The sequence below is a fragment of the Theobroma cacao genome, chromosome 1 (genome assembly GCF_000208745.1).
Source record: "Theobroma cacao cultivar B97-61/B2 chromosome 1, Criollo_cocoa_genome_V2, whole genome shotgun sequence".
Classification (NCBI taxonomy): Eukaryota; Viridiplantae; Streptophyta; class Magnoliopsida; order Malvales; family Malvaceae; genus Theobroma; species Theobroma cacao.
Genome location: NC_030850.1, coordinates 9,327,832 through 9,395,343, shown reverse-complemented (window position 1 = coordinate 9,395,343; position 67,512 = coordinate 9,327,832). Strand labels below are relative to the sequence as shown.

The 67,512-nt window shown below is 32.4% G+C and overlaps 6 protein-coding genes and 1 long non-coding RNA gene across 9 annotated transcripts; 1 reads left to right on the top strand and 6 right to left on the bottom strand.

Annotated features, from left to right (window-relative positions):
* LOC18612114 (actin-related protein 2/3 complex subunit 1A) lies at window positions 8,476-19,798 on the bottom strand. The gene is made up of 15 exons (XM_007048721.2): window positions 19,547-19,798; window positions 19,072-19,157; window positions 17,971-18,047; window positions 17,651-17,745; window positions 17,053-17,122; window positions 16,758-16,827; window positions 14,202-14,275; window positions 14,053-14,095; window positions 12,306-12,387; window positions 11,874-11,962; window positions 11,668-11,753; window positions 11,530-11,593; window positions 9,291-9,397; window positions 8,963-9,018; window positions 8,476-8,869 (listed from the first exon to the last, which is right to left on the bottom strand). The coding sequence occupies exons 1-15, from the start codon at window positions 19,614-19,616 to the stop codon at window positions 8,805-8,807; spliced, it is 1,134 nt and encodes a 377-aa protein (XP_007048783.1). The 5' UTR covers window positions 19,617-19,798; the 3' UTR covers window positions 8,476-8,804.
* Window positions 21,224-32,413, bottom strand: LOC18612113 (probable LRR receptor-like serine/threonine-protein kinase At1g07650). Of its 3 annotated transcripts, XM_018125793.1 has the most exons (24): window positions 32,126-32,413; window positions 31,815-31,992; window positions 30,202-30,273; window positions 30,010-30,078; window positions 29,846-29,917; window positions 29,604-29,675; window positions 29,430-29,501; window positions 28,813-28,884; window positions 28,653-28,724; window positions 28,487-28,558; window positions 28,305-28,376; window positions 27,533-27,604; window positions 27,364-27,429; window positions 27,024-27,089; window positions 26,906-26,944; window positions 26,701-26,753; window positions 25,804-26,189; window positions 25,494-25,689; window positions 24,772-24,918; window positions 23,935-24,053; window positions 23,231-23,441; window positions 22,883-23,123; window positions 22,324-22,474; window positions 21,224-21,862 (listed from the first exon to the last, which is right to left on the bottom strand). In XM_018125793.1, the coding sequence occupies exons 1-24, from the start codon at window positions 32,259-32,261 to the stop codon at window positions 21,479-21,481; spliced, it is 3,090 nt and encodes a 1,029-aa protein (XP_017981282.1). In that variant the 5' UTR covers window positions 32,262-32,413; the 3' UTR covers window positions 21,224-21,478. The 3 variants fall into 3 exon arrangements, 2 of the variants coding, with proteins under 2 accessions (XP_017981282.1, XP_017981288.1); XM_018125799.1 differs by lacking the exons at window positions 31,815-31,992; window positions 32,126-32,413 and adding an exon at window positions 30,746-30,796; XR_001929058.1 differs by lacking the exon at window positions 21,224-21,862 and having other exon boundaries at window positions 22,384-22,474; window positions 22,724-23,123.
* On the bottom strand, window positions 39,463-42,210 carry LOC18612112. Its single transcript, XM_007048716.2, has 2 exons — window positions 41,000-42,210; window positions 39,463-39,650 (listed from the first exon to the last, which is right to left on the bottom strand). The coding sequence occupies exon 1, from the start codon at window positions 41,664-41,666 to the stop codon at window positions 41,025-41,027; it is 642 nt and encodes a 213-aa protein (XP_007048778.2). The 5' UTR covers window positions 41,667-42,210; the 3' UTR covers window positions 39,463-39,650; window positions 41,000-41,024.
* Window positions 42,794-44,928, bottom strand: LOC18612111. The gene has a single exon (XM_018125806.1). The coding sequence runs from the start codon at window positions 44,810-44,812 to the stop codon at window positions 44,159-44,161; it is 654 nt and encodes a 217-aa protein (XP_017981295.1). The 5' UTR covers window positions 44,813-44,928; the 3' UTR covers window positions 42,794-44,158.
* LOC18612110 lies at window positions 46,361-47,080 on the top strand. The gene is made up of 2 exons (XR_001926178.1): window positions 46,361-46,618; window positions 46,701-47,080. It is a non-coding gene; the product is annotated as an uncharacterized LOC18612110 (long non-coding RNA).
* Window positions 47,824-52,067, bottom strand: LOC18612109 (glucan endo-1,3-beta-glucosidase 5). Its single transcript, XM_007048713.2, has 3 exons — window positions 51,794-52,067; window positions 50,847-51,374; window positions 47,824-49,138 (listed from the first exon to the last, which is right to left on the bottom strand). The coding sequence occupies exons 2-3, from the start codon at window positions 51,254-51,256 to the stop codon at window positions 48,040-48,042; spliced, it is 1,509 nt and encodes a 502-aa protein (XP_007048775.2). The 5' UTR covers window positions 51,257-51,374; window positions 51,794-52,067; the 3' UTR covers window positions 47,824-48,039.
* LOC18612108 (protein trichome birefringence-like 43) lies at window positions 55,255-58,824 on the bottom strand. The gene is made up of 5 exons (XM_018115265.1): window positions 58,256-58,824; window positions 56,454-56,625; window positions 56,162-56,337; window positions 55,903-56,061; window positions 55,255-55,763 (listed from the first exon to the last, which is right to left on the bottom strand). Exons 1-5 carry the CDS (start codon window positions 58,489-58,491, stop codon window positions 55,463-55,465), a joined length of 1,044 nt encoding a protein of 347 aa, XP_017970754.1. The 5' UTR covers window positions 58,492-58,824; the 3' UTR covers window positions 55,255-55,462.

Genomic DNA, 67,512 nt, shown 5'->3' with positions numbered 1-67,512 from the left:
AAAAAATAAGAAATAAATAAAAAATATGATAATAAAAAATATAATAAAGTGAAAATAAAATAAAATAAAAAAATATAGATAATTGCATATATATATTGCATCATACGTATCATTGCATATAAATATTTCTGTTTTCGAGTTTAAGCCCCGATGATAGGATCTTGCGAAGGCGGGTATTCCTCGGAAAGTTCCTTAGGTGAAAAAGTGTTCCCGAGTCCCACCAGTATGATGGGAGGGCTCGAGAAACATCTTTAATAAAAGGCTTTTGCCCGGATTCGAGAAAATATCCTCGATAAAAAGTTATTCATCCGATATTTTTTTTCATGCCATGCACCTTGCCTCGTATTTGCATTCCATTTTAGATCAAATAGGAGATAAAAATAAGTGAATAATAATTAAGAAAATATAGTGAAATTAAAAATTAAAGCCTAATAGGATAATCTAAAAATGGTACCGTTCATGGAACGGGCGTCCCGGGGGTGCTAATCCTTCCCCGAGCATAACCATACTCCCGAACCTAGATCTAGAAAATCGTAGACCAGTTTAAAGTTCTTTTCGGTGGGCTTAAAATTAATTTAAGTTTTCATCGATTAGAATCGAGTCAATAGGTGGTCAATCGCACTTAGTAAAAAAGATTGGTGGCGACTCCTAGTTTAATTTTTTAGTGAGTTTTCACATACGCGTCTGGCGGTCGGGTTCCTAGACCCGTACGTTACGACAATGGGGTCTTTGATATCATCACTCTTATAGACACTCTATTAAGAATATAAGCTGCTGTGTTAACAGCTTCTGCCCAAAAGTACTTAGGTAGATTGTTCTCACATAGCATAGTTCGAGCCATTTCTTTCAAGGTTCGATTTTTCCTTTCTATAACTCCATTTTGCTGGGGTGCTCTAGGTGCAGAAAAATTATGATCCAGCCTCTTTTCATTATAAAAATTCTCAAATTCATCTCCTTCAAAGTCACCTCCATGATCACTCCTAATACTAACTATAACTAGTCTTTTTTCATTCTCAACTTTCCTACAAAGACTTATGAATGCAGGTAGGGCATCATTCTTATAAGCAAGAAAATATATCCAAGTGTACCTAGAATAGTCATCAACTATTATAAAGCCATAAGATTTTCCTCCTAAACTAGTTGTACTTATTGGACAAAATAAATCAATGTGCAGCAATTCAAGAGGTCTAGATGTGGATACAACTTTCTTGGTTTTAAAAGATATTCTGGTTTGTTTACCTAATTAACATGCATCACAAATTTGATCATTCTCAAATTTAAGCTTAGGCAATCCTATAACCAAATTTTTCTTAATTAACTTTGACATGGTATGTATGCTCACATGTCCAAGTCTCTTATGCCATAGCTGGCCATCATTTTCAACTTTTGCTACAAGACATGTTTCACAATCCATTTCAAAATTCTCAAGAAATACAACACACATATTCTTTATTCTCTTTCCTATAAATGAAACTTTGTTAATGCTTACATCTATTACTTCACATTTAGTTAAGTCCAAATATACCTTAAAACCTTTGTCACACAATTGGCTAATACTTAATAAATTATGTTTCAAACCTTTAACCAACAACACATGACTAATTGGAGTTTGAGGACTCTTACCAACCATACCTANAATACAACACACATATTCTTTATTCTCTTTCCTATAAATGAAACTTTGTTAATGCTTACATCTATTACTTCACATTTAGTTAAGTCCAAATATACCTTAAAACCTTTGTCACACAATTGGCTAATACTTAATAAATTATGTTTCAAACCTTTAACCAACAACACATGACTAATTTGAGTTTGGGAGTTCTTACCAACCATTCCTATGCCATGAATTCTACCTTTTGAATCATCACCAAAGGATACGGTACCTTTCTTTCTTTTGTCCAGCTGAGCAAATAGCATTTCATCTCCTGTCATGTGCCTTGATCAACCACTGTCCATATACCAAGGCTGCTTTTTTTTTAGTTAAGCTCTTGAACATGTATCTTTTGAATGCAGCTCAACCTACAAAACAAATTTTTAGTTTTTCTTAATAGGTACCCATACCTTAATGGGACCTTAATTGTTAGTAGCAACAAAGGATCCTTTTAGAACCCAAATTTTTTTAATTTTCTTCACATTTCTTTTTCTATAACAATCATAGGATAAATGACCAATTTTATCACAAATATGACACCCAGATGATGTCTTAACAGAATTTCTCTTGTGGTATGCATTTCTGCTTGAAGTTTCATTTTTCAAACATTTGAGTGCAGCATTTTCTTCACTCACCTTTTGTAAGGCTTTAGTTTTACTTTCCAATTCTAATTTTAGAGTTTCAAAATCGATTTTTGAATGTTCCAATTCAATTTGCAAAAAATTTCTTTGTTCAAAAACAGAATCAAAGTCAAGTTTAATCTTTTCCAAATCTGATTCTAGAGATGCAGACTTTTTCTTTAAATTCTTGTATTTAAAACAAGTTTTTCAAATTTCTCATACAGGCATTCATATTCATCCTGAAGTTTATCAACAAAAATATTATAAGGAGATGAGGATACCTCGGATTCATCATCCTGTGCCATCAAACACGGGTTTGCTCTTTCTTCAATTTTTTCTTTCTCAGCTTCAGAACTTGAAGTATCACTATCTGACCAAATAGTTGCCACCACTACCTTCTTTGATTTCTTGTTTCTCTTTGGAGTTTCTTCTTTTAGCAAGGGGCATTTTGACTTGAAATGTCCAAGCTTCTTGCATTCGAAGCATGTAAGCTCTTCCTTTTTGTTGGAGTCATTTTTATTTCTGGTTCTCCATGAAGAACCTTGATTTTTTCTAAACCCTCTTCTAGCTAGTCTCCAGTTTCTTTTGCCCATCAGTTTTCTGAATCTCCTAGCAACCAGTTCTATTTCTTCATCATCATCACAGGATAGCTCGTCCAGTTCTTCTTCAAGAATGCTAGCTTTTAGGGCAATGTTCTTTTTCTTTTCTTTTGCTTCCCTCATATCTTCTTCTTCCTCTTCCTTTAGTTATAGCTCGTGAGTAAGGAAAAAACCACAAATTTCATCCAAAGTTATAACATTTAAGTCCTTCGCTTCTCGGATAGCTGTCACCTTAGGCTTCCAATTTTTGGATAGGCTTCTAAGAAGTCTTTTAACAATTTTATGCTCGGGAAGGCTTCTAAGAAGTCTTTTAACAATTTTATACTTGAGTGTGCGTGACAAAAAAATTGTATGCAAATAATTAATCAATCATTCAAATGCACGTATCAAAGAGCATAAGAATAAGGAAGTCATGAACTTAAATGTTAAAAGCCTTCTTAAAAGCCTACCCAAAAATTGTTAGAGATATTAGACACAAATGAATGAAAATGTTTTATTATCATCAAAAACTAATGGAGCCAACAAGGTGTTGAGATTTGGATTGCCCTAAAACAAAATTTTGCCCTACCAAACAATACAAAGGTCTGCAATCTTCAGTACACTCTAGGAAATGTTGTACAAGGAAATAAATATGTTAACTCCTATTTCATAGAATTAAAAGGAATTTGGGAAAAGCTAAAAAGCTTCTGGCCACTACCACATTGCATATTTGGAAACTGCAATGTAGAATACTTTGAGAGATATACTAAATAGCATCCAAAAGATATGGTGTTTAGAATTTTAAATGAACTAAATGAATCATTCTCAGCAGTAAGGTCACAAATTATTCTGATGGACCCTATTCTTGCCTTGGATAAAGTATACAATCTTGTATTGAGAGAAAAGTCCCAAATGAATCTCATGACTCAGTCCCAACTTGTGCTTGAGTCATCAACCATAGCATTAGCAGTTGAAGGAAAGAAGAAAATGAAAAGAGATTTGGTATGCAATCACTATGGAAAGAAAGGTCACTCAAAGGATAAATGCTACAAGTTAATTGGTTTTCCAAATGACTTCAAGTTTACAAAAAGGAAACAAAATTACAAAAAAGGCAAGGTTGTGGTCAATAATGTCTCTATTGTGAATTATGTTCAAACTAGAGAAACACTATCAAACCAAGATGAGGAGTTGGTAGGTACTAGCAACATGTCTTAGATATCCATCATCAAGCAACAAGTGAACAGGTTGATGTAACTTTTAAATGAGAATGACATTAATTGCAACTATGGTAAGAATACCTTTTTAAACAATTAACAAACAAAGCACTCTCTAGTTAACTCAACCTCTACAAGTATCATATTTAACCATCCCTGTTTCAATACTTCAAATAATATGCCTTTTAGTTTCATGCATGTTAATAGTCTCATGATAAAACCAGATAGCTAAATTATGGACTTTAATGCCACAGATCACATCTCTTATTCTTTGAGTAACTTTATTTCAGCTAAACCAATAAAAGATTGTTTTGTAAAATTGCCAAATGATGGAAGGGCTACTATTTCTCATATAGGAACAGTTAAATTGACTTCTCTCTTAACTTTCGAAAATGCATTGTGTGTTGCTGAGTTTAAATTTAATTTTGTCTTAGTTGGTGAGTTAACTAAATCAAAGAAAACATATGTTCTCTTCACTGACACACATTGTTAGGGAGTGCATCGATCGGTTTTGGTCAATTTTAGTTTCGGGAGAAATCAAAATTGACGAAACTGATGAGAAATTTCAACCGACCGAAGCCAACCGGTTACAATGACAAATGGATCAACCGAAGCTAATCTCGGTTGGTTGAAAGGTTTTTTTTTTTAAGTTAGGTTTCATTCAAACAAGATAATAATCCCTGTACATTCATGGAGTCAAGACTGGTAGGGAAGCAATCAAGGTCCTCTATTACAAACTAGTTATACAAAAACACCAGTAGACATCTCAGCCCTTCAATATGAAAAATCATTCCTTTAACATTAACATTCATCCCCTCAAACCCATCACCTGAAAAAGCATATCACTAACAGAGGCGGCTAGCAATAAGGAAGAAGATAGATGCCTACAGGATGAGATGACAAAAAGCACTAAATAGAGGAAGAAAGAAAGAAAAGAAAAAGGAAGGACAAATGAAGAATAGGGGGAGGCCGACAAGGAATAAAGAAGATGAGTGGGGGATTAATGAAGCCTATTAATGGAATTTCCCCTTTCCTTTCAGTTTTTTGATCAGTTCGATTAGGGGGAGAGTGCCCTTAACCACCGAACTGAGGTGACCCCAATACCGTCGATCACAACCGACGTTAGCAACTGCCACCGAATAACCGAACCAACGATTGTTGTTGTAGTCGGTTCCAGTCGGTTGCTTGATTGCAACCGACCAGTGCTCTGTCCTACACATTATGTTATTTAGGACATTAGTGATTAGGATTGCTAGGGTATTTTTTGACTTGTATTTGATGCAAGATAGCAAAGATGATCAAGACCTTTCACAATTCTATTTTGAAAAATATGTAAAGACTTCCCGTCAATTTTTCTGCTAATTCCTCTAAGCCAAGACACAAGGATCTTAATCTTTGGCATTTTAGACTAGGGCATATTCCATTGGAGAAAATTAATGTAATCCATCAAACTTTTCCAAATGTTAAATGCACAAATAATTTATTATGTAAGGTTTGTCCTTTGGCAAAACGAAAGAAACTTCTTTTCTTATCCAAGTTCAAAGTTAAAAACCTCTTTTGCAATATTTGATTCAAAAACTATTTTGTAACTTTACCATATTCTAATACCTTTTATAGGTCCATTGATTTTAGATTAGCCCAATTTTGAATATAAAAACTTTTTTCTAAACTAAAAATTAAAAGTGATTTCGTCCAGTCCAAATAAAATCATTAAAGTAGTTCATTAACTTCATCTGTTTTTCATGAATTTCATAAATTATTTTTTATTTAACTTAATATATAATTATGTAACTTACTTTTCTATTTTTTGAAATTATATATAAATATTCTTTCTTTTAACCTATTAAATTAAACAAAATAAAAGTTCAAGTTTTAAGAACCAAAATTGCACATTTAGTGCACGTAATAAAGTTTTTTCCTAACTTATTTCTTTTCATATAAATATGGAGTTCTTTGACTGTATAGTTGATTTACTTTTATTTATGATTTGTAAATCTTAATTTGCTAATATGGTAAAGTTTGTTGGTATACGGTTATTTTTGCTATTGTTTTGTATATATTTTGTATATTTAAGTAACTTTTTTTAATAAAAATAAAGTATATTACTTTTTTAAAAATTTTAAAACAAAAACACTAAAAATAGATACAAACAGGGCACTTAATTCATCTTTCACAACAATCATTAAGTAATAAATACATACTTGTATTTTTGTTGAATAAAAAATAAAGCTATAATTACATATTTTTAAATTATAGATTTATTTAAATCTTTTTTATCTCTCTGCAATCAATTTCAAACTTATATACTGATATTATAAACTCTCCAATAATACCAAATGTATTGTTTATTACTTCTTCAAATTTAATAATAATTTTATGATATTTGGCGTAATTATTGTAATGATGTCTACAACAACGTCAAAAATGGATATGATCAAATATTCTTTTTTAAACTTATATTTGTAGGATCTAATTTAAAAACTACTTTTATGTCTTTACCATATTCTAATACCTTTTTATAGGTCTACGGAATTTTAGACTCACCCAATTTCAAATATAAAAACTTTTTTTTCTAAATTAGAAATAAAAATAATTTTGTTTAGTTCAAATAAAATTGTAGAAGCCATTCATAAACTCTATTTGTTCTTTATTAACTTTATTAGTCATTTTTTTTTATTTTAACTTGATATATAACTATGTAACTTACTTTTATATTTTATGAAATTATATGTAGATATTATTTCTTTTAATATATTAAATTGAAAAAAATAAAATTTTAATTTTCAAGAACCAAAATTGCATATTTAGTGCACGTAATAAAGTTTTTCCTTAATTTATTTCTTTCCATATAAATATAAGTTACTTTGATCGTATATCAATTGGTCAATCATTGTGTTACTTTTATTTATTATCTGTTAATCTTAGTTTGCTGTTATGATAAAGTTTGCTGGAATAGGGGTCTCTTTTATTGTAGTTTTGTATGTGTTGTGTATATTTAAGGTTTTATTTTGTAAAGCTGGATATTGTATAGTGTTATGGTTTTACTTATTCTGATAGAGATTACAAGTGTCCTAAAGGCATTGAGTAATGTACATTTTTTTGGTATGATAATGATTATTGTTGAACCAAAGGGTATTTTTGTTAACTTGAGTTTTTTTATTGGATGAATGTGAATTATTAATGAGAATATTTTCCAATGAAATAAGAATATTTATTATCCTTTTAAGAAACAGTAATATAATTAGTTTGTAAATTTTAGTATAGATAGAATGTTAATGGTTTTTAATTACTAAAAATAACTTTTGATATGTAAAAGTAAATTTTTTCTGCAAACATTATGCTAAATAAAAGATGTCAAGAGTATCCAATTTAGTCTTTATACAATAGATGTTTCTTCAATTTAGTCTATGTACTATTATATTTTGTTCAATTTAATATCTATATTATACAATTTTATTCAATTTAATCCATATATTTTACATTTTTATTTAATTTAGTCTATATAAAGTGGTACCAAAAAACTGACATGAAAAAAATTTTCAGAAAAAAAAGCAAGCTTACTATATCATTGCCACATCATCATTGCCAATGTATAGATATAATTTTATTAACATACTAAATTAAACAAAATAAATGTTTAATTTTTAAAAACCAAAATTACACATGTAGTGTTTATAATAAAGATTTTCCCTAATTTATTTTTTTCGATATAAATATGCAGTACTTTGATAGTATATCAATTGGTTAGTTATTGCTTTACTTTTATTTATGGTCTGGAAATCTTTGTTGTCATGGTTGAGTTTGTTGGAGTGGGATTTTTTTGGCTGTGGTTTGTGTCTATGTTTTATATATCCAGACTTTGTAAAGGGTAAAGGGTTATATTTTTACTTGATTTTTGTTCTAGTAAAGGTTGCAAGCTTCTTGAAAGGGTTCGATGATGTACATTCTGTTTTTTGGTATCATAGTAGCCGTTTGTTAACTTGAATTATTTTTCTTGGATGTACTAGTAGTTTTTAATTAGTAAAAAATATATAACATTTGAGATGTAAGAGTATATTTTTGGTAAAACCATCATGTTAAACAAAAAATGTTAAAAATGCTCAAATTAGTCCTCATATGATATATTTTTATTCAATCTAGTTAATGCATTATTGAATTTTGTTAAATTTAATTCATATACTCTACAGTTTTATTCAATTTAACCCATATATTCTACATTTTTATTTAACTTAATCCTATGACATGGTACCAAAAAACTGACATGAAAAAAATTTCAAAAAGAAAGAATTTGAATCTACCCCGTCATCACCATGTCAACATGTTAGACTCATGTTATCACCATATTAGCATAATTTGACATGCTAGAATACAAAGATTAAATTAACCAATTTTGAGATAAATAGGTTAAATTGACGAAAAAACACACATTAGATATTTTGATCAATTTGCATTACTTAAAAAATCGAGCTATATCCGAATCTTCAAAAAGTGGTAATGAAATTCAAAACACAGAACACTTGCAGAAAGGCACATATATTACATGTTGGGATATACACAGAGTTGTCAACTAATATCCCGGGCCCATATCAATTTTTCTCCTCTTAGATTTCAGAATCAGATCCAACTCCTCTCAACCAAACTAATATACAGATCCATCCGCTTGGTTCAATATTCCTCTACCATTCTGTTTCTGCATCCTGCGGCGTGTAGGCTGGAAAAACATTTCCCCAACCACGTCTTAGAGATAATCAGAAACAACTTCTTGGTTTTCCAAATCCCAAATGACCACTTTCCCGTCCAATCCTGTATTGTTATAGAGCGGATTAATCAGAAAATGAATCCATCAACTCCTATTGAGAGTTATAGCCCGTATGAAATTATTATCCCTTCACCCACCTGAGGTGCTGAAGCGCTTTGTTCTGGGTCCTTCTTTCCTCAGAGGTACAATACAACTACAGTTCCAAAACGAGAAAATGTCAAACATTCAGCTTCGTTATTTGTAGAAATACAAAAACAAAAAAAAATAAAAAAAGGAACATCTTGCCCCAATTTGTGAAAGAAAAGGGATTGTCTCTGCATCAATTATCCACTCCAAATTCGGAAGTACGTGGTTAAATTGATAAGCAGCATCCAGAATGGAACATAAGAGTGCTTTTTTTTTTTGGGGGGGGGGGAGAAATTCCATATCGAATTTAATAAAAATAACAATATGGCAGAGAAGTACTTGATGCAATTCTCATGAACAACTCCATGCGCCCTTGAAGGTTCGACTGTGTCATTGCTCAATCCATGCTTTGATTGACCGTATAGTTTGCCAAATGCTTCTGAAAACTGTAAAGGAATGACATCATAGAAAGCTCAACCTCAAGTTATAAATAGTTTTAAAGAACGCCACATTAGCAGTGAGTTTAAGAAACTAAAAGAGAAATAAGATGTAAAATAGACATTAGATCTCAACTAGACTAGAAAAAGTCTGCACCCATTAGACCAGTTTCTTTTTAAGATCCCAAGTAGCTCTACGTATCAGCCAACTTCATTCTATCGGAGTCATAAATGTTTGGAGCAATGGCATCCAACCCCCTCTCCATGCCTTCCCTAACAACTAAAACACCACCCAAGTTGCTCTATGTATCAGGTAACTTCAGTCTACTGGAGCCAAAAAATTTATCTGAAAAATAGGATCTAATCCTCTCCACATCCTTTTCCCTAACTTCTATAACACCCCTCCCTCCTCCCCAGGCAACAAAAAAAAGAATAAAAAGTTAAAACAAAATGCTTTGGCTCCAATCCAAGGCTTAAAACCTTTCCCCACATTCTTGGGAGGAAGAAGGTACCATTAGGTCACAAAGCCACTGGCAGTGGGCTTCATTTTTCAATTTTCAGTACAAGAAACAACTGTTTCAGAGAAAATAAGAATGAAAACAGCAATGTAATCATCTTGGTTTGAGGAATAAGTGAGTGGTATAGATGGAAATAAGCCTAGCTAAATTCTAACTGAAGTTAAATACACAATTTATGCAGTGAGAAATGACCTTCGAATGATATTAACCCATGTTCTCAAAAAGACTTCAATAAGTGGTGTCCACGGTTGCCAAAAGGAAACAGTAAACCATCAAAACATTATAATTAGATTCCTTCTATATCTTACAGAAGACAGTTAATTTGAATTCATAATGTTGGCAACAAATAATACTGATACTTGGATTTTCATATCATTATTAACTATTGAAGTGGTAAAAATTTAGTGAAGATATTTTTCGGATCCATTCCCTTTAGCTATACCAAATATCTGGACAGAATCACAAACACAATACAAGTATAACAAAAGGATTTTTCCACTTCAATGAGAATCAAAGAAGCCCGTATTACAACTAGGCGCCAAGCAAACCCCAAACATAACCAACATGGGATTTATTAACTCAACACTTAATTCTCCTCCTTATACGTCGGAACAACAGACCAATCACATGGCATATACTTCAAGTGCAGGGATCACCTGCCTATTGTGTGGCTTGGACATCATATTTTAGCACAACAATCCTATTACAAATCGGTCACCCAGTGGAGTAGAGTTTGCTCTGATAGTCAACTTATTTGCAATTAGTTTTAGATTGGATTCTCAGCCTAAAATTTACCATGGTATCACAGCCCAGGTTTTTAAGTTTCTTATTGTTCTTGTTCTTTGTTGCCTCTTATTTGTTTGTCAGCATGTTAGGCTCATTTGCTTCAACTGTTAGCATTCAACCTACATGTGCGGGGAAATTATGCTGAGTATGCCATGTCAGTTAAGTATTCAATTAGCTGTGGCCTTACATTCAGGTTGGACCTCTCAACCTATAGCCACTTGGTTGTAAGTTGGATGCTTAATAAATGGGAATGACCAGAGTGGATAATGAGATACCCATATATTGATGTTTTTTAATGTTCACTCTCATTAAAACCGAGTTCAGAAACATACTAAAAAGACTACTTTTTTATGTTTTCTCCACTTCAATGAAAATGGATATATTTGAGAATGACTAGAGTGGCCACAGAGATACCAGCAATATGATCATTGATTTCTTTTAGAACTACTGTTAAGATCATACTGACAAGCCTATTGTTTTAGAAAAAATAGTTGGCTCAAACTAATGTCACAATCCACAAAAGTTGGAGCTTTCCATGATTCATTCAACTGAATAGACAACCTGCAGATCTTACTATCCAATAAGAGCCCTGTCAACAAATCCTTTCATAAAATATTGTGGATATCACCAAAAACTTACCACTTTTACAGTGATAACTTTGTTTAACAGCATGTGCAGAAGTATTAATTTCTTATATATAAGAATATGTGGAACCAGCCAGGAAATGATCTACATTGTTCTTACAAATTGCTGCCCTTGCCCCCTTCCCCAGACTCAGCCAGAAAATTTTCACACTTACAGGATGTCAATAGCTAAAACTTTTAATGATATACATACCTGAGAACCATATTTTGAACTTGAAGAAGATGCTTTCCTTTCACCAAGGAATCTGATAAAGCTCCTAGAAAACAAGGCCAGAAACCTTATTAATGTAATGAAGTATAAAAAATTAAAATGATAATGAATCTTACATACCATATTCCTGAATCATCTGCTGCAAAAACCATTGGATTGCAGTCAAATCCCACACCTATGACCATTTTCTCGGAAACAAATAGGACCTGATAGTAATTTTTGAGATTACAGAAAAACTCACGATTAAAAATGATGTTTATGTTGAGGCCCAAAATAAAGGAAGCAAAAAACAATTAACAAGAGTGGATGCTGAATTGCTGACCCACATCACGAAGAGGCAAATTACGGAATGCAACATTCTGGGCCAAAGGGGAAGGACCAACATCATCAACAAAGTATATCATTGAATTATGACCTGTAAATTAAAGAAATAGCAGGTAAGATAAAATTCTTTACAAGCAGGACTCTAATAACAGAAATGTTCCCCCAAAAGAGGGGGAAGGGGGTGGATTTATGAAATTAAATCAAAACTACGGCAGAACCAAATTAATTTAGTAGTTTTAGGCAATGATAGTCACTCAACAACCAAAAATTAAATGCAAAGTTGCATTAGTTTCTAAATAGAAGCAAAACAGACAATTTACCAAGTCAAAAAGCCAAGCTGGTAGTTTAAGGGGAAAAATTTTTCTCCAAGTCAACAAATACCATGCCACAAACATTGTCTTTGCAAGTGAAAGATAGTTAGAAATATTTCTTACCAACATAAGCCAACGTATTGCCACTTGGTGACCACTTCACACCAAATGCCCATGAAAATGAGAGATCAAGCTGAACAATTTGCTGTTCCAGCAGCATGCGCCAAAAAGGAAAAAAGTTAGTGCTTCTTTGCATGTAAGCAATCATGTAAAATAAATGCCATAATAATAACATAATAACTATTCAAGCAGTCCTGTCATTTAATAAAATTATTGAAGGTTTATTTCTCTTTTTTATCTTCTCATTTTTCTTTTTCTTTTCCCTTCTCTTTTTTACTTTCTTAATTATTTTTGTAGATATTTTATTCTAACAAAACCAAAAAACAAAAATGAGAAGAAAAAAGAAATGAGTCACAAGAGTTGACGTCATACTTTAAATGACCTGGTTTCGTAAGTAACTATATTTGATGTCATTTTTTTATGTTTATTTAGATGAAATCACTTATAGTGACCACATTTAGTACACTTTAAAAAGGTTAGCAATTGGGACAAATTGAAGTTTAGTTAGTAAAATGAGACAAAGGTAAAACTTTAGTGACCAGCCCTGAAATTTACTCTGCAGAACCCTGATTTGAACTAAATCTATGATGAAAGACATAAGAACCTAAGCAAGTGATATTCCGCAAAAATAAAGCATGTAATCAATAGATATATTCTCCGTTCCATCTAGGCAAGAATAATTTTGGTAATTAATTGATTGAACTCCCTATTTCAGGATACTAAGATGAATAAATAACAACAGTATTCCTGCATTATTTCCTTTGAGCTAAATACTTGGACCAATATTTGATTGAATAAAACACAGAATTATCCTTCCAGGATTCTACAGCTTTTGATGCAAAGGCAAATGTAAGAATTAACTTCAACATGTTGACCTTAACCTCTCATAGAACAAACCTAATTGCATTTCCACAGCGTTCAGCTTTCAGGATTTCTGGTGTTCCGTTAGTTTTAATAAGAATCATTACCCCAAACTAAGATTAATAAAAGGAAGAGGCATCACAATAGGCAACTACGAATGTGTATACAGCATAAGTTTAGCCTATGTTTGTCACTACTAAACATAATTTTGACATCATATAGCTTTTTACCAAGATTCAGTTATCACTGGATAAATGTTCTGCAATATGTTTTCTATATTTACAAAGTTGATCTGCCCAAATCTCGTTCACTAGGGAAAGACATTACCCACCAGAGAATATAGAAAACTGCACAAACCTATACCATTGCATAATACATCCTTTCTAATTGACATGTAAACTAGTATCAGTTGCAATTTAACATTGTGAACCACAAAAAGAAGATTAGCTTGCCAAGGATATTACCTCAGCATTCTGGATACTAATGTGTTGAAAACAAAAAGTAAAATTCAGATCATTCATCATTCATGAATTCAGCTATCTAGTTTCAATTATATCACATTAATGTCCTTCAGAAGCAACCAGATTGCATTTGAATTTGGGCCTCCTAATCACTAGAGATTCAATGACCAAAGAAGATTTTCCCTTCTGGCATTAAATTGCACATATTGCAAATTTGATGCACCGCTAACATGGAAAGAAGCAAAATTTAAGCCTATTACCTCTAAAATTTTTGAGATTTTAGTAGGTTGAGTAATTGGTACAGAGTTTTTTAACAACTTTGTACATAGAAATATATGATTTAACCAATAAAAGTTGTGGTACATCTTCCAGCATATCAAATGCATCCGTTAGATATTTACTGCTAAACAGGAAGGAACATATGATACCTCTCCAAACTTTGAATCTGAAGAAGAGCTTGTTTTTGATTCCCTGGATAAATTTTAAGAGGAAACATAATTCATATTCTGCTCACATAGCAATACATGGTAATGACAATAGTTTTTTTGAAAGATGGTAATAACAATAGTTAACATACCTTGTATCAACACCTTTGATAAATGTGGAAAATACTCGGCATTTTCCATCTGTAGATGTTGTTGCAAGTAAAATCTGCAGCAAACGAATTACAAAGTAGAAAATAAGACTTGCAACAAATAGGTTTGTTTCCCAAAAATAGACCATACACCAATTAACAAAATGGAACATACTTAAATCACCAGAGAAGAACAAGATGACGTTCAGAAGGATCTAAAACAAAATTTTCAAATAAAATGGATATGACCCAATGATATTCTACAGGTGAAGACACACCTAATTCTTACCATTTAATGTAACCAACTAACCTAGGTATCCCATGATAAGCAACCTGGTCATCTTACTGCAGTTTATTACAACTTATATGGCTTTGTCCCCATCAAATGAGATATCCAAAACCAACAAGCATGAAGAGTTTCTTCTTACTTTAATCAGGTAATGAAATTCACTGCTTTTTTACTACATTCCTAAAATGAGTATTGATGGTCAGCACAGAGAGTGTCACACATCACAATTCTCAAAACCTCCATCAACTCTCCAATTCCCCTTCACCCACTATTTATCCCATCATAATTCACCGACAACCTCAGCACACCAAAATAAGTGGTTTCATGGAGAGCATTGATCCACTAAAAGTTAGGTTGAGTACAACAGGATCATAGCTTACATTCAATCAATAGAGACGTTCAAGACCCTTTGCCTCAAGAAACCCACTTAAAATGACTTAACATCGGGCATTCTCAATGCAATCAAGCATTTTGCAAATTGCTATATGGCAGGAGCTCATAGAAGACAATAATACAATAACATCTTCAGCATAAAAGTGGCCAATGATGAGTGTGACAAAGGAGAATAAAAAAATAAACAAAGAAAAACAACAAAAAAAAAAAACCCAGACTTTCTCTTTCATGCACATGTGTGTATACATAGGTGTATGTGCATATGTGCACGTTTTTATAATATCCATTTCTTTAACTATGCTTTGAAATTACTGACTTCTAGATAAAATCTATCATCCTCTAAACTTTTCATAGCAAAATGGTTAGTTAGGGATGCTAAGAAATGTCAGGTGTTTAATAAAAGGAAGAAAACAAAGTAGGGTAAATAAGGAGAAAAGGAAAGAAAAGGAAAAGGATAGCGTAAGGGGTTATGCAGCAAAGAGGGACCCAAGAATTAATTGATCCTGTTGGTAGATTGGCATGTCAAGTATACACCTTTGGTCAATCACTTATAGAATTCATCAAGCTTCAAATCATCACCTATATATTCAGTTGACCTCCACCAATTTCATTTATGTGAAGAGTTTAAACCTGAGACTCACATTATCCTTTGAATTGGATGTTGCTATATTGACGGCAAGATAAAGAGCTATACTCTAAACCCACGAAGATGACCTATCTTGCAGTTCTTCAAGGTATTTTCCTACGCCTTTTTCGGCCGGATAAATTGTATGAATGGTGGGAGTTTCAACAATGGATGTAGATTCCCAAGTTGGGCTTGGAGGCAACAACAAGTTCTTGGACCCATGTCGGCATTGGTTCTTACAGATTAGGTGTTTTTATTGAATGGATGTGGTTCCCAAGGTAGGGAAGGCATCTTGGTTGAGTTCAAAACAAGGAAGGCCAAGGTTTCTCTTGGAGCATGAGAAACATCCTTTCATTATAGAGGACCAGAATTTTAATGAAATTGGCAAAGCATGGTGGTAAGTCTTCTTGTGGTTGGCTAGGATTATTGCAGACATCTTCTTTGCCATCCTTATCATTGAGCAGTAGCTCAGTGAACAAGATTTCAAAAAGGTTACATGCTTTCTTCTTACACTATGCAATCATATTCTTATCAAGTCTCGGCTCCTTTTATACAAAGGAAAGTAGTGACGAATATAAGAGATAAGAGGACCTAGAAAGGCTCAAGAATAAGAAAAAGACAATTTTTTGGGGAGTTCAAGTCCATGGCAAGGAAGAATAAGATAATCTAATTTGTCAAGAAATAAAGGAACAAGGTGAAACGTAGAGAAAATAACCATGAGGCAAGTAAGGATTGCGAAGTCTAGTGAGATTAACTAATCTTAATGATATAATAATGAAATCCTTTTGGAAAGTGAAATGGTTTAACCAAAAAACTAAGAATTCAAGCTCATCAAAAGAGAAATGCAAATAGCTCTAACAAGATTAGGGGTTTCAAACATTGGGTATCCTACTTAGATCAAAGTAACATAAACAGAGATTTATGAACCTGCTAGAAAGAGATGGTTTTGGGATTTTTCTCTTTTAACCATCAAAGCTGAGGCTTATGCTAAACGTCTTTAACTTTTATCCTAAATCCTCGTCCCCCAATGTCAAATTTTTCTTCTGAAAGAATATATCACTCACTTGACTACTATGCTAATGGAATGGGAGTCAAACAAAACCTTGTAATACTTGCAGATGCATCAAATCTACCATAAGACAACTTGGCCACATCATAGAATAAATTTTAACAGAAGATTTACATTAAATATAACTAAACTAAAGAGCAAAAAAGATACATTTGCAAAATGAGGTAAGTAGGAAATACGCACATTATTAGGATGCCAAGCAACACTTGTGACAGAGGAATCATGTTTTTTCCTGATAAGTTTGCTAACCCACCTAGAAACAACAAATCACACAAGCATATAGCATCAATCATAAATAAAAAATAGAAAAATCCATGCATAAGATGAATCACCAAATTCAACCATTAGGATCCTGATGCTTTGAAATTCACCCACAGTTGGACACAATCAAAAATGAAGGACTTCATACATACATAAACAAAGTTTGAGGATATTCAGAGAAAGGCAAGGTGAGAACTCAGATGTTACAAAAGGTTACCAGTTATTCTCCTGCTCATAATAGCATATGCACACAGTTTTAGCACCACTTCCAACAGCAAACTTGTTTTCTGGGAGTTTAAGGAGGGGAAGAGATGAATTGGTTAGATTTTTGTCAAATTGCTTGAATAAGAGGACCTCATTACCCTCAGTTTTCCTAAAATGGATGTCATCAAATCATAAGAACCTGAAGATATAAGAATTATCAAAATAATAACACAAAAACAAGCATTAACTTTCAAATGGATAAGCAGACTATCTAAGGAATTTTTTCCTAGCAAGTAATCCAAATGATATTCTAAAGATCCTACTCCACAAACTAATTCATACACCTCTCATACATCAGATGCAAATCTTTTTTATAATCTTCAGCTCAATCATTAGTGAATAAAGCTGCTAGAATAAGGACATGTGAAGTCATTTGTATGAGCTAAATGGTAAATAATCAGTGGTATGCTTCGTTCTTAATAACTGAAGAAGAAAAAATACAAAAACTAATAAATGGAACCAAGAAGGTGTCAATCTGAATAAAAGGCTAATTTATTGTTAGTACAAAGAAGTGAAGAACAATAATCCATGGTGCAATTATGTTTGAGTACCTCTGGGGCTCCACTGAACACAAAGTGCAGCTCGATTGAGCCTAAGAATGACAAGAGTCGGTACCCACTCTGCTCCTTCTTGGTTCCAAACATATCTTCAAAGGTGAACACTAATTTCAGCATTCAAAGTACAAAATAACAGTGCAAAGGAGAAAGAGAAAATAACAAAATAAAAAAGAAGCCAAACACAATGTTCATGAGGCAGTGTCTGCTTGTGTTTGTCCATGCAAAGGGGAAGAGAAATACAGAAAGTGAGAGATCCAACCTGCTAAAATTTATTTTTTTTTTTTACATGTAGACGAAAAAAGATAAGCACTCACGAATTCCGGTCATGAGATACAGTAACAATTCTGTTTGACCTCCCACTCCAGTCTATCCCAGTAACAATTTGATCATGCTGTGGCAATGTTGACAAAATGAAAATTATCATATTGCTACCAAACCTAATAAAGAACAGAATCATCACCCACAAACGAAGTCACTTCAACAGCTAGATAAATTTTCATTATTTAACAAGAAAATTTATTAACTAAACATGAAGATGGGACAGAATGTCCTTCCAAAAGAACAAAGAAGACTAAACAGGCTCGTTTCTTTTAACATGAAAAGAGTGGATTTTTAAAAGATTTTTTTATTGTGGATCTCTTTTCCTCGTGTTTTGGTATGGTTCTCAACAGGAAACTTCGAGTTTAGATTTTCTATAATATCTTGATCTTTCTCATCTTTAATATTTATTTAAGGCATATTTAGCAATTCTAGCCTAGGAATATTTAAATTTAAGTATTCTTAAATCTCAGATAAATTAATTGCATTTATTTGGTGCAATCCGATTCTGAATGAGACTTCTAGATGAGTTTGGGAATCTTGAAATGTGCTCATATTGCCAGATCAACAACCAGGTTGCTATTTCACTCTTCTTTTCTCACCTTTTAAAGTTTGGATTTCTTGCAACTTTTATTAATCCTATCCACAATTCAAAACTAATCCAGTAAATTTTGCTATTTGCTTCAGGATTCCTAATTCTGGTTCTCACACACAGAGAATTTTTTCCTGTAAAGTTAAAGCCTAAAAGTGGTCTAAACACAGGCCCATATCATACCATAAGTTGAAACCTAAACTCTGCATCAGTCCTCCATGCTGCTACAGTACTTCTATTTACTTCTTAACAAAGACGCAGATTTCAGATATGAATCCAACATGTCAGCATGCAACCTTTAATGCATCCATCATCAAAGTAGTCATCTTATATTTACATTTAGAATCACACTTTTATTCTTCATTATAAAAGAGGCTGCATCTGAATGATTCCAAAATGAAAACTTCCAATCACTATTGGAGATGAGTTTAGGTCATACTGCATACTTATTGGACTAACTCAAATCGTATCAGCTTTGGATAGGGAAAAGAATTGAATAAAGTACCTTCTGAAGAACATGAACTTTCTCCCACTTGTCTTCCAACAATTTATAGATGTGAACCTCATTATTATTTGGGCAAAATGCTACCACTACAAGCAAGAAAAAGCAAATTACGTATCTAAAAAATATTAGATTCACAGGAAACAATATATCATGCAATTTAATATAACAAGGACCAAATCTGTAGTTCTAAAACATATAATAATATAAGCTTCAAACAAATAAGATAAAACAGATATTAATAATAAATAGATCAACTAGAATAAGAAACTAAAATGAAAAGAATCAGTAAATTGAACCATTCATTTCGTTTCCCTTTTCAATTTTACATTTCTAAGACAATAACACATCACAACAACATTAAATTCAACAATAAATTTATTGTCTTTTATTTCCTGCATTTCCTCACCAACCAAACAAGGCATGATGATGAAGAGAGACAAAAGAATTCAGCAAAAAAAGAAAAAAGGAAAGTTACTGGATTGATCGGGACTCCAAGCATGGCAAGTGATGCACTGAGCGAACTGGTGAACGGCGACAGCCGCCATTATTTTCAGCTGACGAATTTGGTATTTTGGGCTGCGAATGCGATGGAGAGAGATCTATGGAGAAGCGAAAGAGAAAGCGATCTCAAATTTTGTTTTTAAAGTCTCCGTTAGGCTTTAAGTAACGAGCAAGTTTGGAAGATACGAAGAATGATTTTGGTGTAGACATTCCAGCGGAACCTTGTACTAACGATCAACTAGTTTAAAACCCGTGCTAACTATGCACTTATTAATACTTAAAAAATTAATAAGATAATTATTATTACCAATATAATATTTAAAAAAATCTAAATTATTTTAAAATTTTTAAATAAATTTTTATTCTTTTATTAATTTCAATCAAATTTTTATTTTAAATTTTTTTAAATATTATTTATATATAATTTTAATAACCTCAATTTATTGAAATATACATATAAATTTCTGAAATTTTAGATAACCTTTTAAATATTTTTCTTGTAACGTTAAATGTGATTTTAGTAACCTAAGTTACCGAAATATTTAATACATGTTACTAAAATTTTATGTACTTCTTTTGTTTTTTAAATACTTTTAAAATAACCTTTTTATATGATTGTGATTTTAATAACCTAAAATCACCGATACACACAAAAGTTTTTTAAATTTTAGATAGCCTTTTAAACTTTTTTGCGGTAATCTTTTATAAGGTTCTTTTTTATTTTTTATTTCACTGTTTTTTTTTTTAATTTTATACTAAAGTAAAATGTAAAAAGTGCATTTTAATGAAAAACTAAATAATTTTCTTAACGTTTAAAACGTTGAAAATTATTTTTTATAAGAAAATGCAAAATTTATTTTATTATTACGTGAAATAATTATGTTTTAATATTTTTTTGTTTAATTATTTTCTCATTTTTATCAAATATAAAGATTTTATTTTTAGTAACTTTGAAGAAAAAGTACAATAGAAAGTAACAATCAATCAAACCCTAACATAAAATAAAGGGGCTAGGAGAAGAGTATGGAAGAATTAATAATGTTATTTTTTATTCAAAGATTTATTTGTTTGTTATTATTTTAATTTGTAAATAACCAGTAATTATCAAATAACAAATACTAACATATATCATAAAGCATAATTTAGCCATCCTATTTTTTTTAAATGGTACTTAAGCCATTGAATTAATAATCTATAATGTATGAAATGGGTACTCCACATCAATGTATACCTTTTCCATTCAAAGCATGCCTTATTATAATTATATTCTTGAAAAAGATCAACTATTTACCACACAACAATATATTGAGTTTGCTTAAATAAATATTCATCATTGAATAATCACATGTGATTTGTAAGAAGTAGTTAATTTTTTTTTTATAATAATGTGTTTAGGTGGCACGTTTTAAATGAAAGTGATATATTTTAATTGAGAGTAACTTATTATGAAATTCTCTCGTTCTTCAATTATGCCACTTAAACATATAACATAAAATTAAAAATATAATGGGTTAACTATTAAATCAATTATTACAACTTGAGAACATTAAGTTAGTAACAATTAAGCTTACTAATTGGCTTAATTTATCAATTATCACGATTCAACAGATTTAATTAAACCAATTATAATATGGTTTGATGAAAATAAAGCTGAGGAATCAGAAAGTGGGACATTGCTGGACAATCTTATTGCTTCATAAACATTTAACAAGGGATTTTCCCATTACTATATACAGATGATGCTATAAAACTATAGTAAAACTCAACCTAGGCTTGACCCAATACTTGTTATCCCTCCTTAGGAAGGATAAGGTCCAAGGTTCGAATTCCTTCTCGTTTCTTGGACTTACTCACAGGTACCCCAAAATTATAATATTAAAAAAAAAACCTAAAACAATAGCACAAGTCACACTTCAGATTGAACAGAACTAAATCTCAAAAGCTGGCTATTATCTTCTGCTTCTTCTATGTTAGAACTTGAGGAATTTGTTTTTGGGCCATTGCTTGACAAGCTTATTGTTTGGCTTGGATTTTGCCAGAAGTGATTAACCAAGGCCTTGAATTTCGAATTAATGGATGAAAACCCAGGATCTGAGAGGATGTCTTGAACAGCAGTTCGACCCTCGAGCATGCTCACAACCTGTGACATGGTAGGCCTGAGGGTGGGAGATGCATTGGTGCATAAGAGAGCCACATTGAGCATCACCATTGCCTCCTCTGATGAGTATTCTGATCCCAAGGCTGGGTCAACCAACTCCAACAAACTTCCCCGCTCTCTCAAAACATAGGCCTGACAAATAACAAGAATCAAAGAGATGGTTGACATAACAAAGTGCAGCTGGATTGAAAAAGTTTTATATGGCTTTTCAGCAGGACGAAGACATGGCAAGAGAGCTACGTGGTGAAGCATGCTTTGTAGTAAACTGAAATATACAGCTTCTTTTTGGAGTTTTATTTAAAAGAGAAAAAGAAAACAACAGGCAATCAGGTGTGAAAATTATCATTTTCAAATGAATTTAAAGATTTAAAAACTTAGTGAACCTTTTCCTTTCATGTTCATTCACAGAAATACAGAATTATATGTTTGAATCATTTAGGAAGATTAACAAATTATTCTATCATGAGAACTAAATGTAGCTCATAACATGAAACACATAGTTCTTTGTTCCAAGCAATGACAAGAAACCAAATAGGAAATTCCTCTGGGATAAGGGATAAGGATTTAAGAAGATTAAGAGAGATTCAATTTACCCAGTCAAGAAGGTAAACAAAGTCCTCGTTTGGCCTGTAGTTTGTGTTGCTCTTTCCACTAACAATTTCCAATGCAACAACACCAAAGCTATAGATGTCGGCTTTGTTGGTTAAGTAGCCACGCATGGCATACTCAGGAGCCATATAACCACTACAGAATCAAAGAATAGAACAGTTACTAAACAATGCATATTTTCAGGGCAAGCAATTTAGTAGATAATACACATCCTTAGTTCATGGTATATAACCAACACAGATGTTGGTTATGATTATGGGCATCATTAGCAATTTCGGGGAGCAGAATTTAGTATGCGATACTGTTAACTGTTTGCACTAAAATCATGACTAAGTCATTCTTAACAAACTTCTCTAATTAATCAAATGCCAAGGAAGATTAAACCTGCTCAGAGCTTCCTCCACGGGATGAGGTCGAAGCATCACATCTTTCAATTTCCACAGTAGCATAACAACTATGACACCAATGACTAGCAGTGCTTTACAAAAAAAATGACTAGCTGTAAAGTGAAAAAGCTGAACAAGTCCTCAAAAAAATTCTTACATAGTCCCGGCTATACGAGTGCTGATGTGGGTTTTGTCATCTTCATTTAGCTTTGCCAAACCAAAATCAGAAATTTTTGCATTGAGGTTCTTATCAAGCAACACATTACTTGTTTTAATATCCCTATGCACAATTTTTATTCTAGACTCTTCGTGGAGGTAGGCCAAACCCCTGGCTATACCAAGGCAAATTTTTTGCCTGGTAGGCCAGTCCAGTTTCAGTTTGTGTGTTGCATCCTTCCCTGTCATTAAGCAGAAACAAAGCCAATCAAAATCTGATGGTAACTTTTAAGGTGGATTTCAATCAATTATTTTACATATCATAGATTGTTAGAAGTTCTAAGCTTACCAAAAAGAGCACGGGATAGACAATTATTTTCCATGTACTCATAAACTAGCAATAATTGATTTCCTTCAACACAACATCCATAGAGCTTCACAAGATTTGGATGCTGCAGGGCAGATATCATGCCTATTTCATTCACAAATTCACGATTTCCCTGTTTTGATTTTGATGAGAGTTGCTTCACTGCAATGACCGTTCCATCTGATAATAGACCCTGCATTCAGCATAGAAAGTTGTGGCTTGAATTTAATAGTAAAAAGTGAATTTTTAAATTTTAAGCATGCAAAAGCATGCATGCATGCATTGAATACATTGACATAAGTTGTCATGCACTTGAGTGTTTCAATTGGGATTCTTTTACTCTTCTTTTCTTATAGGAAAATTTTCTGTTGTACAAAAAACTTTCTATAATACATAGAGCCCTCAAAATCTTTATGCAACAATCTATGCATCTCATCAGGAAAATCCTGAGGACTCCCTGGCAATTACCACTTCTATACACCCAAAAGATTTTCAAGAATAATAAGTTACAAGTTAGAGTCAGTAACCACTTTGAAGATAAAATCTGAAAATTCCTAGTTAAAACCTCATTACTGGATGAAAACTGATTTTGACAATAAGGACCATTTGATTCATTGGATTTTGATCATAGATTTGTTTTTTTCAACAGATGGTCAAAACGATATGATTTGGATATACGCACTTACCCTATACACACAACCAAAGCCACCCTCGCCAATTTTGTTTTCAGCATTGAAGTTCTTGGTGGCAGCTTTAATCTGTCTTAGACTGAAGATTCCTGTTTGCAGATCCAGACATCTCAGCTCTGTCAAGAATGCAATGTTAAATGTCATCGAAGTGAAAAATTATATAAATACTTTTAATAACTTTGTGTATGATAATTAAGCCATATCATGGTTTCTGAGAGCTGTAATCCACAAAGAAGATGGAAGAAACTAAAATCTGAAGTCCTGGAGCTCAGGTTGCAGCTGCAATAATGAATTTTACCCAAGCCTACTATTAAATATATGCATAAGTTAAATTATTGTTGAACCACAATATTATGTTTCTATCCTTTGTCCAATGCAGTAAACATGACATTCAAAAATACAGTACCATAAAACAAACTGCTATCAAGAACTCTGGAGAATTCTCATCTGTAAGACAAGATATGATGCATGTTATTTCGAAGCAGAAAATAACAAACGACAAAATCAAGGTCTTATATCTTTAACAAGTTTATGTATGTCATTCTTATCTATGCTGACATAGGTGTCTTGTTCTTCTGCTACTTGAGTAAACTAATAGTAATAGAATATGGAAACCTGTTGTGTTTAGGAGTCAAGAAATTGGATTCTGTGTCAAATTGATTTTATCTAAGACTTAAACAAGTGCCATTTAAACCTTCAACATTTCCTGGGCCATTATGTACAGCAAAACAAGGTCTCATATATATGTGGTTCACAAATTTGATTTTGAAATGCCAATGGATTAGGAGTTAAGCAAGTGCAATAAATGACAGAGTTCACTAAAATGGCGAATACCTTTTTCAGCAGAGATTTTGCCTCCCAGCCAGCCTTTTCTCCACATGACACTTAAGACCATAAGGACAATAAGTATTGCTGCAGATACTGCCCCAACCACCACTATGAGATCATTCCTGTCGTCATCAACAGTCGGGGGCTGAAAGTCTGGTTAAGAAGAAATATTTTTCCCAATCAATGTACTTCATCAAAAAGTCCACAAAATTGAATCCTGGCAATCACAGAGACTAGGGACCTGGCAAACAATTTTAATAGGATCATACTTTTTATATGAACTTTTCAAGAACCACTTCAACTAACTTGATCTTTATATATTGGATTCAATGCAGACAGAAGCCTCTGTGGCTGAATACAATATATGGAGAAAATTATAATTACTTAATTTACGGAAAAAAAAAACGTAGCTTGTACATTTTATTTGTCATCTTAAATTCTGAGTTGGACTACAATTAGCTGTGTTGGATAAAATCCTCTAGATGGCAATGACTAATGGAATTGGGATAACTACTGATAATGTCTCCATCCAATGGAACTAAACTCGATTAACAGCAGTGTGATATATAAACAATTAATATTAATACTTTACAGGGAGTTCAGTTAATATGATCAATCCCCATAGCTACAGAACAGTTGAATGTGGAAAGGCTCCCAGATACTGAATCACTGCCATTTATTAATGATGAAAGCAAGACGAAGACTTTGTAGAGTTTTCGGCAACTTACTTGGAACCACTGATATAGCTGAAATAAGTGGACCATACATCCCCCTTGCTGGTATGCCTGTTGTCCCCCTTCCAGCCCAGTATAAGCGGATTTTTAATGTATGTCTTGTCACAACAGCTGTGAAGTTCTTTACAATGTGCTTACCAGTATCACCAGCTTCATCTTCAATATTAAAATCTTTCAGCACCAATTCTTCCTACATTCAGACAAATAATAAATTATAAAATTAGGAGATACAATTTTCAAATGTTAAGCCTTTTTTTTTTTTTTTGCTTGTTTTTACATCATGTATGTTGAAAAATTTAAGTACCTGAATATAGACATCAAATATGCGTTTCCCAAGGCTGTAAAATGATCGATCATTTATGAAAATAATCTCCGCAAAGTGCAGATTAACAGTGTAATTCCCATTCATTAGGCAGAGTCCATAATATGTGAGAGAGAGGGGAGAAACACGTGCCGTTGTGTAGAGTTCGGAATGGATTGCAGAGACATTGGACAAAGCAGAAGTATTGGTAACAATATAGTCATCTGCGTCAATATCATTATCCATGAAGTTTCCAGTGCTGCTTAATGCCCAATGCTGCCCCAGGTAAAACATTGAAGCACCTCTTGGTTCTCGATCAGCTTCATATTTGGCATTTCCATTGACATTTAGTTCCTTCCCCCCACAGTTAATGTGCAAGGAGTATTTATCTGTTAACCAACAATTTAAAGGATTTTAAAATTTTCTTAGCAGGACATTCTGGTTAGATGAATCAACTAAGAACAGCAAATAGGTTCAATTTTCATGGTGCACTAATTTCTTGCACTAGCTTGTACTGGTGAAGGATGAGTGATTGCTTACCAGGTTGGTAAATTAGCATTAACATACCACATTGAGTCACATATTAACTTTCTATACTTTTGTACTGGGTAGGCAACAGGAGGACTACTAAAAATTTTATCAAAAGACTTGTTAATTTACACGAGGGTACAAATAAGATGAAGCATTTCCCTGTTTAGACTCTTTCTTGCATCAAGTTAATCACAGCAATTAGTATATTTTGTTTAATGTGGTCATATAAGTGCTACTTAGAAGCTATTTCTCCTACCAAATTTGCAAAGTCAGATTATCTTTAATAATGTTGCAGGAGAATTCTATATCTTTCATCGCCAAAGAAAGAAAAGGGAGAAGGGCTGCTTCTTTTCCCCAGAATTGACTTACCAGGTGAAGCAGAACATGGGAAGTTATGTTTTAGACATGCAGGAACTCTACTTCTGCACCAACATAGCAAAACCCAAAAAAGAATCAATAAGCTTTTGCTTTCAAGAAAATGACATGAAGCTCCAGAGCTATCCATGAAAACTATAAGCACTACCAAAATATGCTGATAAACTACTTTATCTGAAAATAAATTACAAAATCTTACAATTTAGTTGCTGATGTCGAGTAGCTCTCAACCAAGTTCCTGGAAAAAAATGCGAGCTACTTTACTATTTCAATTTATATATATGGATTGATTATTTAGGACAAATAAAATAACTCACACACTCCCTCGAGGACATTCTATTGGACTTGAGGTTTCCCACGTGAAATTGTTGTGAGATATATCCCTGTAGATTAAAAAATCAAGGAAAAATATTTACCATTATCCACTAATTAGTTTGTAATTCGTGATGCAATATATTGACAATATGTAGCTTGATGAATTCACTTTTCTTTGGTATCATTGGATGATTGAACTAGCTAAGGAAGATACAGTATTTGTTGACTGTGCATCATAAAAACATTAGAGCAATTCAAAATTCACCAACAAGCAAAGACACAGTAATTACACGTTATAGTTTCATCTTTGTAATAGAAAGTTAAGGATATACATATACATACGCATTTTTATTTCTTTCTAGTATCCACCCAGGCACAGACCCAGTGAGCTGATTTCCAGTCAAATACCTACAAGGAACAGTAAGTAATGATAATATAAAACTATAAAATCTCACATTATTTACAATATTAATAAGTTGATTAGAATTATGAAAACAATTACATCTCTTACAAGAAATCTGTTTTTGTAAGTTTGAAGAATGATCCAGGAATTTCTCCAGTCAAGTTATTATAGCTGATATCCCTGCATTATAACAGCAAAGCATGTGTAAATTTTCAATTACTCCAACCAAAAAAAAAACTTATCACAAAATGATTTTATTGAGTATTTCAGAAAATAGCTTTCTATCTGTCTTGTTATGCATCCAACCTAAAACAAACTGACAATATGGGGAAAGGGGATATAAGTCCACAGCAAACTCTAAACTTAATCAGTGTAGGAAAACACCACTTAACACTCCACCACATGTGTAGGTGTTACACAGTCTCACGTTGGATAGGTAAGGGAAGGACCCCAGGATTATAAGAGTGGGTATTGCACAACCCATTAGGTTAACCTTTAAGGGAGAGGGTAATGGGTCCCGTGACAAATTGGTATTAGAGTCAACCCCTTTTAAGGGTAGACGCTGCACACCCCATCAAGTTTACCTTTGCTTTTGGAGAGATGATAATGGTCCCATGACATGGGCACAGTACTAACAACTGAAACAAATGGGCCAAGACATTGACACCATATATTAGGAACAAAGAACAAACAGAAACAATGTGAACAAACAACTTGGGCTCTCATACAATGTTAAAGCATCTAACGTAAAACGAAATGGTAAGAGTGTGGGGAGGCCCAACTTGAGAATGAGGGCAAACAAACTACAAACTTAATCAATAACATATCTGTTGTTAGCAGTAATTTGTTTTCAATAAAGCCCTAGCTTGATGCTACTTACAGAGTTTTCAATTTCTTCATATCCCCAATATATGCTGGAATTTCTCCATATATTAAGCAGTTCCTTAGTATCCTGCATTTGACAATTCGATTTGATTCTAAGAAATAGCTCATAGATTACCACCCATGTGAATTTGAAAATATTTATAGAAAAATACACAATATCAGTTGAATTCCACTAACAATGTCTTCAGTGAGTCCATGTTATGCAATGGTGGGAAAGGAGACCCTCTGCCTTTTAAGTCACTAATCCTCCTAACAATAATTAAAAGCCAAAATAATCAGTTAATGAAATCATCTAAAAAAGAAAGAAAAATTAAAATCAACATTAACTATCATGGTTGCATACAGATCAGATAAGCTAGTCAAAGCAGAAATGCTGGAAGGTATGGGCCCCTCAAGAGAGCAACCCTGAATCTGCCTGAAAAGAAAAAAAAAAGAAAGAATTTAAATTATAGCAAAAAATTAAGAAAGCTGTCTAAATACTCAGCTAAAGTTTGAAAACTCACAGTTTTTGAATCTGCTTCCAGTTACTGATGATATCAGGAATCTTTCCAGAAAAGTTATTGTCACTTATCCTCCTAAAACATTTTAAAGAAAGAAAAGCTTGTAAGGGGTCGTAGAAAGCATGATCTAGGTCAAGATTTTGATGAACAAAACTTAAAGTTACCAAGGGCTTGATTTGGAAATATCCCATGAATCATAAATATGATGATTAACAAAAATGCCAAGAGAAAGAAGTCTGGACAAAATTGTGGTTGAATAAAGAGGGGCTCTTGGAAAAATTGTTTGGTACCACAATCAGCTGCTAAGACAAGGATAAAATAGGCAAGCTGCTTATGTTGGTGATGATTAACTGACTAAATTAAGTGGCCATTCTCTAGTACTATGGCGATGAAACTTAGGATTACTGCTTCTAATACAATGCCGGTGAAAGTCAGCATTACTGCTTAGAAGTATAACAGAACGAATTAAAGTCTTGAAAATTAAAAAAAAGTAGAAATATATCAAGATCACCACTGCCAAAACTCTGCTTTGGTGTAAACAACTCTTGCTGATGACCTGATACTCATAGACTCAGCACCTATAGATTAAATAATTTTGGAAGTCAAGATTGTCTGCTTACATATCAGTCAAATTGACCAAATTGGCAAGTTCTGGAGGCAATTCTCCATTGAACGCATTTGATGACAGAATACTGAAGAGAGAAGACAATAGCAAAGTTAATAACAGCAATCAAAAAGCATTGTGATTGCCCAAAATCAAGTGCTTTTGCACACAAGAGGATGAAATGAATTACACTTTCTGTAAATTGATCAACTTTCCAATATCTGGAGGAATGGGTCCTGAAAAGTTGTTTCCTTCAATAGACCTGGAAAGGTGGAATGTGATAGTATTCAGTTTATGTAAAGAAAATTGAACTTATTCTTCATGAGATCATTTAGAGAGATGGACGTGTCCAAGCTGTACATAAAATCAAATGAAATTTAAGAAAATCTTTTGAACATAATAGAACGGTAAAAAATAAGGATTTGTGCATACAGATTTCTGAGGCTGGTGATGTAGGTGAAAACTTTTGGGAATGGACCAGACAACCGGTTCCCCATAAAAGAGCTGCAAAATTGAACTAACATAAGCATATAATTTGATCAATTACAACACAATCATACTTAACATTACAAAGACGGCAGTGGTAGGATGTTTACAGCACTTCCAACTTCATGGTAGCCCATTCTTGAGGAATAGAACCTGTGAAGTAGTTGCGACTTAAGTCCCTAAACAAGCAGAAATAAAGTAGGATTAATAATAAAAAACACCAAATTATTATCTAAATTTAAAAAAAAAGAAAAGATCATATCATTATAGTTCAAGTCAACTAGACAAATGGATTCGCTTACAGCAGTTTCAGGTGTCGGAACTTGGAAAACTCTGGTGGTAAAGTTGCTGATATATTCAAAGCAGTTAAAACTCTGCAAAAACCTTTCTGCACCAGTTTAGAATACCTCGACAAACAAACTTTAACATTGCTTCATATACTACAAAAAAAAAATCTTTATAGTCTCTATTATGTTGCAACATTCAATTGAGCAATAAACCCAATTTATTCAAATCCATGGCAATGGAATTTATTTCACCAAAAAAGGGGAGACAAAATATGTTGCTCTGTCTCGAAAAGAGTTTACGAGATGGAAGAGTCATATCGTTTTCTGCGTAGCCCAAAAAAGCTAGGGGGCTTTTCACATGTATCTATGGAAAACCTATGTGTTCAGACTCGAGTGTGTAGATGGGACATGGCATTTTTCTGAAGCAGGTGCCATCAATATTTCCTAGAGAAGAGAACTGCTAATCCGTCCAACATTTATTGTGCCACAATATGATAGAATCGACACAATGAACAAAAATATGTCAATAAATCAAATAAGAAGGCCCATTATTTCTTACAAGTAACAGCAATGGAGCATTTTCCTTCTTCCTAAGCCACATCTCCATGCCCATGCTAAAGTATCATGCAAGCATATAAGAAGAAACAAATGGAAAGTTGGAGCAACGCAGGGAAAAACAGTAAATAAGGAGAAACAAATGACTATTGGCCGGGAAATTGCCGAGCCCAGCCAGATTATTTTATTAATAAAAAAACTTTGTCTGAAAATAATTCAATATGAATATATAAATAACATAATGCTAATACAGCAATACTAGCATCTCTTTTATTCTTAAGATGAAATGTTTTTTTATTCATTATTGGAAAGGCTTGGCCTGAATTAGGCCTGCCCCATTCATAGTTCATACTTGTTCCGCGCATAATTTAGAGGTTTAATTCACTAAAGCTGTGGAAATTGGGTGTCCCAGCCCAAATAATATTTCGGCTCTGCATAATAAATTAAAGTTACTTCTTCTTTTTTATGTTATTGCCTCCATTGAATATTTATAAAGTTTAAGAAAAAAAATTAAAGTGTTTTTAACACAAATTATTTATTTTTTCATAAAATATCAAAAAATAATTTTAAAATATAGTAAAAAACTATAAAATTAAATATTAAAAAAAAAAAGAAAAAGAACATGATGTTGAAGACGTGTAAAAATACTAAAAAAATGGAAGGAATACTTTAAAGAAGGGAGACACTGAGAGAGTAAGATTCTTTTTTCAAGAAAACAATATTTAAAATAAGTATTGTTTTGATTTTATATATATATAGGAGTGCACAACCGACAAATTTGTGAGCCCCAACCCAGCCATGGGTGGTGTTGAGTCATTGACCAAATTATGAGCTTTCAGACTCTGGGTTTCCATCAAAAGCCTATATGCTTAACATTTCAACTTATAATAATCATTACCAAAAAGAATAAATTAAAATTGCAATGTAACAACCCCAAATAAACAGTCCTAAATATGATTACCACCCACATGAGAGAGACTGATGAAGAAAGAATGAAGATGAAAAAGCCAGAATAGAAACTGAAGCTTGACGATGATAAAGAAGAAATGAATTAATAGAGATAGAGGCCGTACATGCTTACTACATGGCAGGTCTTGTAGTTGTTGAAAGAGCAACTACAGGTCACATTGCTTGCAAAACCAGTCTCTTCATCTCCCTGTACTATCCAATTCCCTTTTCCACTGCAGGGTTCTACCCCAAAATCCCAATCCTTCTTCCCCAGTCTCTTCCCTATTGCTTTCAGTGCCTTCACTGCAGCAGCAGCAGCAGCAGCAACATATTATACAAGCAAATTAACAGAATAATGTTTGATTGCTAAATGCTGGAAAAGGAATTGAAGACAGAAACCGAAAACTTTTGCTGAAGCTTTGGGTATATAATATACCTTCTTCAGGATGAAGACTAGGAGTAGTAGCAGCAGCAGCAGCTAATCCAAAGGTTGCAAACAAAACCAATGCAACAAAACATGAAAGGTTTACAAGCAGGAGTAGGTTTGGAGTTGTCAAATTAGCTCTTCCCATGTGGCTTTGATCCTGGGTTGTGTTATAGCTGTCTTTAACTCTTTTACTGGAGTTATTCAACACTCATCACACACAGAGATAAAACGCAGAGAGAGGTTTATGGAAAACTCGAAAGTGGGATAGTGGAAGCAGTAGGAGATAGAGCCACAAGCACTTTTATTAATCAACAATACTGTCCCTTATATCATAGCGTCCGAATAATGTGGACCAATTGAATTTTTCTTTTGAATCGTGGACCAATTAATTATAAGAGATAAATTAAAGATATGAATAGGCAGTTTAGCTCCAATGATGATAAAGTCGACTGTCCCAACTCAAATCATTTTCCATTAGCATCAACAACAAAAATTAATTTTAACTTAACTGATATAATTATTTGTCCCAACTCAAATGGTTTTGGATTCTAGCTTTACGGATACTATCTTAGTATCTAAGGAAAGAGATAATTGAGGTTGTAATAATTTATTTATTGCAATTTTTTTCCCACAAAATAAGTTAAAAATAGTAGACGTTTTTGGTCGGAAAAAAAATAAAAAAAATAAGAGTTATTAATTTCATTTTTTTCAGTACTAATTTGACCAAGGAATAAGATCCCACGTAAAACGTGATTGGCTGCTGTTGGGCACGCGCTGTGTTAGGGTGTGGGGCTAAGATTTTGATTAAGAAAATGGCCAGCTAGCTAGCTCCATTAGCTTTCTGGTTGACTAAACAGTCAAAATCCAGAAGCAGATACAACATTCCTGTAGAAGGAAACAATATTTGACGGGGATTTTAGATTGACAGCGCGTTAGAAAAACTTCATTCTGTCACTTTTCAGCACTGTCTCCCTGAAATGAAAAATAATATCATAAATAAGAGGAAAAATAATAAAATATTTTTAATTACATTTGTACAAGATGAAATTAAAAATATTCATTATCATTAAAGAATTAAAAAAAGGAGCTAATATTTTACAAAAAAGATGTTTTTATTACTCTTTAATTTTCTCTAATGCATTTTACTACAAAATGTTGCAGCTAGGTTAAATAGAAACTCTGGAATATTATTTTTAATTATTGTAAAAATTGAAAAATCAATTTTTTGAAAATTGAAAAATGAATTTTTTGAAGGCCAAAAAATCAAATTCCTAATTAGAGCTTTTGGGAAATTTTAGACAAATTTAAGAAAAATTTTTTAGAACTTGTAAATGATAGACACTTTCATCTCTCTCTTTTCTTTTTTTCTTTTTTTTTATTTGACAAAATATATACACTTTTGATTGGAGACCATTTAAAAGCATATACAAATTAATAACATAAAGTAAATTTGTAATTTGAGTGTATGGCCAGGGCACGGACAGTCCCCATAAGCTAAGTCGTTAGAAAATAACATATCGAAAGTGTTTACATGGATGATACATGAATATTTTTAGTTATTTTTAACAAAATTATTTAATTGTAAAGCATTAGTGAAACAGTTTAAAGAAGCTTCTGAACGAAAGAATTTAAAGAAAAAAAAGGTTAGAAAGCCAAAATAAAATTTGATTAAAAGAAAGAGAATTTAGGGTAAATTTTGCGCAGCATTTTGGATGAACGCGTCTAGAGCAAGAGGATGGGAGGTGCAGCAATGCATTACGATAAGACACCACACAATCACGAGGCAAGTAGAAAATGTGCTGGGACTTGTGAGTGATCCGATACAATAAAACGTGGCCTAACCCACCGACCTACACTACTTGGTTGCTCCACATTAAAAAGGTCAATCTATTGCGCTATTCTTTATTTTTGGTCGGACTGCATCCTGTTTGGTACGAGAGAACTAAAAGTATATTTTTTACAATATATATAATTAAATTATATTTTAATATTTATTATATAATAAATCACTATAATATAAAATTATAATATAATTATATTATAGTCAATAAATGTAATATGATTGTAACCTAAAACTAATACAATCAGATTACATTACACTCTGTAATATTATTAAAAATATTTTACTTTTTAATTTTATTATTTTATTAAAAATATTTTACAATATTATAATTTTTTTATATAGATGTTGAGAATATCTTTTTATTATTCTCATAATCATGATGACTATTAATAAAATTTATATTATCGTTTAAAAAAAAATTAAAATAAAATATATAATATAAAAAATTATATTAAAATAAAATATGTAAAATTATAATAAAAAATAACAATAAAATATATGATATCAAAAGTATAATTGAGAGATGATATTTTATAAAAATTAATAATAAAAAATATAAATATATTAAACTTGTATTTTAATAAATAAAGATAAATTTGAAAATTGACATTACATTTTCAGTAAAATACTTGTAAATCAAATGTTGCAATATTATCTTTCTTGTATTTTAATCATTATTTTGCATATATACTAAATACTATAATATTATATTCCCTGCAATCATATTGTATTGTCAAATACTAGACGTTACCTTAACATTTTCTTTTTCATGTTTTTATTGCTATCAGAATTAATGTATAACATTATTAAAGGCAACCGTTACCCACTAACTATCTATTTTTTTTTTCCACATATGAATGCCCATATAAAGGTTTGAAAAATATGTTGTCCCATTTCTTATATAAGAGAAAGATACGTTTTATTTTATAAAAATCATATATATTCGTTATTAACATCATTTCAAATTTAAAATTACTTATGTCAAGATGAATGATTGTATCAATTAATTAAAAAAAATTATTGGAGTAAACGTTTTAGAATTATGTATTTTCTGCACTATAAAAGATATAATGGTATAATAAGTAATGCATTACATATTGCCTTGTGCACTATGGTTAAAATTGTATGAATTTTGATTATTAGTCCACTGTTGTCTATGTATGTCCTCCTCCTCCTCATGATTGTTAGAAAATTGTCCCAAAATGACTTTGTTATAGAAACAATGAAATTCCTTTTCTTTTGGCGAGATAGGGGACAAATGTCCAATACGAGGAAACTAATATTGTAACTATAGGTTAAACTTGGTGGTTGGTGGCTCAACATATATATATATATATATATATATATATATATATATATATACATATATATTTGAAGGCTAGTAAGGTGCTCAAAGAGGTTGGGATATTTCATTAAAAGAAATAAGGGTTTGTGTACTCTGGTTTCACAATCGTATATTTAGGAAAATACAGGAATAAATCAGAAAGAATATGCGAACGGGCAGAACGTGACGTAAAAGTCAGAAGCACTCACTCACACTAGCTAGTGCATGGAACAGTGGCTGCAAGAAACGATGTAAACAGAAAGCGCCAAAAGTCTTTATTGCACGGTTGCCCTATCCTTCATCCATTCAAATGCTCTCATAATTTCCAACGATTGGCAAAGACTTGAAGAGAAACAACACCAAAAGGAAAAAAGCTGCGCCCAAACGCGTGGGGACTGAAAGGGTAAGCAAGGCCGCCACAATGCCGCACGCCTTGGACGCGTTTATTGGCGAAGTCATTGATCTTGAAACGATAGAAAAAGGGGAAAGGAAATGAAAATAAAGAAAAACCCGATCCCCTTGATGTGCAGATTCATCCGTTTTTTGGATTGGTTTGGAATTTAGATATTATTCAGGTCGTGGTTGTGCCTTGGACAAAGGATATTGATTCGCAAGTACTTTGCTAGCTGGCTTCCTGCTTCTACATAATTTAACAAATTTTAAACGCTGCATGGCCAATTGACTTGGTCCTAGTTTACTATTGTACTCTAACGATCAATTTTCGAAAAAAGAAATCTTAAATTTTGCTAAAAAAATCAATCAACACAAGAAAATTATTAATGTTTATTTTTTAAGTTTTTAAAAGTTTTAAATTTACTTTTATAATAAAATAGTATCTCAGCACATCAAGTATAAATTTTATTTTATTTAATATTTTGATTGTTCAGTTATTTAAAACCTATACTAAATAAAGATATTTATTTTTTGTTAGTCATCAAAATCCAATGATCAGATACTTTAATGTTTTAATGTTTGAGAAATAAATAAATAAATATATATACACATACTCGAGTTATATTTGTCAAAATTTGTGAGGACAGAGGTAGAGTCACTTAATTTTTGTTGGAGGGTTAATGACGAAGAGGAATAAATACTAAAAATTTTTAAAATTAATATGTTCAACTTAACCAATAATTAAAATATTTATAATATACAATTATTTTATATAACATGCAAATAAAAAAGAAAAACTTACAATAGTCTTTTAGTAAAGTTGTGCTCAATGATATATCTTAAATTTTAATTCATCAATTGTTAACTTTATAGTAAAAAGGCTGACAATATTTTTTTTAATATAAATAACTAAATTATTTATAAGAAACTCATCATTTATTTGATTCTAAAATCTTGTTTTCACAATTTTTATTTTTAAAAATGCTCTCTCTATAGTTATTGTAGAAACCGAAAGAGTCAAAACAAAGCGAATAAATTTATCAATCAAGATTAATAAAAAAAATGAGGGAGGAAAGAAAGAGAAAAAAACTGGAAAAAACTTGACAAAAAAAATAAACCTTGAAAAAAAAAATCAAGATTAATAAAAAAATGTTATATCGATGAAATTTTAAGTAATAGCCAACAAAGTAACACTGTAACTTAAATTTGAGAATTACAAAATAATTTTTTAATTTTTAAAAATTAAAATCACAAAAAAATAAAATCCACATAATAGAAAAAAGAATAACATAACAAGTAGAAGATAAAACCTACGTATCAAAAAAGAAATAAAAAGAAAATGGTTGATGATTCGTAAAAATTTTTTTAAAAAAAATCTATAGAAATTATAAACTTATAAACAAATAGAATAAAAATAAAAAAAAACAACTATAAATAACAACATAAATAGGAAGAATAAGACAAAAGAAAACTTTACATCTTCTTAATTTTACACAACAGTAGTGAGTGTTTCAAGTCCTTCTTCATCCAAGCTTACAAACTCATAAATATCTTTTGAAGAATGAAATATGCTTGAATAGTGAGTTATAGAGAAAAAAATAAAAAAACAAATGAAAGGACAATAGGGAAGAAAAAGAAAAAAAATAAAGAGAGAAAGATGTGTAGCAAAAGGATCAAAATATCCACCAAGTCTTAATATTTATACATTTTGGTCAATTTAATCTCTGTATTTAAAATTAAAATAATTTAATTTCTTTATTTTAAAAATTATTTTAATATAATTTATTTCTCTAATAACATCTAATTTAACGGTTGTAATTGATAACGTCAATGTTGACATGACAAACGAGGGTGGCTTGAATTGCTTAGTAATGCCACATTAGCATGTGAGGTTGACGTGGTAGTATCATCTCAATCTAAAGACTTCAAGCACACCAAAACTTTTACCATCATACCTAAAGCCCTTGCTTTTGATTATTTCTTACTTTTGCTTCTTTTCTTCCTTTTTTTTTTAAAGTACTTTCTTTCTCTCAAATTACATCATTTTGATGTTATTTAAACTCTCAAAAATTCTAACTATAAAAACATTTTTTTCTCATTTTTTTACTTTCCCTCTTCCTTTAACACTTTTTTTTCTTCTACGAGAAAGAAAAACTTAAAGAGTTATGGTAAAATTGAGATGAGTTTGTGAGATTATTTGATTATTGTTTATTTATATTAATTATTAAATAAAATTATTTTAAATGATATTAAATATATACAATAAAAAGTCTTAAAAATTTTGAGGGATCCACAATCATGCTAAGGGGGCATATAAGCGTGAATTGGTCAACTTTTTTAACATAAGTTATAATACACCCTAATAAGATAAATGGAGTTTAGACGTGATTTTAGGTGCGAAGAAATAAAGAATATAAGGGCGACCACCCACCCAGTAGGCAGTTTTGGGAAACAATAATGACTGATGTACCGTATAATTGAATAACCAATCTTGGGATACAGCAAATATTTATTATACCCAAATATAGAATCGAAGAAATGCTTCTTTTGCTGGAGAATGTCCCACTACGTACAGAGGGAACTTAATTATATGCAATTCCAGTATTAGTTTCTTTTTTTGTTTCTAATGAATCACATAACTATTCAATGAAAATGACTGATACCCACACTAATCATTCTTTGAAATGCTACATGGTTCTAATTCCTAATTTTGGAATATGCAATACTCTTATTTTTACTGTATTTCAAATTTATTTTATGGTTATTTTTTTTATTTTTGGCATTAAAAAAGCACTGAAGATCAATATTTAAAAAATATAAGACATTAAAATCAAAATAATTTTTTTTATAATTTTTTTGAATGTCAATGGGAAGTACAATAAAGATCAAAAGAATTATTGAAAAGTATTCCTAGCATCTGAGATAATATTTTGTAGGTAACGTTCGTAAATATTTTTTTATTAAATTAAATAAAAGTATAACAGGGGAAATTATAAACTACACATATTATTGACTATTGTAAAGGCGAAGCATTATTTTAATAGTCAATGAATAAAAACAATTAACAAAGTCCACACTTAATTTAAAAAAATAGATTAGATGCTTTTTGAATCAAATAATTGAGAAGAGTCGATTGGGTTTGGGACCAACAACAAGTTTAGCCATATGAATTTAGAGACAAAATAGCATAACATACAAAAAAGGAAAGCAAGAAGAAGAGATTTCTACTTTTCAAAGTTCAAAGTTCAGACACCCATCGCCATCAAAAGTAAGTTGCCATCATTCAAAACGCGTAGAACTTAAGGAAGTGATGGGCGATACAGCTTTGCATGCCCATGGAGAAGGAGAAAACATATACATACAAGTATAAAGAAACTATTCACAATTATTTACCTTTGTTTATTAGTGACATGTTGGTGGGATATGTTGACTACAAGTCAACGTCTATTTGTTCAACTTATTGTACTGATTAAGGAGTACATTAAAGTAGAGAGTTGAAGAGAAATGCATATACTGTTTGTGTGCGGGTTTGGGTCTTGGCCAGAGAAGTAACTTTTGGTTGCTCGGGCCTTCAAGCTGCTCATTGATTCTCCTTCAAGACATAAGGTAATATAAGAGCCAAGGCTACCAAATACAGCACAAAACTTGAGACTCAAAATCTGAGACATGTCAAGTTTTTTTCAAACTTTTTTATTTTTTATTTTGCACTAGTTAATATTTACAACCAGACAACATACACCCTATATGGGTTGGTAGAATTTAAAGAAGTACAATCTCATAATACCAAGTCATCCAAAAAGAGAGCAGAGTTTATATCATGAAGCTGTCTAATACTAGCAGCTCTCCTCAACAAGAGGTTAGCTATTTGATTAGCTTCCTAAAACCAAAATATACTTTGAGACATGCAAAAACAGTCGAATATTCAAGACAGTCAACCAGGATGGGTTTGTGGTTGAGGTTAATACACCATATGCCTGCGAATGCAATAAAAAACAACATAAGAGTCTATTTCCAGGACATCAATGTCAACATCTCTGGCAAGCAAAGGGTTGATATTCAGACATGTCACCAGTTGACAAGCAAACATTAAGAGAAGAAAAAAGAATAGATTAAATCATCATTATGTACTCGAATGATACCACTACAGCTTGTCCAGCCAAGATTACCCAAAAAGAGGAATCATCAATGTTTAACCTAATTCAAGGGGCCCAATGGGCCATCCATTTGATATAATTCAAATGAAGGAGAGTTCTTGCTATGCCTTTTAACGGAACCAATATACCCTAAAGAGGCAGCACAGGCCTGAAGCAAATCAGAATTGATATTCACCGGTTACAAACTAAAAATAGCTTCGGTTTCCTCAGTTCTAGACATACCAAAACAAGAAATAAAAGTAGTGCATGGGATAGGGTCCGACGCTTGGTCAACTTGGTAAAGAACTCTAATCCATCATCACTAATATAAAATTGAATGATTAAAATAATCACAACTTACGTTAAACTTGTCTACTTTAAAATCATTCCAAGTTTATTTGATAACATCTAAGAGGTTAGGCAAAGGTTGTGAACGGGCTTGGCTCACCACTGAACCCTCTCCCTAAAAGCACAAAAAGAAAAAAAAAAAAATAGGGTGGAGCAAACATTTGACCCATCTTACTCTATTCTCTTTCCATCCATAGACTAATTTGAATTTCACTTGGTATAAAACTCGTACAGTATGAACGGTAAATATTATGTAATAATTAGTAAAGATTGAATACATTGATGTATTTGGAAGAGTATATAAGAGGGAATGGATTTAAAAAATCACTCTTTCCTTCACAAAATTCAAACTCACTACTTGACTTCGGCAAATATATGAATTTGACCACAATCATGATTCATGAAAACTGTGTTTCTATTAGCTCTATTACCTAAATAGCACTAGATATACAATCTAAATTGCTCAGTCCAAATTCAAATATTAAAATGCAACTCATAGGATTTAATAATGATACTCTAATACATTGTATCTCTTACCTGTATTACTATGGTAAAAGCATCCTTTTCATCAAAATGGGGCAATACTCTCATCTTCAAATATTCCTTTTAGAAACTAACTCTAACATTTCAACGTAAAAAAAAAAAACAGCTTATTCCCAGGAAGTAATCCACCTTCCAAGTTAATTTTTTTTCTCATCCTGAAAGATTTTAATCGTTCCTTCATTCTATAGACTCTGCGATTCCTCTTCATTATCCTAAAAACAGTAACACCAGCAGCAATTATCAAAGGCAAAGGACCTAAAAAAAAAATAGGAAGAAAGTTAGAAAGAGCCAAAACCTACCTTCTTTTTTTCTGCTCATGAAAGTTTATTCCGCCTCTACTACAGGAAAACGGGACTCACATTCTCTTTCAAGGAATAACTCACATTCTCTTTCAAGGGATGAGATACCCATCAAGGCCTGAGCTTCCTTCAAATAAACCTTAATCATCCTAATGGCCTCATTGAGCGAATTGGTAGCGATTAACACGTTGGCGACCTCCTCATCCTCAATGGCAGCCTCAACTTGATGTCGACGACTTCTCAGTTCGTCGGTGGTCACCAACTTGGATGCCTTGGATTTTTCCAGATTTGCAATTCTACCCCTCCAGATTCTGTTAACGGCATCCAAATACCTGCTATTCCCGTCCCAATTAACGGCCAAGTACTTGGCGGTGCATTCAAGTGCGACAGCGCAGTAAGCTTGGTTCATGGAGTCAGTGATTCTGAGACATTGGCTGCGGTCGATGCGCTCGATCATCTCCAAATGGTCGAGGATTTCCTCCGAAATGTTTCCGCTCAAGATTTTAGCTTTGATGGAGAGGAGGAGGAATACTTTCTTGGGGCGAGGGTTGCCGTCCAAAGGCGGGGCAGATTCCAGGCGCTTCTTCATCAACATTAGGTCGACTGGTTCCCACATAAGGAAGTGCATGAACAAACGGGTTATTTCTGGGTCCATTTCTCCATCCATTGAAACTCTAAACCCTAGTGTGTGATAGGGAAAGAGTCACCCTGTCTAGTGTGTTTGTTCCTTTAGCATCTGAGCCGCAGTAATACACAAATTAAAATGCTTCCGGCCCACTGGACCACTTCGGTTTTTCATGTTCTTTCTAATAACTTAAAGCATCGGAGTGGCATCACCTGAGAGTAGGAGATTGGATTAGCTTGGGCCAGGAGCAGCTCCTGTCGATCTCGGCATCAGCAATTATTGTATAAATACCTTAAATGTGCCTTCAATTTTATTCTTTGGTTTCTCAGTCCATCAGCATGTCAATTTTGTTCCATACCCTTGTTTTCTTTTTCTTTTTTTGATTGAAAGCCTTTGCACGAGGAACAGAATATCTATAATAAGGCAACATGCACCCTATATATGGATTGATTACTGAATCCATCCTAACATCATATAAGAAACAGTTCATAGAAAAGAGGAGCAGAGTGCATATCAGGAAGCTCTCTAGTACCATCCGCCATTTAATTAGCTTCCCTATAACCAAAATGTAGTTCAGCCCGTTCACATACAAGGTTGAAACAAAACAGAATTAGTGATTCGCAGGTTTGAAAGTTTAAATGGCTTGGTTTCTGCTGTTCCAGACATACCAAAACAAACCTGTTGATAAAAGTAATGCATGGGAAAGGGTTTGATGCTCAAACAACTTGGTGAAGAACTTAAATCCATTGTCTAAGAAAATGTCTAAGAAGGCACTTTCTTGGCTTCTAGTATGCAAAAAGCTTGGTACACGCAGGTAAGAAAATTTTGAAAAATATGAAAACAATGGGTTCAATGTCTTCAGGATTGTCCCAGAAAAGCTGGCATCAACTTGAAGAGAGAAATTTCATTTATGTAAAAGGACAGAAGTAGGAACTCTGTGGTGATCAAAAAGCCAAAAAAATTAACAAAAATTTGACTCGGAGAATGCTTCCAACTTTCCAGATTTTGACAGTTCAGACAATGTTAGGTTTACTTGGTTTGCATTCAACTAGCTTCTGACTTTAGCCCACATATCCAACAACAAACAAAATGGACATATTGTTCTACATGTTAGATCTACTTTTATCTAATGCTTTGCAATATTCAGAAAACTCTCCAACATACTAGAGTACATTTTAATAGGTCAAAATACATGAATTTAGGCTAAATGATCCATGATGAATACATATCTGATGTTTAACCATATGTCTGGAAGTAAGAAAGTGAAAGAAGCAAGAGTGAACCAGTCAAAAGGTGAGAAGAGTAGAGGAAATGCTTTTTCTCCATCTTTTCCTGAACTTGCCCCATTGAAGAATTAAAACTTGTCGTCTAGGAAATGTTAGGAACAGAGAACTTACAATAATATAATGCTGCCTTCTCCAAAGATTGAGGAACAAGAAGAGATCTATTGACTTAAAGATTAATCTGAAAGAATTCTTAACTGTTTCATCCAATCAGAGTTGCCCCTTTTTAACAGAGCCACCACAGAGATGCACAGGGGAACAAAACCAATCCATTTTCAACTCAGAAGGATACTAAATTTTTAGTAGTCATCAAGAAGATCCTTCTGTGGAAAAGGATGATGAAGATGCAAACCTCCTCTCCACTTTTCCACTTTTATGACTCCAACTGGCTCTACGACTGGAGCTTCAATTGCAGAAAAGGCACGGAAGGGCTTACGACAGAGACTGGCTTGGGATACTTAAGCTTTTCACATTCTCCTTTTCCATAACCATTTGGTACAGCATACGTGCCGGTTAACTTGCTTTTGCCCATCTTGCTTAAGGAGCAGGGACAACCTCGAACCTGCTGCTCCAATGCTTAACAAGAGGGGCGAGGGCAGCAGTTACATGCACCCCTTCCTCTCTGTTGTTGCCCGCACAGCACAAAATGAAGTAAAATAATGAATTCGACAAATTGAAGTTAGGCTTTAAGAGATATTGAAGGAGTTCGAGTCATCTCTAAACCCTTCCCCTCAAAGGGCAAAAAAGAAAAGAAACGTCCAAAAAGGCAGAGTGCAAAAATTTTACTCCCTTGTTCCATCCATAGACTAATTTGCTATAAAGCTTATGAGCATGAATATTAATTTGCAACAATTAGAAATATTCAGTAGATCTGCGTAGTTGCAAGAGTATGAGGAGATGGATTTAATTCACTCTTGCCTTGAAATATTTCATATTCACTACTCATTATGAACCTAACAGTATAAGAATTTGAATGTAATTATGGAAAATTTAAGTTTGTATATGCTCTATATCATAATATTGGATATGAAACCTAAATTTCTCATTCATTTTATTTCTTCATCCTGAAAGATTTTAACCAAAGATAACAGTTCGACATGATTGTTTTTTTACATTCCTCTTAATAGATAATAGCATCAGAATTCAGAAGCAGTTTTCGTTACTTGGGTTTTATATGCCGTCAGTCACATTGAAGAATTAAGAATAAGGATAAAGATAAAGAAATAGCGAAAGCCTACCTTTTTTTTTTTTTCATTCTCCGGCAAGCGAATCCCTCCTACACTTCTCCAGAAACGGACCATTTTCTCTGTAAAGGATTGAGTCACATTGGCTTTTAAGGAATGACGGACCCATCAAGGCGAGCGCTTCGCATAGATAGACCCTAAGGGTGAGTATCGCGTCATTTCGCGTATTAATTGTAATTAACACGTTGGCGACCTCCTCATCCTCCACGGCAGCCTCCACTTGACGTCGACGGCTTCTCAGTCGCTCGGAAACCAACCTGGATGCCTTTGATTTTTCCAGATTTTCAATCCTGCTTCTCCATATTCTCTTCACCGCATCCAAATACTTGCCATTCCGATCCCAGCTTCCAGGCAGGTACTTGGCAGTGCATTCAAGTGCGACAGCGCAGTAAGCTTGCCTTATGGAGTCCGGGATTCTGAGCCTTTGGCTGCGGTCAATGCGCTCGATCCTCTCCAAATGATCAAGTATCCTCTCGGAAACGTTGCCGGCTAGAATTTCGGTTCTGATTGAGTGGAGAAGCAGCGTTTTCTTCAGGCGAGGCTTGCCGTTCAAAGGCGGGAAAGCTTGGATCAGTTTCTTCACCAACATTTCGTCGGTTGATTCACGAACAAGGAATTCGATAATCCAACCGCAAATTTCTCTGTCCATTTCTCGATCCATTGAAATTTGGAACCCTAATTTTGGCTTTAGTTTTTGGTTTGGAGAAGGGGATTCGAACAAATTTTTTACGGTGTTTCAAATTCAAATTTCTTGTCTGTTTCCTTTTTTCTTTTTAATTTTTTTTTAAAAAAAAGAATCAAGGAAAGTGGCAGGCAATGCATTAACTGGGTAAATTCTACAATCTAGTATGTATCTACCCACAAAAAGGTCACGTGTTTGTCACTTGACTTGGCTCAGTTTCATTTTCTGATTTTCCTCTCAATTTTCTTTTAGATTTTTTTATAAAAATTTTAGGCAAATATTAAAAGAGTGTCTATATATATATATATATATATTTAAGATTATATTTATAAAAAACTCCTATAATTTATCGATTGTCTGTTTTTAAATTTAGTGAAACTAGTGCATTAAATAAGACATTTTTAAAATAAAATTTTAACTAATTTTTAACCAAATCTTTTATTTTAAAGTAGAAAGAAGTCTAAAAAGGATTTTTTTTAATATTTGAGAAAAAGTGGTAACAATGGCTAAATCAAGTTTTAGTTGTTACCAAAAATAGAATTATGAAAATTTCAAATTTTATTGATCTCATTTCATTATTACTTTATATATTTGAATTTTTTTTTAAAAAAATAGATGTAACTTAACTTGTGACCCTTTCTTTTAAGTTTTAATTTAATTTTAGTGAGTTCAACAAAAGATATTAAATTATATATATATATATATATAATTTTTTAAAATTGAGTGGATTTAATTGATTTCGTCAATTATGTTATGCGTTTTTTTAGTATATATAAAAACTTGAATTCACACTTGTAAAGTGATTTTTTAAAAAATAATTTTTAATCAAAACAAACAATATTTTTAAGTCGGATCTGGATCTCCAAAAAATTTAATTAGATTAATTTTAATCTCATGTACAAATGGATCACACAGAAACGTTTTCATAACAAGTTCCATGAAACACCAATGCTTGCTTTCTTTGCTGTGGTCAATACACCAGTCAAAGCGTGCAACTGCAAATGGGGCTTGTAAATATTAGGGTAAGAACCAAGTTTTCGAAAGCTTGCCCACAGAACATGGTGGGCTATCAAGATAATGCTTTATAAAAGTAGGAGCAAAAGCATGTTGTTGGCTAGTGCTATGTTCAAAGCATATAGTTCTACTTGATTATTCCCGACAAAAAACTATGTTTTCTTCTGCGAAGTCCCAAATTAATGGTCCTAATTTAGATGTAAATACAACGTTTTCTTCTGACTTTTGTGGATCTCAATAGTCAATAGATTCGATCTGTCCTTGAGGTTTATCAATATGGTTTGAGGACGTTGCTGCCCCGTTTCTTCCATTTGTGGTGGTTCAATGATGGTCTCAAGAGAGGATAAGCTGGGGTTACGAGTTCATATATGTAACTGAATAGTATAGATGAAAGGTTTAATCAAGAATGACCTGACTCTTAGTCAAAAATGGCAACCAAAAGTTGCATGCAAAGCCAAACTCCATGTCATCAAGCCATGGTTATGAATCTCTTTGATAAATAAAAATTCAAGAAAATGTACGTCTCTATCTGATTATCTTTTATTTCCAAAGTGTTGCTACTTTTAGTATAAATAGAGGTGAAAGATATGAGTCTGCCATGCTTAATTAGTTGATCATCAAGTTCGAGCTTGGAAGGACTGATGGCAAGAAGGCAAACCATTCTGATCACTTGTCTCATGTGGCTTTTAGTCGTTTCATCCATTACTTTATGTGCAAATGCAACTGCCGGTGCTCGTCCGGAATCATTTGAACAAGGTGTTCATCCCCAAGGTATACGCCCTTTTCTTGCTTACAATTTCAATGCTGGTGCTTCTGCTAGTTCCTAAGGTCATGATATTCATGATATTTGCAGGCTGTCGCTGCTGCTTTTTCATTTGGAAACCGATGATTCGCTGTGGGAAAGTATGTTGTGGTGATGATTGTTGCATTTAGAACTGAGGCATCAATTTCTCCATCAATTAGACTATAACTCGTTGCTGATGTAGCATGTATTTTCATTACAAGTGATTGTACTAGTAAAAATTAATGTAGGTTGGATCGTCATTCTCTAAGAAAGAAGGGTTCTTCTCACAATTCTTCTTCTTTCCTCAGTAAGGATGTTCTACACCTACATTAACTAGGCTTCTTTTTTCTGCAAATCAACAATAATGTTCTGTTAGGAAGATGCTATGCAGGGGAAATAATCAATGCAAAATTGGTAAACGAGCCAAACCATGTATCATTGCTCGGAAATACACATTCGTCCTTGTAGACCAGAAGTTGGCTTACAGCTTCAAAGGGCACCATCCATCCAATTGAAAAAACCAATTAAAACCAGTACACCGTATATAAATAATATAAGACTGGATGATACAGGCGACTAAGGTGTTTCTTCAATGGCATCCATACCTTCCTTCCAACACGAGCCATTGAGTTTGAATCCCCTTCCTAGTTTAACTATAAACAATATCTATTTTCTTCGGTCCAATGACTAAGTTGCCCGACCGAGTCACAGCCTTGTCCTCCCACTGCTCTCAAACTCTTGTACTTGAGGAAGAATTCCAGCTCAAGTCCTTGAATATATGCTTATGATTCAGTAGATATATACTCTATGATGGTTCTGTGAGGAATTAGAGCCCTGCATATCATTTATATATAAGAACGAACAATCACGACTGGTGTGGCACTAGTAGCATCTGACGGGTGATTTTGCTGACCATCCTGCCTTGGATTTGTTTTTGACGCTCAAACATCATAATAGCACCGGCTTCAAACAAGAAAACAGGGCTAAAAATTTCTGTGGAAAAGAAATTAACTTTTCTTCTTCCCACTTTGTTTAGCAACGCTGTAGAATACATCAAACTTGAGACTCTTCGTCCATGGTATCCATGTTCTCTTAGCCTTGAAAAGCTTCCCTACCGCAACGCATTCATGCAAAAACAGGGTTTGTCTCGTTGAGATAATGATCTATGCACAAGCACGGCATCCATATGAAATATCAAGAAAGGTAGTTCTGCATATCAATCAAGGCAATGAGTAGATAATTTAACGTATGCGAGTCTCCTTTTTCTTACATCATACAATGATATACTACAATAATCTGCAATCATTTGAATATATAAATGACTCTAGCGCTCTATATCCTATGTTGACATTATCAGCTTCATAAGAGGGGACCCCGAAAAACCCGCCTAGAAACTGCTTTGTCTTTTTCATATCCTAAAGGCCCAAACTTGCCATAAAATTAAAATCCAGCTCATTACCCACCTTTGATATGGTCTAAAACTTGAACTGGTATCAGTGACACCAACAAGAAACCTACAGTCACCAACTGAAGGATCTAGAAAAGTGACCACACCAAGTCCATCAAAATTACAACTTTGTTCGTTCTGCATTTGCAACTGATAGTAACTGTTGAATGCATACGAAATATTTCCCTTTGCTCCAATGCTATTACATGATCCCCCATAGTCAAGTGTAGTGCAATCCGCGACGTTACAAGCGACTTTCATGTGATTTGCCACATCAGAGAGATCCTTAGACGGGCTTGCAACACACCATCTAGATGGGAGATACTGAACATTCCTGGCATTCTTTAACTTCTTGTTGCCCAAACCAAGGTTTAGTGCATATTTAGCCTGGCCATCAAAGGAGAAAATCCCCCAGTGCCGTTCAAAGTTTCCTGGAAGAGTGCTCTTTGCCCCCTCATCAAGTAGACTGAAAAGATAGATATCCATAGGTGGAACACCCGGCCTAAGAGGGGTTCCTTTGTTACTTAGCACTTGATTGATCAGGCCTTGGTTGAAAACCCTAGCAGCAGTGAGATTTGCACCAACCGCTCCATCTGTAGGCCAACCCACCTCCCCAATGACTATGGGCATCTGCCCATATCCAATTTTACTGAGGGCCGCAACTAATGTGTCAAAATTTCCATCAAATGCATTATAGTAAGTGTTGGAACCGTCTATAACAGGATGTGTAGTACCCTCAAAGAATGCATAATCTTGTGGAAAATCTGAGTTCCCGTAGAGGCTTAGAAATGGATAAATATTAACTACAAATGGAGAACCATTTGAGTTTAGGAAAGAAACAAGTTGAGTCATAATTTGACTCAGCTCCGGTCGAAATGCCCCTTGAGAAGGAACATTGGATTCATAGGCATCAGCATTACAAGGGACTACTAACTTTACGTATCCTGCAAGATTTGCTCTGGCCAAAGACTGCTGCAAATTGACCATAGCAGGGACTACATAGGACTGAAATTGACCTGCGTAACTTGTAAGGAAGGGTTCATTTCCTACAGCGATATACCTGTCATCCAGCCAGAAGCAAATAACTTTAGAAGATGTGCAACAATTTAGCCACACTAGCATATAAAAATTTTACAGAAATGGGGTAACCTCGGATTGGATTTCCTACAACTCACTGCTTTGATAAACATTAGGCTAATTTCAAAGCAATAGATGCATGCATCGGAAATCCAGCTCAGGTGTCTCAATAGAAGGGGAACATGCTTGATAAATTTTATTTAGGCTGTCAAGGCATGTACATTCTTGAATTACAAGATTCAGAACTTGGCATTACATAGATGCCAATGGAGGAAGAGTAAGAAATCCAACTTGAGGTTATTTTGCCTCATTAATCTCTCCAGTGGTTGAGATACTAAGTATTTTCCATAGAAAAAGTATTCTTGCTCATTTTTCTTTTTATGATCCTTGGTGCAAAAGAAATTATTAAAAGTTACTACATATGGGAGAATAGGGGTGCATTCAATTGCCAAAAAGATCATTTACACAACTACATCATCCAAAGACCAACCAAACCCAACCAACAAAAAAAGAAGAAAAAGAAATTAAGAAAGAAACAAAACTTCCCTTCTTCCTTGCTTCTAGTTATCTTTATCAGACAAATGCCTACAGATAAGAAATTTTTACCTTCTATTGTCTTCACTATCTAAGTAGAAGAATATTTTAGCTTAGGTGCACCAGGTTTTCCATCTCATCATTTGTTCTGAGTGTAAATCTACAATCACTTAGACCACGACCACAGTGACAAAGAAGACACTTTAATCCAAATATCAAAATAGTATTAATGAAATAACCTATCAAGGATGGATAAAATTTTATATACCATCACATCAATGATGTTGTGTTGGTTATAGTATGAGGAGTTGTGCACGCAGCTTGCTATGGGGAATGGCATATGAACTCTGGCATAGCAATCCACAGCTTTCACAGATAAAGTAATTTAACTGTTGTGGTTGTAAGGCAGTATGCTGTTGCATATGCCTATAAGAAATCCATACTGAGGACACCGCTAACATTAGATTGGTTAAACATAGTTCGAAGATGCAATTACTAAAGGATGCTAATCTATTTAAATTCTCCTAAGATCACCAAATTAAGATTCCTTTGTTGGACCCATTTAACAACTGAGAAGATTAACAATATATTCAAAAAAATTTTAGCCTATACAAGAAACTTTTTGAATCATTTATCAGCTGAATTTACACAAGGGGTTTCCAGCACTAAAACCAAGCATACAGCAAAATATCTTCCCCAGTTATCAGCTATTATAAATGATGACATACTAAGTAAGTATCTGCTTATTCCAATATATAAACCCCCCCCCCCCCCCCACCGATTATTTTCCTGTGTGTCCATATAAAAATTCTTAACTACTTTAAAACTACTTTAAACTTATTATTTCATTTTCTCATATAATTTCTAATCTATTATAATCTAGCCTAAAGTTTTCTCAATCTTTCTACAAATCTATACCGAGCCTAATCTGTTTGGTAGCCAGAAAAGCTTGGAAAACAAAGATGCCAAAACATATACGGATTCACCTAAGGGATCATTATCCTTATGCTTTTATATAGTTGATCTGAAGGTGATAAAAGCAAAATCAAACACCAAACACAGAAAAAATTACTTTCTTTAAGTTCTTTCTGCAACCTTTCACTCAACAAGCAAAAAGGAGAAATAAGTAGCAAATCTTAGAGAAAGACAAGAATTACCTGATATCAGCACCACCTTTGCCTATATAAGTAGAGACATTCTGACGAACCCACAAATCAGCAGCCGCAGGGGAAAAGCTGAGCGTAGCCAACATCTCATTTGGTATCCCAACCATGACTTGAATCCCACTCCCCATCAAAGCTCTCAACACTAATGGGTCAGCTTCAAAAAGCTTCACTTTTTGTATGTTGTTGTCCTTCAGCAGATCCACCACGGTTGATGGCTTCAGCTTGTGGAATGACAGTGTCCCCCAGTTTACCCCTATTACTGATTCTGCCACTAAAACAAACCCTGAAAATATCATCATCATCATCACCATTGCACGAACAAATGGTGATGATCCAATGATTCTTGCCCTTGGGGCTGTCATTTTTCTCCCTTCTGGACTTCTTTTGCAATAATCTTTCATTTGCTCATTTGGGTTTGCTTTGATCCCAAAGGAGAGTCGTAAGGGACAGAGAAGTGTGGGTATGGGAAGTTGAGAGAGATGGAAGTGAGAACTACTCACTACCAACAACAGTGTGGAACTGCGAAAGGGGTGAAGTTTAAGAATATGCCAGACCCCAATTTATTATTGTGATTAATTAATTTTTTTAATGCTAGTAAGTTAATGACTCAAATACCCTCAAATGGTCGGTCATGCTCGTTTCAAACTGCTGCCTAATTATCTCTGTGTTCTTTAGGGCATGCAAGACAAAACAATCAGAAGATAAAAAGCAACACTTTTTCAGTTATTACAATATCTTGAACTCAGCAGTTTGAAGTTTGAACACAAAACCTAACACGAGATATGGGCGTTTGATTATTTTTTAGCATCAGATCTTAGATGAAAGTTTATTCCATTTGCATAATGCAGGGCCGTTCAGTTGTCCAGATGAAAATGAAAGCTGAAATAAAATGTCAAAGAAAGAGATAAGAGTTTGGGGTCATTGATGTGAAATTCTACCTGAGAGGTGAGGGACAAATTGATTGTCAGATAAAAAGCAAATGCTTTTTCCAGGATGGTTGCTGGTGCTGCCCCTTGGTAGTGCTTGTGCTTGACCTAAACTTTCTCTAAATCTGGACAAAATCTAGACACCTGTCTCTATTCCCTCGTTCCCTGGAGAGTTCTCACATTCCAACACCCCAATCTTTGGAATCTTTCATGTGATAGTGTTCTTGTAGGATTGAGAAACTCAATTGGAACATGATTTCTCTCTGTTTTTTTTTTCTTTTTAATTTCTTAATTTTTGCTCTCGAAATGTGATGCCCACTGTTATTTAATAAACAATTCTTCCAGCTTTCGGGCTGATGTAATTTAGATATTCAAAAGGAAAAAAACATCTGAGAACGTATCAATTACAATTATCATACTTTATAATCATCCAACATAATCATGAATTATGTAGTGTTCATCAAAATATTATATAAAATTCATACTTATAAATATGAATCTGAAGTAACTATTTATTGTGATAGATAATTGTAGTAAACATAATTGTACATGACATGCTTCCAAGTTTTACACACACATATTTTATTTGTGTGTTTTAATTTCTTACATGAGAAATAAATACTATTAACATGATGGAAATAAAATTATTTTTTTATTTAATTAAATTAAAAATATTATGTATTTTTTGTATAAAATTATATGTTTGAGTTTGTATTTAGTGTTTTTTTTTAATTTCGATAAAATGAGTAAAAAAATTATGCACCAATTAATAAATCAAATGCTCAGATGCTGAGTTTGTATTTAGTTTTTATACTTAAAATGGTTTTATTAAAAAATTTAATTAATTATTTTAATTTATCTTTTATCTATATTGTAATCATATTTATCATTGCATAATTTAAGATGACATATTTTGACCACCCGAACACACCCACAGTAGAAAAAAAAAACAAAATTGTAATCCTGCTTTATTTGCAAAACGTTATTACCCAACTTAGACTTTTTATTGATGGTATATTTGATAGAAATTTATTCGCCTTTGTAAAAATAGACGCGTCGGCATCTATCTTGTATAAATTGTTTCAAGTGTTGATTCATTCTTTTATATTAAAAAAACAAGGTGAGATTTTATTTAATTATTATACAAACATTTATAAATTATAGGATTATCAACTATATAACAACCAACAAATAATTTAATGGTTTTTATTCCTCTTTAGATCTAAGATTTGATTCTTAGGATTACAATCTTAATTACCAACTATGAACTGGAATCAGTCCTCAAAATCTCAAGAAAAAATATTCTCACACAGAATTTAACATTAAATTCATATTTAATATTGTAATCAGAGTTATATTTAATTAATATTTAAATATTTAATTTATTAATTAATGTATTGTTCGAATAAAAAAAGAGAGTTATGTTTGATTATACTCGTTAATGTAATGTCTGATTGGACATTAAAGGAAAGAGCATTTCGCACTTTCCGTTTACGATTAGTGCACCTCTTTTCATTTCATTTTATACGTCTATAGATAACCGTCCATCTTTTTTGAGCCTTTGGAAAGTTGCAAAAGTCGTGGCATCGCCCTTTAGATGCCACGTTACCGAGATTAGGATTCCCTGTTTCTTACCAAATTAGAGCTCGCAAAGCAAATGCTTTGTCTTGCTTTGTCTATAAAGAGAAAAAGTCAAAGAGCAAAATTATTTATGGGCCATTTCTCCCTGCACTATAACGTCGTTGGTGATTCCGTTTTTCTCTTTCACACCTTTAACTTTCTCGCTAACTTTCATGGAAAATGAGATTTCAATGGGATCGCATGTCCATTAAATGTAAAATAATCAGAAAGCTTGTTTTTCAAGCCATGTTGGAGGTTGGAGCCAAATCATCAAGTGCTGATCATGAACATGCTTATCACTAATTATCCCATTGCTTTGGCAATCCTGCAAGGTGGCTTTGCGGTTTTGCAAAGGCTATATATATATAAAGCAAATGATTTGCATGGTCCCGAATCCATTATTCTTATAATCATTTATGACACTTTTGTGGAAAATTAAGCATTTCACAATATGTATATTAATTTGTCTCTGCTTAAACATAAGAAAATACTAACTTATCAAGTTATTTAAGTTTGTAAGGAGCATAAGATAAAAGCATATCATGTGGCCCAATAGCAACGGCTTAATACTAGCAAGTAGTACATCCAAATACAAAAGAAAATTGAACCCATTAACATCATTATTGATTATCTTATCCAAGCAAATCCAAGTACGCAACCCATGGTCAAGTGTAAGAGTCACATGTCACAATATAGCACAGCCAAGTTTCCAAGCAAACGAGCTGCACGGATCAAATTTATCCGTTAGATTTAAAGAATTATGTACTAATATATGCGAACCCATATACTCCATTCATTGGTTTCAATCTCACTCCTACCACAGTCTTAAATCTTATCATTATTAACAATCTTGCCGGTATAAAAAGTAATCGCTACATTTCATTAATTTCATACCCTTTAAAATTAATTGCAATCTTTAGTTAAAAGGAACCAAATTCAACACTTGCATTTGGACGGGTCCATCCCTTTCTTGGGCCTCGCAAGGTTATCGGCTCAAATATAACTCAGGGTTTGAAGTCTGCACCATGATCCACAAATTCGACCCATTGGTATGGCCTGATAATTATTTTTGGTAATTATATTAGCTATTGTAATTGAATTTGTAGCAACCCTAATCTCAAGTTGTGACCTAACCCCTTCTAACGCCTACTCGGCCACGCGTTTAATTTCATACAAATTGGGTATTGATTTATTTCTTCCTTTTTTGCTACAAAATTATGTTGCAATTTCTTTATCTTTATATACACACACCAAAAACACATGGATATATAAAAATTATTTTTAATTAATTTTTGACATAATATGTAAAAAATCTTTGAACTATTCACGGATTTTTTTTTGAAAATTAGCAATTCATTTCATAAGAAAATGAGCTTCATGAAATTTAAAATTAAGTTTTTTTTTATTATGTTTAATTAAAACCTTATCTTTTTACTTTAAATCAAATAAATTATGATTAATAATTGATTAATTGTTATTAATCAAAATATCACTTATCATTTTATGAAATATGATATTAATGCAACATACTAACATATTATAATAAATAATGATGTACTAGTTGATGTGACATGATTACATAATCATGTTGTATTTTTACTTTTCACATCATTATCATGTCAAAATACATAATATAAAATAATAAATAATATTTTAATTAATAATAATTAATTAATTATTAGTTAGAAATGTTTATTTGATACAAAATAAAAATATAAAATTTTGATTAAATGTAATTAAAAATAAATTTTTGTTTAATTTTTTAAAATAAATGTCTTAAATTTTTTTAACTTTTCTAGTCACTTACTGCTTTCTTTTATTATTGTTGGAAAAATAGCTTGGCTAGAATTGCAAAAGTGTAATAAAAGGATTTTTTAAGCAATAGTGATAAAATAATCTACAAACGACAAATTATCAGGTCACACTTTAATCTTTTTACTCATATTCCAGATTGTTTTACTGCAGCTTTACCTAGCAATTCTAATAACTTTATTTTTTGTTCTCTCTCTCTCTCTCTCTATATATATATGTATATTTCAATTAACTACCAGGCGACCCCCCTTAGTGGATGAGAGCTGCAAACAGCAGTTCGTTCCATGTATCAGGAACTCCAGGGAGACACCAATGTGTACAATCTGTGCCGCGGCGGCCTCCGTAGCCAAAGGCTGAAGGGTGTCCGTCCTTCCTTAGTTTCGACAAGCTTGTTATATCAAGCAAATGAACTGGCTTTGTCACACTTCGCAACACTTTCTTTAAAACAACTTGGGCTGGGTGTGGACCTCCTGGATAGCCCCGCTTTGACATTACTGGGTGGGTTTCCCCTCGGCAAGTCTTTGCTGTTGGATCACCCCAATCCCTCGAACTAACACAACAAGAATGAGTTCACCAAGTCAATCCGATATGTAAGAATGGGATTTCAAAGGCCCAACTTCTCCATATGCCCATGATTAGAATATCTTATTTCCAATTAAATTTGATAAGAGGTGATTGGAACAACTTACTCCATATGATCAGGGGAGACGCCTTGGAAGAACACCTTGGTTTTAGCAGGATTTACAGTGAGTTTCACCCATCTGGCCCATGTCCTCAATGCTTTCTCATACGCAACCATGCGATTCATGTCTTTGCGAGTTATCTTATCGTCCTGGACGTAGTCCCATCTGCAACATCAAATACACCCATAGTTCCAATGCTAGCTGTAATTATAAGCAAGAAGTGTTTTTATAGGAGTAAAAACCAAGGGCTAGCTGCAAAACTCACGGTTGTTTTCTGCCGGTGTGAAGCCACCAATGCCACGTGTCAAAGATCAACAAATCAACTCCTTTCCAAAGTTGTCCACTCCCGATTGAGTTGAGTTTTAGAACTCGCCCATTTTTTCCATTGACAATATCAACAAGAAATGCATTGCGTGAGAACATAATTGACACTCCATATGCCTGCAAAGAGTATCATACCGGCAAACTCTAGAATCACATATATAATATCAATTTTCAAACATCAAAGAAATCAAGCACTAACTCTTCTTAGTTAAGAAAAAGATGGATAAGATTACTGTGAAGTTGAATGTGGAGAGGCCTCCTATTCTTTGCAAGGTGTACTTGGCTCGTGGTACGGCTCTATGAAGCAAACATGTGAGTGACTGCCATTGATTTAAGCTCAGTGAGTCACCTACAAACATGATGCGCTTCCCTTTAAATCTTCGTAAGAAGTCTCTGCCACTGAACCTGCTTAATTCAAAATTAATCTAGGCTTTAGCATGATTTGGCAGCATAATAGTACTTGGCCTCTTTTGGTTCAACTCTCCTTAATTGCTTTTCTTAATTTCTCATACTTTTTAATACATGAGATTTACAATTCCTAAGTAGGTCTTACATGCATGATGTGTGATAGATACTTTGAAAAATAAACAAAAAAAAGTTAAGCATAGAAGCCAAAGCCCTAATTTTTTGTTTCAATTTAACAAATTATCTTTGTAAATAAAATTGAGTAAACGGTGGTTTCAAAAAATGTTATAGTAATTTCAAGTTAAATTAATTAGTAAACTTTGTGACACGAAACTTTAAGATAATTATAATATATACATATATATATATAGATATGTATATATGCCGAAGTTGCTATCAATGTTTGAAGTTGAAACTGAAATGATTAAAGCATCTAATAGGACCACTATAGATATATAGAGGAGAAGATATTAAGAACCACTTAATCTAGTGGGGGTAATGATGCATTAATAAGAGCACCACCATAGGGCCATTGAGCAATAAGAACAGGCATAGTACCACTGGGCTAAAACTTATCGTTTTCTTTTTTGATAAATAACTATTATTATTTAAATTGGAAAAGGAATATTAGAAATACTAAATTAGACCAATATATATGTAAATAATAAAAAAAAACACTGTAACATTTGAGAAAACACATAAGATAGATAGACTTAAATTAACAATTAAGAGATAGATTTAAATCTAAGTAGCGGCGGCTTAATAAGTTGAAATGCTTAAAGCGAAATATTCAATGAGGCTTTTTTTTATTAAAATTAAAAAATTATTAAAATTTTATTTTTCTAGCTTTTTGATATGCAAAATTTTTATATATTTTAAATAGCTAATACAAAATCAACAATCAAAATTTTTAATTCAAATAAATCAACTATCACATAAAATAAAGGTAATATAACAATATAATATAAATTTTAAATTAAAGTAAAAAAGTCTGTAAATATTAAAAAAATTGTACTTAATTGTTGAATACTTATTGCAAACTGCAAATGAGACTCACGGCTTTATTAAGATAATAACATAACAGATTTCTTATGTATTATTTGAAGAAAAATTAAAGTTAAAGGAAGAAGGAAGAAAGAGTAAATGAGAAAGAAAAATTCAAAAATAAATATTATACATTGAAAAAGAAATAATTGGTTTTATATATAGGAAAAAAAAGTTATTAAAAATCATTAAATATGTTGATTGTAAATAAGAAAAATAAAGTGAGAAAAAAATAAATTATTAGAGATGATTAAATACATATGACCGTTAGTTGATTAGAAATAATATAACATTTTAAAAATTAAAAAAGTAGATAGAAAATTGAGATTTATTAAACACATAATTAAGAAAATGAGAAAATAAGTAATTTTATTAATTATATTTTACTTTTACATTTTTTTAATTTTTATATATTTTAATATAATTAATTATATTATAAAATTAAAAGACCTCTCTAAATTGGGGGCATAAAGCCCTTGCTTGGGGTGGCTTCACCCAAAGGCTGGCCCTGAGTCTAAGAATTAATAGTTTTTAATATGTCACAAATACTAATAATTAAAAAAAAAAAATACAAAAGAAGTTATACCTTGGCAAGTTGCATGAAGTGGGTTGCCATCTATACTTGAGATAAAGGTGGTCAGGTCGACCATTCTTTTGGCAATTGAACTCTTGCTGTATGAAAGGGCAATCGGTTGATCTGTAAAGAGGATAAGAAGCATCATGCACCCATCTTCCTCTGTAAATATCACATTTGCTTCCATGCACTTGCGGCCAAAATTCAATAACAAACAAAACTACTGCTGCAAAAGCAGAAAGACCCATCGTTTAATTTCTCCTCACTTCTGATCAGAGAAAAGGGAGAGAGAGGAATCTGTTGTTGAGAGCTCACAAATTCTGTGATTCTGGTTGTATAATAAGAAAGTAGGAAGATAAAGAGACTGGGAATTGGGTGTTGTTAAAGCAATGGCAATGCAACAGGGATATTGCAAACCTCACAAACAAATCACCACGGAGAGAGGGGAGTGGAAAGGAAAGCCTATGGGAATTGTGCCATTGGATTATTGTGCGTCTCTGTATATACGACGGCGTGAAGTTGACCTTAATATGTATAAAAAACAAACACTCTCTCTCTCTCTCGTTTCTCCCCCGTGCTTCAAGTTTGGGTTAGCTGAAAACAAAACCTAAACACAAGTAGAAACAAAGAACATAAATATAGAGTAATTAACGTCAATCAATTCCTACCTTCAAGGATATTTAATGCAAATTTAGTATATTCTCCTAGTTTGAAAGCGGTCGTTTATGAATGAAAGCTCTTTATATATATAAATTTTTGTCTTGAAAAATGTAAACCGCTCACACTCGCTTGCTTTAATTTAGGTAATAGTTATATTGGCTTTAATACCATTTAATTTTGGGAAGAACTGATCTGTCACAGCCTTGATCAAATTACTTCCATATTTCGTAGTATATTTAATTTAAACCCCTTATTTCCGCAACTTTGCATTTAAATTTAATGCACGGTGTGGTTTGATTTTGGGGACCAAAGGATTCGAAGCGTACCTAACAAAATTAGGGCAAACAACGACTCGTTCAAGGTTTTAGGTCATTGGGTGAATGGTTCTACCTTTGAAAAATTTGAATCAATAATGAGTTAAGTAAAATATTTTTAAATCTCATAGATAGATTTATGTATTACGTAATTAATTATTTTATATAATTGTATAACAACTATAATATATTATTTAAAAATTAAAATATTCATAATTATTGTAAAAATCACACGAAAACCTATGCTTAACAAGATTTCTTTTACTTTTTGTTTTCTCTAATATATTTTAAATTTTTGTTATTTATTGAAAATGACCAAAAAAAAATTAGAATGCAAAAGTTAAATTAGGTATGACTTTGAAATCATCTTTGTTAAAAGAAAGAAAAATTTTGTATAATATAAAACTATATAAGTTATATGGAATTTTAACTCTTAAGTAGATATGATAGTCTAACTAAGTAATAGTATTATATAATATCTAAATAATATCTGAGTATTTGGCTCTTTAGTTGGTACATAATATTCTAATGTGGTCTCTATTAGACATTAAATGCCACATGAAACAGAGAAGCTCATGGTCCAGAAAATTATATAACTAGCAAATACGATTTTCGGCTATTAAAAAAAAAAGGAGAATTTTTTTAACATGAGATATTGTTAATGGATTATTGTCACATACACTATCAATAAATTGAAATTTTATATTTTATAAAAACAATTAGAAGGTTATCACATGCCTCGTTAATTATATTGAAGAGAATTAATAAAATAATATAATAATTTAATGGACATGTGGCACTAAAAAATTTTCTAATCCCACTTAAGTAGAGTTTTAAGACTCTAACTATATATAAAATAATAATTCAATTGCTAATATGCTTAAGTGTTATTGACAAATTAATTATAAACATCCAACTCACAATTTTAATGAGTGAGTAAATACCAATTGAGTAAACAAATTAAGCTTCTTCCTTTTTATTTCTTTTACAAATTTCAAAATAGAAAAATTTTGGGGTACATGTTAAAGCAATATGGGCTTCACAAATCAAGTGGGCCTCTCATACGAATGATTTAAGCTTGTCAATATCTGCATTTTTGTTACGCATACACCATTTGATGTCTTTTAAACAATCATCTTATCTTATCTATTTATCAATCTTTTCTTCAAAAAGATGTAGTGCTTACTGTCATTATACTTAAAAAAAAGGCATGACTCTAAGAATATCAAGTTATGTATTTATTTAAATAAAAAAATAGCTACTTACAAAATACATTTGACCTAAGTATATATATCTAGTGCCTATTTATAATTTTAGTTACTTTAAAAATATATGGAATTTAAGTCATTAAATGCCATTACTACAACATTTTTAACCTTTAGCTGCAGAAAAAATTATAACCATAAAAATTGTTGCCTTAGGTTAAGGTCAGGGACGGCTCAATATATAACTCAAAAGGTATAAAGTTAAATATTAAAATGAGGTTATATATATATATATATATATTGAAAACAAATAAAAAGAAAACTTGTTACATCATTCTAGGCCAAGAAACGCCAAGAGTGTCTACGAATAAAAATGGTCTAATACCAGATGGTGGAGAATCCAAAATGTGTAACCTCGAAGGTAAATTCTCATGGTGAGTGACCATCCAATCAGCACATTGATTTGCTTCATGATGGATGTGAACTATGGTGTAGACCCAAGCCTATTGAAGTAACTCCCTAATATGCTTAAGTAACTGTGCATTCAGATCAAACTATGAGCTTTGATTAGAGATCTTTTGAATAGTAAGTAAAGAATCCTATTCAACTTGAACCTTCCTAAAACCTCAATCGTAGCACAATTTTAATCCCCAGTATAGAGCCTGCTTGAAGAGAGAAGGAAATGCCAATATTATATGTGAAGCCTAATAGCCAATTTCCAATTTCATCTCCCCCTCTTGATGCCACCATTAAGAAAATGAGGCCTTTTTTATTATTAAAATTAAGAAAGAAAGAGAAAATGAGGAAAAAAGAATTCATAGGTAGATATTATAAATTGAAAAAAATAGTTATATATATATAAAAAAAGGGTTGGATATTATTAAATACAAATTACAGTTAGTTGATTGAGAATAAGAGAAATAGTTGGGATATTATTAAATACATATTATAGTTAATTGATTGAGAATAGGAAAAATAGTTAGCGAATTAATAGATTGTAGCAATTGGAAAGTGATAAAAAATTATGATTTATTAAGCATATAATTAGAAAAATGAGAAAATATGTAATTTTATTAATTATTTTGACTTTCACACATTTTTATTGGAAAATAATATAAGTAGTTGAGAATGAATAGAGATGTAAGAAGGGAGAGAAAATAAATATTTATTAGGTAGGAGAGATATGTAGATATTTTATTAATTATATTAATTTTTAATATAATAATTATATTATTATAAAATTATGTAATCTATGAAAATTTAGAACCTAGAGTAAGGGTTTTTCTGACTTTACCTTAGAGCCGGCCCTAGTTAAAGTTGCGCACTTGTAGTCAATGTCTGGGACAATTTAACTATACTTTTTTATAAGATTTTATAGCAAAATTAATATGTAGCGATATATTATATGGCTGAAATCTTAAAACATATGGTTGCATTTAAAATATACAACTAAAAAGTGTATGATAACAACACATACAACATTTTAATATGAAACAAAAATGTGAAATTTTACAAAAGTTACAACAAATATTAAAGTAATTAAAATCAGGTAACTAAAATTAAATTTTAGACATTGCTCCCACCCTTTTTTTTTTTTCTTGAAAAAGCAAACGAGACTCATTGAAGTTGTAGTAATGCTAACAACAATTATATAGACACTGGAACAAACATAAAGACTTGCTGGTGGAGCTTTAAAATTCCCTGTCAGTAATGCTGTAAGTTTTTGTACAGTAGGGTCTTTGTCCAAGTGGGAGACTTTGACTGCCCACCCCAAAATGATACGGGAAATTGGCAATATCGTGTTTACAGCTCACTCCATTTGAAAATAACTTGTTGCCTTCAACAATGGTTATGGAATTGGTCCAATTGGAAACCTCACATTCAGCACAATCCTAATCACATTCTTATTCAACATCCAATCATTAGAGTTTTTAAACATAATGTTTAAATAAGTCTCTAATCAACTTCAGGGGTTTGTAGTGTAGCATCAACATATGAGGTGTTGTGGGAAGATTATCCAAATTACATAGGACAACAAAGCAGAAAATGGGCTATTGCGTGGAAGTGGGATGGCCCCCAACAGATACACACCTTTCTAGTGCAATGTCTTCATGGAAGGTTATTGACTAATTTAGAGCATAGGAGAAGGAACATGTCATCTTCGGTTACTTGTGTGTTATGCTCAGTATCAAATGAATCAATATCACACCTCTTAAGAGATTGTCCACACTCAAAAGAGGTATGGTTGAAATTGAGGTCATGAATGGGCTATGGGAACTTCTTTGATTTACTTCTGTCAGATTGGCTGTTAACTAATCTAAAAAATTATAATGTTTGTGTTGATGGTATCCCGTGAGCTATTTTATTTGGTTTTACTTGTTGGTATATTTGGAAGTGGAGGAATGTGAAAGTTTTTGAAGGAAAGTTGATACCCATGGATAGGACGTTATTGATGATAAAAGGCTTAGGTGCTGCATCATATCATGCTGTTCAAATTCCCTGCACACATAGTAGGCTAAATGGATATAAAAGAGAAATGCTGGTTGGATGGCAAAACCCTCCACAAGGTTGGGTGGCAGTAAACATTGATGGTGCATTACGTCGTAATACAAACATGGCTGCTGCAGGTGGTGTTTTACGGGACTACAACGGATATTGGTTAGGTGGCTTTGCTGTAAAATTGGGGAAGTGTTCTTCCCATAGGGCCGAGTTATGGGGAGTCCTACATAGCCTTCGTATAGCAAAGGAGAAAGGATTTTGTAGGATATGGCTGCATGTGGATAATAAAATCGTGGTTCAGGCAATTACCTCTAGTGCATTGCATCCATGTGCGAATTCTGATTTACTAAATGCTATTCATGGACTGTTACAACTCGACTGAGAGGTAAAAATTTCTCATATTTATCGAGAACGAAATATGATAGCTGATGGTATGGCCAACATTGGTTTTAATTTAGATAGTAGCTTTATTCTGTTTGATGTACCACCTCCAGAAATCAGTTCAAGGATGTTCAATGATGTATTGGGAGTTTGTTTCCTAAGAATGGTTAGAAATTAATAAAAATTTCCTTTCATAAAAAAAAATAAGTCACTAAATTGTTTACAAATATTCAAATAAATTATTATTTTTTTATTGCATTTAACCAAGTTCTCGTATTTTTATTTTGGATCAAATAAGCCCTTATTACTAATGATTGACTAATTATCATCAGTAAAAATATCACTTGTCATTTTATATCCATTTGAAATTGATATAACATTGATGTGAAAGGTGAAAAATACCATATGATCATATTATTATGCCAAATTAGCATGTCATGTTATCATCAACTATGATACATCAGTATACCACGTCATAATCAATTACGATATTTTAACATATCACGTCAGAGTCATGTAATATAGAATAACAAATGATATTTTGATTAAATCAATCATTAGTTATAAGGATTTATTTAACTCAAAATAAAAGTACAAGAACTTATTTCACTCAAAATAAAAGTATAACAACTTGATTGACCATAATAAAAATATAAAAACTTATTTGAATTTTCTTGAATAGTTTAAAGGTTTTTCTGTATATTATACCTAGAATTTATTTATTAATTAATTTCAACTTGCAAACTTGATCAGAGAGTTTAATGTTCATATAGAGCTAACATTATCAAGAAATTAAAAAAATAAGTTGATATTATTATAATTGATAAATTATATATAAATAATAAATAATAATAATTATCCTAAATAAATAATGAATAAACACTAGTCACCAAGATAATAGTTATCTAACTAATATCTAGAGATAAGTACATGGCAATTCTCAACGCCCAGAAACAATCTTGTTCCATTGGATTTAATCCAAATTAAATTATCTGAATTAATAGTTTTTAATGAAAACTGAAAATGTTTATATAATCAAATTATAACCGATCAAAATAATTTAGATAGTTTGGTTTGGTTACACAATTTAAAACGAATTATAAGAAAACAATTTCATATCTCACAATCTATTGTACAATAATTGTTAAAAGAATCAATTGTTCATAGACATCAAAATTTTAATCTAGCAATTAGAAATTAAGGTAGGTACCTAATTTAAATTTAACATCAAATTAATTAAAAATTTGCAAACTACAAAATTAATAAAACATTTATCTAAATCACAATCTAAATATACAAGCATAAAAATAAAAAAAATCAAACATAAGAAATAAATAAAAATTACATTTACATTAAGTCAATAACTCCAACGAATATAGAATTTAAGCATCTAACAAAGATTAAATTTAGAAATGTTGCATAATCATTAATAAAAAGTTTTCAATTTCCATTCAAAGACTCATACTCTTCACCCAGTGGCGGAGGGAAAGAGGTGGTAGCCGTTATCTCTCAATTTTAAATTATTTTATTATATATAAAAAATTAAAAATATATAATTTTGTCACCTCTAATTAAATCAAATAAATTATTTTAGAATAGTAGAAAGTCATTTAACTTACCGTCAAAAAGTTGGGTTCAACCTTTTAAGTGTTGGCTCCATTTGTTTTTAATGATAATAAAACATTCTTACTCATTTATGTCTAACTATACTACTTGAGTGTACAGGATGAAAATGTATGTTAAAAATGAATTAATAACTAAAGAGCAAATATCAAAACTCATAAGAATGAGGAGCTACAATTGAGCCACAAAACAAAAGCCTCTTAGTCGGACAATCCAGGGAGTTAGTCAACTAAAACTCAAAAATGAAGAAACCGAGTTCAGAGACAGAGACGACTTAATCGCCTAAGAAGCATAGTTAGTCGACTAAAAGCATTTTGTCTGAAGATTTGAATTTGAATACTAAAAGACAGATTAACGGCTAAAACTGACTCCAAATTGTTTCCCAACGGTCAGAAACTATCAAACATCCATCAAAGTTGGTTTTTCAAGTATATAAGGCACTCCCAACGGCTAAGAACAAGAAGAGATGCTTCTAAGATCAAAAAGAGCTCACAAATAGCAAAAACTCTCTGCATACTTTCTGCACTTCACTCCAATCCTTGTAATAGAGTTAAGCACTTCACCTTGTACTATTCAGATCAGGTTAGTGATCATAGGTACTTCTTTATTTCTGTTTTCCTTGAATACTGAGTGTGTGCGAGTCACTTTAAGGGGATTGATCAAGCTTGGGTTAGCTTGATTGATTGTATAGGTTCTAACTCAACCTAGGAAAAGTTAGTTTTAGGTTTTGGTTGATCTCAGGAAAAACCATTGTTAAAGGTTGTGGCTGAGCCTGTGAAAAGCCATTGTAAAAGCTTGGTGGAAGCTTGAGAATTCCACCGTTTATAGTGATTTGGTTTGAAAAATCCTTGGTTGAACAATCAAGGTAGTAGATGTAAGTTTTTGACCGAATCACTATAAATCTTTGTGTATTGTCTGCTCTGTTTTATTTTTCGTTTTCATTCTTTGTTAAATCATTCCTTCTTCTTGCATCAAATTTCTCATCAGTGACCTTCAATTTGCCCCCAATTAGAAATCAAGTTTAATGAGAGCCAAAAAGTGTTATTCACCCCCTCTCTAGCACATTTATTTGGGACCAACATTAAGCCTAAATAAGATTTAGCATTTCGAACTTGATATTAGGCAAGATCCATATTCAAAAAAGCTAAGTTCAATCCTTTTAAGTCCAAATAACAATTAGCATTTTGAACTTCATATTAGGCAAGATTTATGTTTGAAAAAGCTAGGTTCAATTCTTTTTAAGCCTAAATAACATTTAGCATTTTGAACTTGATATTAGATAAGATCTTTGTTTGCAAAGTGTTTCAACTTTTCAAGGTTATGCTAAAAAGTTGAGTTCAATCCTTTTTAAACCCAAATAACATAGCTATGATCTTTTTGCTAGTATACTTATCCTTTACATTGAAAAAGATAGTGCCAAAACTATTGACACAAATCTACTTATCAATGAATTTAATTTTTTTTATACTTTATGTCTATTTGTATTGATAAATTTGACAATTTATTTTTAAATTGTTATCAAATTTTATGTTATAATTTATTTTTTTTAAAAGTAATTAATTTTTTACTCCAAATTAAATCACGATCCATAATCTTATATGATTATCATTTAACCACCCTTGGATCCACCATGGTATCCACGCCACTCATTCAAATTTCTTGAATAAGTGATTAATCAATATTTTTTATATTTTGATTAAACTTTTGGATAATTCAATTAAACAAAATTAATTAAAATCAAATTATCAAAAAAAACCAATAACCAATTGAACTTATTTTGGTGATCACTGAGTACTTCACCTAATTAATTCAATTTTATTGGCTAAGAAAGCAAGCATAAAATAGAGTCCTTGAAGGCACACTAAAAGCTTGTATTCCTCCAATTGCTTAGTTCTTCCATCAAGTTTAAAGTGCTACAGGAGAGTTTGCAATGGGAACGGTTAACTTAAGAAAAGATGAACAGTATGGGAGAAAAAGTGGCGACTAGCTGTGGGAAGCATTGTAGACAATGATTGAATAGCTTGCATTTGGTGTTTGTAGATAATCTTAACAAGAAATTATCATGGGCTGCAATCAAGGGTGCTTTCGAGGAATACGAGAGAGTGATGGACGTGTTCATATTGAGGAAATACGCACAAGACAGAGGTAGAGTGACAAACTATGCCTTTATTAGGAATTGGGAGAAGTTTGAGATGGAGAAGGCATTGTGATTGGGAATCATCAGTGGATGGATGGAAAAAATGTTTCTATGAGGAGAGTTGAGCCAATGAAGACTGTGGGGAAAAGTGAGCTAGAAGGGAAAACACAAGAACAAAAAGGGAAAGCAATTTCCATGAATAACATAACTTTTAAGGAGGTTGTTACAGGTATGGCAAAGAAGAGTAAGAATGAATAAGGGAAAGAGAAGGTGGAAAACGAGGTGACAAGAAAGAACAAGGTAGGAGAAGACAAGAACAACCACCAATGACAAAAGAAGTAGGTAAGGTAAGATCGAAGGGAGACTAGAAGTTAAGGGAGAAAACAGTTTTGCTAAGCACGAACATCCCAGATGTGGGTATAGAATGGATCAAGAGGAATGTTATAGGTC

Coding starts and splice junctions, on each gene's coding strand:
- LOC18612114 (XM_007048721.2), bottom strand. CDS start 19,616: ATGGCGGCTGTCGCCGTTCACCAGTTCGCTCAGTGCATCACTTGCCAT. Junction 14,276..16,757: donor TTGCTTGGCATCCTAATAAT/GTGCGTATTTCC, acceptor CGTTTGCTGCAG/ATTTTACTTGCAACAACATC. Junction 12,388..14,052: donor CAGATTCAAAGTTTGGAGAG/GTATCATATGTT, acceptor CTGCTGGAACAG/CAAATTGTTCAGCTTGATCT.
- LOC18612113 (XM_018125793.1), bottom strand. CDS start 32,261: ATGGGAAGAGCTAATTTGACAACTCCAAACCTACTCCTGCTTGTAAAC. Junction 31,993..32,125: donor TAGTCTTCATCCTGAAGAAG/GTATATTATATA, acceptor CTGCTGCTGCAG/TGAAGGCACTGAAAGCAATA. Junction 23,442..23,934: donor GCTTTGGTTGTGTGTATAGG/GTAAGTGCGTAT, acceptor TGCTGAATGCAG/GGTCTATTATCAGATGGAAC.
- LOC18612112 (XM_007048716.2), bottom strand. CDS start 41,666: ATGGATGGAGAAATGGACCCAGAAATAACCCGTTTGTTCATGCACTTC.
- LOC18612111 (XM_018125806.1), bottom strand. CDS start 44,812: ATGGATCGAGAAATGGACAGAGAAATTTGCGGTTGGATTATCGAATTC.
- LOC18612109 (XM_007048713.2), bottom strand. CDS start 51,256: ATGAAAGATTATTGCAAAAGAAGTCCAGAAGGGAGAAAAATGACAGCC. Junction 49,139..50,846: donor AAAGGTGGTGCTGATATCAG/GTAATTCTTGTC, acceptor GCTGGATGACAG/GTATATCGCTGTAGGAAATG.
- LOC18612108 (XM_018115265.1), bottom strand. CDS start 58,491: ATGGGTCTTTCTGCTTTTGCAGCAGTAGTTTTGTTTGTTATTGAATTT. Junction 56,062..56,161: donor CACACCGGCAGAAAACAACC/GTGAGTTTTGCA, acceptor TTGATGTTGCAG/ATGGGACTACGTCCAGGACG. Junction 55,764..55,902: donor GTCTCCCCTGATCATATGGA/GTAAGTTGTTCC, acceptor TTGTTGTGTTAG/TTCGAGGGATTGGGGTGATC.